The sequence below is a fragment of the Lolium perenne genome, chromosome 4 (assembly GCF_019359855.2).
Source record: "Lolium perenne isolate Kyuss_39 chromosome 4, Kyuss_2.0, whole genome shotgun sequence".
Lineage (NCBI taxonomy): Eukaryota > Viridiplantae > Streptophyta > Magnoliopsida > Poales > Poaceae > Lolium > Lolium perenne.
This window is the reverse complement of record NC_067247.2, coordinates 154605304-154677392: the sequence shown is the minus strand read 5'-3', so window position 1 is coordinate 154677392 and position 72089 is coordinate 154605304. Positions and strand designations below refer to the sequence as shown.

The window sequence follows — 72089 nt, the reverse complement described above, 5'->3', positions numbered from 1 at the left end:
GAACCCCTCTTCCATTATTATTTTTATTTATTTGTAGGTTTTATTGCTTAACGTTTATTAGGGATGTAGCCCGAGGAGTGTGGATTTTTTAAGGACGGCCTACACATAGCTCGTTTCAAAAAAAAAATGACATTCTAGAGTTTCCAAAAAAATTCTGAAAGAAAAACTGGATGTAGGCAATGTTAAGATCTATCACTCTGTAAAATTTAAACCTGAGATACCATATATTCTAGGCAGCACAAAAATAACAAAGATTGGCAGATTTTGAGATTGTGAGAGCTTGTTGAAAGGACACGGATGCCACCTAAAGGGGGTGAATAGGCGATTTCAAACTTTTTATGATTATGCCTTAACAAATGCGGAATAAAATTAGCGTTTAATTTATCAGCCACAAAACCTATATAACTAAAATTCAACTATATGCACCAACAACTTATGCTAAGCAAGACAAACAACTATGTGATAACAAGATATAAAGCACGGAGGTTATCACAAAGTAAAGTGCATAAGTAAAGATCTCGGGTATAGGAACAACCGAGATGACACGGAGACGACGATGTATCCCAAAGTTCACAATTTTGCGAGTGCTACTCTCCGTTGGAGTGGTATGGAGGAAAAAGCACTCCAAACGACACGAGGGCATCACCGTATTCTCCTCGAGTCTCGCCATCAAAAGGAAAATCTCTGGTCCACTATGTAACCTCGAGAGTGGTCACCGAACCCGCACAAAACTTGGGGCTATCTCCACAATTTAATTGGAGGCAGCCGCGTGATACGCGTACAGCACGCGTCCGTTGGGAACCCCAAGAAGAAGGTGTGATGCGTATAACGGCAAGTTTTCCCTCAGTAAGAAACCAAGGTTTATTGAACCAGTAGGAGCCAAGAAGCACATTGAAGGTTGATGGCGGCGAGATGTAGTGCGGCGCAACACCAGGGATTCCGGCGCCAACGTGGAACCTGCACAACACAACCAAAGTACTTTGCCCCAACGAAACAGTGAGGTTGTCAATCTCACCGGCTTGCTGTAACAAAGGATTAGATGTATAGTGTGGATAATGATTGTTTGCAGAAAACAGTAGAACAAGTATTGCAGTAGATTGTATTCGATGTAAAAGAATGGACCGGGGTCCACAGTTCACTAGAGGCGTCTCTCCGATAAGAATAAGCATGTTGGGTGAACAAATTACAGTTGGGCAATTGATAAATAAAGAGGGCATGACCATGCACATACATGATATGATGAGTATAGTGAGATTTAATTGGGCATTACGACAAAGTACATAGACCGCTATCCAGCATGCATCTATGCCTAAAAAGTCCACCTTCAGGTTATCATCCGAACCCCTTCCAGTATTAAGTTGCAAACAACAGACAATTGCATTAAGTATGGTGCGTAATGTAATCAACAACTACATCCTTAGACATAGCATCGATGTTTTATCCCTAGTGGCAACAACACATCCACAACCTTAGAAATTTATGTCACTGTCCCAGATTTAATGGAGGCATGAACCCACTATCGAGCATAAATACTCCCTCTTGGAGTTACTAGCAAAAACTTGGCCAGAGCCTCTACTAATAACGGAGAGCATGCAAGATCATAAACAACACATAGGTAATAATTGATAATCAACATAACATAGCATTCTCTATTCATCGGATCCCAACAAACACAACATGTAGCATTACAGATAGATGATCTTGATCATGTTAGGCAGCTCACAAGACCCGACAATGAAGCACAATTAGGAGAAGACGACCATCTAGCTACTGCTATGGACCCATAGTCCAGGGGTGAACTACTCACTCATCACTCCGGAGGCGACCATGGCGGTGAAGAGTCCTCCGGGAGATGATTCCCCTCTCTGGCAGGGTGCCGGAGGCGATCTCCTGAATCCCCCGAGATGGGATTGGCGGCAGCAGCGTCTCTGGAAGGTTTCCGTATCGTGGCTCTCGGTACTGGGGGTTTCGCGACGAAGACCTTAAGTAGGCGGAGGAGATAGGTCAGGGGGACTGACAGGGGGGCCACACACTAGGGCGGCGCGGGCCCTCCCTTGGCCGCGCCGCCTTAGCGTGTCGGCGCCCCGTGGCCCCACTTCGTGACTCCTTCGGTCTTCTGGAAGCTTCGTGTGAAAATAGGCCCGTGGGCGTTGATTTCGTCCAATTCCGAGAATATTTCCTTACTAGGATTTCTGAAACCAAAAACAGCAGAAAACAGCAACTGGCTCTTCGGCATCTCGTTAATAGGTTAGTGCCGGAAAATGCATAAATATGACATAAAGTATGCATAAAACATGTAGATATCATCAATAATGTGGCATGGAACATAAGAAATTATCGATACGTCGGAGACGTATCAGCGCGTCCCCCAAACGGCCCCGGATTTATCGTTCGGGGGACGTGTTTCCTTCGTGCCGCGTTTGGAGGATGTCACTTCCTAGCCGCGTCCCCTAAACGCGCCCCCAAAACTTTAAAATATTGTATTTTTATTTTAATAGATAGAAGAAATTTGTAGGTACGGTGCAGGTATTGCTGTACTAATATTTAAAGTGGTGCAACATAAACAAATTACATATAAAAAAATTGAAAAAACATAAAAAAAATTACATAGAAAAAATTTGAAAAAATTAAACTACTTCTTCTTTGATGACCCCGCCACGTCATCCTCACGGTGGCGCTTCCTGCTCGTCACCTCTTCTGAAGAGCGGTGTCGTTCGACGTGTCGGAGGAACTTGTGTCCTCCTGGTTGTCGACGGTGCTTGTCGGCTGCGCCTTCGCCTTCGCTTTCGTCTCCGCCTTCGCCCGGGCCACCGCCGCCTCCTCAGCCTCCTCCTGCTCCTCCTCCTTGTCGGCCACCCATTCCTCCTCGTTGTTCGGTGGCGGGGAACCATCGCTGCTATGCGTTGCAATTTTGTCCCACCAATGGTGCCATCCCGACGGCTTCCCCTTGTTGTCGGTGTCTGATGGCAGCTGCGAGAGGTCACTCATTGTGAGAGAGGAGAGGAGAGATGAATGACGCCGTCCGGTTGTAGATTGGAAAGCGCATACATAGGGGTCTTATTGAGCGCGGATGAATGGCGGCGCAGATATCGAAGAGAGCGGCGGTTGCTCTTCTGTGGAGTTCGCGCTCCATTTCGGCGATTCGCGCGTTGATAGACGCGGTTTCCACTGCGATGGTTCCCCTTCCCGGCAACTGCACCGTCGCTAGGTAGGCGGCGGTTGAGGGTCCGTTCGTGAGTCGCTGACGTGTTGGTCCCGCCACTCCCCGACTCGCATTTCGTTGTGTCTGGCGTTCCCGGAGTGCCCCCTGTGTAGCGGGGACGGGCTCGAGGCGCTGAACACTGTATTGGGCCGCGCCGGACGAAAAAGGGCATTTGGGGGGCGCGGCTGGAAACGATTTTTTTGTCCGGCACGTCCCAAATCCCTTTGGGGGCCGCTTTGGGGGACGCAGCTGGAGATGCTCTAAGGCCTCACACTTGAAAAATCTTCACAACTTAATTGGAGGCCCCAAGTAATCCACAAAGCTATAAACTTGAGGCAATCTCCACAACTTAATTGAATGCCCCAAGAACACCACAAAGCCACAAAGCCACAAAGCCTCTAGGGTTCCAAGAACCCAAGAGGAAGAATCTTCTCACTTTCACTTCCACGAATCACCCTGGAGAACTCAAACCGATGCACCAAATGCAATGGCAAGAACACCACAAAGATGCTCAAATTTCAACAAATGTACAAAAGCTATTGGGGAGATAAGAGAGGAAAAACAAATAGGAGGAGGAACACCAAATTCTCTCCAAGAACTAGACCTAGAGATTCCCTCACAAAGAGGAGAATTTGATTGGTGTGATTATAGATCTAGATCTCCTCTCTCTTTTCCCTTAAATAGGTGCAAGAATCATGAAGGGATTGAGGAGAAAGAGCAAGCTACTCAATAAAAACAATGGAGGAGAGAGAAAATGAGTGGTAACTGTCCATGGGGAAGAAGGGGGTCTTTTATAGGTCACCCCCACGAAATATGATTGTTTCAACCATTTTAGACCGGACACTCCGGCTTGGAGGACCGAAGACTCTGTACCCCTATATAATTAAGACCAAGCCACAGTCCAAAACAGCAAAAACTGGGATTAGACCGAAGTCTCTGTGGGATAACGTTGCATAGAAAACAAAAAATTTCCTACCGCGAACACGCAATCCATGCTAAGATGCAATCTAGAAGACGGTAGCAACGAGGGGGTATCGAGTCTCACCCTTGAAGAGATTCCAAAGCCTACAAGATGAGGCTCTTGTTGCTGCGGTAGACGTTCACTTGCCGCTTGCAAAAGCGCGTAGAAGATCTTGATCACGATCGCTTCTGGCGCCACGAACGGGCAGCACCTCCGTACTCGGTCACACGTTCGGTTGTTGATGAAGACGACGTCCACCTCCCCGTTCCAGCGGGCAGCAGAAGTAGTAGCTCCTCTTGAATCCGACAGCACGACGGCGTGGTGTCGGTGGTGGTGGAGAAGTCTGGCGGAGCTTCGCTAAGCGTGCGGGATTTAGTGGAGGAGAGAGGCCGCTAGGGTTTGGGAGAGGGGGCGCCGGCCACTAAGGGGTGCGGCCACCTTGGTGGTTCTTGGGTGGCCGGCCCCCTCCCCTTGGCCTCTCATTATATAGGTGGAAGCCCAAGTGTTGGTCTCCAAGTCTTCGAATAAGACCCGAACCAAAAACCTTCCATATGGTGGGGAAACCTAACCAAGCTAGGACTCCCACTAGAGGTGGGAGTTCCACCTCCCATATGGGGGGGTGGCCGGCCCCCTAAGGGGGAGTCCACTTGGGACTCCTCCCCCACTAGGGTTGGCCGGCCATGGAGGTGGAGTCCCATGTGGACTCCACCTTCCTTGGTGGTTTCTTCCGGACTTTTCTAGAACCTTCTAGAACCTTCCATGGAACCTTCCGCATCATTTTAATTCACATAAAATGACATCCTATATATGAATCTTATTCTCCGGACCATTCCGGAACTCCTCGTGATGTCCGGGATCTCATCCGGGACTCCGAACAAATATTCGAACTCCATTCCATATTCAAGTTCTACCATTTCAACATCCAACTTTAAGTGTGTCACCCTACGGTTCGTGAACTATGCGGACATGGTTGAGTACTTACTCCGACCAATAACCAATAGCGGGATCTGGAGATCCATAATGGCTCCCACATATTCAACGATGACTTTAGTGATCGAATGAACCATTCACATACAATACCAATTCCCTTTGTCACGCGATATTTTACTTGTCCGAGGTTTGATCTTCGGTATCACTCTATACCTTGTTCAACCTCGTCTCCTGACAAGTACTCTTTACTCGTACCGTGGTATGTGGTCTCTTATGAACTTATTCATATGCTTGCAAGACATTAGACGACATTCCACCGAGAGGGCCCAGAGTATATCTATCCGTCATCGGGATGGACAAATCCCACTGTTGATCCATATGCCTCAACTCATACTTTCCGGATACTTAATCCCACCTTTATAACCACCCATTTACGCAGTGGCGTTTGATGTAATCAAAGTACCTTTCCGGTATAAGTGATTTACATGATCTCATGGTCATAAGGACTAGGTAACTATGTATTGAAAGCTTATAGCAAATAACTTAATGACGAGATCTTATGCTACGCTTAATTGGGTGTGTCCATTACATCATTCATACAATGACATAACCTTGTTATTAATAACATCCAATGTTCATGATTATGAAACTAATCATCCATTAATCAACAAGCTAGTTTAAGAGGCATACTAGGGACTTCTTGTTGTCTACATATCACACATGTACTAATGTTTCGGTTAATACAATTATAGCATGATATATAAACATTTATCATAAACATAAAGATATAAATAATAACCACTTTATTATTGCCTCTAGGGCATATCTCCTTCAGTCTCCCACTTGCACTAGAGTCAATAATCTAGATTACATTGTAATATACCTAACACCCATGGCATTCTGGTGTTGGTCATGCTTTGCCCTAGGGAGAGCTTTAGTCAACGGATCTGCTACATTCAGATCAGTGTGTACTTTGCAAATCTTTACTTCTCCATATTCGATGTACTCGCGAATCGAGTGGTAACGCAGCTTGATATGCTTCAGCCTCTTGTGTGACCTTGGCTCTTGTGCATTGGCGATGGCACCCATGTTATCACAATAAATGATTAATGGGTCCAATGCACTAGGAACCACACCGAGCTTTACAATGAACCTCTTCATCCATACCGCTTCGATGAAGCCTCCGAAGCCGCTATGTACTCGATTCTCGTTGAAGACTTCGCCACCGTGCACTGCTTCGAGCTTGCCCACCATCGCAGCACCATTCAATATAAACACGTACCCAGATTGTGACTTAGAGTCATCAGGATCAGTGTTCCAACTTGCATCGGTGTAACCACTTACAACGAGCTCTTGGTCACCTCCATAACAAAGAAACATATCCTTAGTTCTTTTCAAGTACTTCAGACTATTCTTGACCGCTGTCCAGTGTTCCATTCCTGGATCACTTTGATATCTGCTAGTCAAACTAACAGCATGTGCTATATCCGGTCTAGTACATAGCATGGCATACATGATAGATCCTACTGCCGAGGCATAGGGGATTTTACTCATCCTTTCTCTTTCTTCTGCCGTAGCCGGTCCTTGAGTCTTACTCAAGACCTTGCCTGGTAACATAGGTAAGAACCCTTTCTTACTTTCGTCCATTCTAAACTTCTTTAGAATCTTTTCTAGATATGTACTCTGTGATAGCCCTATTAGGCGTCTTGATCTATCTCTATAAATCTTGATGCCTAATATATACGATGCTTCACCAAGGTCTTTCATTGAAAAACTATTATTCAAATAACCTTTAACACTGCTTAATAGTTCTATATCATTCCTGATCAATAATATGTCATCCACATATAATATCAGGAATGCTACAGAGCTCTCACTCACTTTCTTGTAAATACAGGCCTCTCCATGACACTGTATAAACCCGAAGTCTTTGATCACCTTATCAAAGCGTCGGTTCCAACTTCTCGATGCTTGCGTCAGTCCATAGATTGAACGCTGAAGTTTACATACTTTGTCAGCATTTTTAGGATCGACAAAACCTTTGGGTTGTACCATATACAGCTCTTCCTCAATGTCTCCATTAAGGAACGCCGTTTTGACATCCATCTGCCAAATCTCATAATCGAAAAATGCAGCTATTGCTACCAAAATCCTCACAGATTTTAGCTTCGCTACAGGTGAGAAAGTCTCATCGTAGTCAACTCCTTGAATTTGTCGGAAACCCTTTGCGACAAGTCGAGCTTTATAGACAGTAATATTACCATCAGCAACTGTTTTTCTCTTGAAGATCCATTTATTTTCGACAGCCTTTCGGCTATCAGGTAAGTCTACCGAAGTCCATACTTTGTTATCATACATGGATCCCATTTCGGATTTCATGGCTTCTTGCCATTTGTTGGAATCTGAGCTCATCATCGCTTCTTCATACGTCGCAGGGTCCTCATCATTGTTATCCACAATCATGACATTTAGACAAGGATCATACCAATCAGGAGTGGCACGTTCCCTTGTCGATCTGCGAGGTTCAGTAGTTTCCTCATTCGAAGTTTCATGATCATTATCATTAGCTTCCTCTGTTGCCGGTGTAGGCGGTACATGTACAATTTCCGATCGCGCTACTCGATCAACGAGTATAGATTCATCAATCTCATCGAGTTCTACTTTTCTTCCAGTCACTTCTTTAGTGAGAAATTCTTTCTCAAGAAAGGTTCCGTTCTTAGCAACAAAGATTTTGCCTTCGGATCTGTGATAGAAAGTGTACCCTATAGTTTCCTTAGGGTATCCTATGAAGACGCATTTCTCCGCTTTGGGTTCTAGCTTGTCCGGTTGTAACTTCTTTACATAGGCTTCGCAACCCCAAACTTTCAGGAACGACAGCTTAGGTTTCTTATTAAACCATAGTTCATACGGTGTCGTTTCTACGGATTTTGATGGTGCTCTATTTAAAGTGAATGCGGTCAGTCTCTAATGCATAACTCCAAAATGATAACGGCAAATCAGTAAGAGACATCATAGAACGAACCATATCTAAGAGAGTTCGATTACGACGTTCGGACACACCGTTACGTTGAGGTGTTCCCGGCGGTGTCAATTGTGAAAGTATTCCGCATTTCTTTAAATGCATGCCAAACTCATAACTCAGATATTCACCTCCACGATCAGATCGTAGAAATTTAATTTTCTTGTTACGTTGATTTTCTACTTCACTTTGAAATTCCTTAAACTTCTCGAAAGTTTCGGATTTATGTTTCATGAAATAGATATACCCATATCTACTCAGATCATCTGTGAAGGTTAGAACATAACGATAACCACCGCGCGATGCTACGCTCATTGGTCCGCATACATCGGTATGTATGATTTCCAATAAGTCGTAGCTCGCTCCATCATACCGTAAAATGGAGTCTTAGTCATTTTTCCCATTAGACATGCTTCGCATCTATCAAGTGACTCAAAGTCAAGTGATTCAAGTAATCCATCGATATGGAGTTTCTTCATGCGTTTCACTCCAATATGACCAAGACGATATGCCACATATAAGTAGAATTATCATTCAATTTAATTCGCTTAGCATTAACGTTATGTATATGCGTATCACTACTATCGAAATCTAACAGAAATAAGCCATTCTTTTGTGGTGCTCGACCATAAAAGATATTATTCATAAAAATAGAACAACCATTATTCTCAAACTTGAATGAATAACCGTCTTGCATTAAACAAGATCCAGATATAATGTTCATGCTCAACGCAGTACATAATAACAATTATTTAGGCTTAAAACTAATCCCGAAGGTAGATGTAGAGGAAGTGTGCCGATTGCGATCACATTGACCTTGGATCCGTTTCCAACGCGCATCGTCACTTCATCTTTCAGCTTGTCGTTTATTCTTTAGTTCCTGTTTCGAGTTACAAATATGAGCAACCGAACCGGTATCAAATACCCAGTACTAGAACGAGAACCAAGAAATGAACATCTATAACATGTATATCGATATACCTTCTTTCTTCTTCTTGACAAGGCCGCTCTTCAGATCAGCCAAATATTTGGAGCAATTACGCTTCCAGTTGTCCCTTCTCCTTGCACTAATAGCACTCAAGATCGTGCTTAGGGCCGTTCTTAGGTTTCACAGGAGGCGTGGCAGCTTTCTTGCCACCCTTCTTGAATTTTCCCTTAGACTTGCCCTGTTTCTTGAAACTGGTGGTCTTGTTGACCATCAAAACTTGGTGCTCTTTCTTGATCTCAATCTCAGCAGCTTTTAGCATGCCAAAGAGTTCAGGTAACTCCTTGTTCATGTTCTGCATATTGTAGTTCATCACGAAGTTCTTGTAACTTGGTGGCAGTGATTGAAGGACACGATTAATCCCTCACCGTTAGGAATCACTATTCCCAAGTCATCGAGTTTCTTCGCATGCCCGGTCATGGCGAGCATGTGCTCACTAACGGAGCTGCCTTCTTCCATCATGCAGCTGAAGAATTGTTTCGATGCTTCATAGCATTCCACGGCCGCATGAGTCTCAAAAATAGCTTTCAGCTCTTTCATCAACTCATGAGGATCGTGGTGCTCAAAACATTTTTGAAGATTGGATTCCAGACTGCACAGGATGGCACACTGAACTTGAGAGTACCGAATTTTCCGAGTCTCGTAAACAGCTTTTACTTCATCGGTTTCAGTTTCTGCAGGAGGGTCACCTAGCGGTGCATCAAGCACATATTGCAGATTTCCGCCAGAGAGGAAGATCCTCACATGACGGAACCGATCGGTGAAGATGCTACCGTTGCTCTTAAGTTTCTCTTTCTCTAGGAACTGATTAAAATTGATTGGGGACGCCATCTCTACAACATATATTTGCAAAAGTTTAGACTAAGTTTATGACAAATTGAGTTCAAATTTTAATTCAACATAATTAAAAATCTAGGTGAACTCCCACTCAAAACAATATCCCTCGCATTGTCTTAGTGATCACACGAACCAAATCCACCACACCTAAACCCGATCATCACGAGAAAAGGTGTGATTTCAATGGTGAACACTCAAAATGTTCATCATATCAACCATATGATTCATGCTCTACCTTTCGGTATCACGTGTTCCGAGACCATGTCTGTACATGCTAGGCTCGTCAAGGCCACCTTAGTATCCGCATGTGCAAAACTGTCTTGCACCCGTTGTATGTACTTATTGATTCTATCACACCCGATCATCACGAGATGCTTCGAAACGACAAAACTTGGTAACGGTGCTACTAAGGATGAACACGTTATTATCTTGAGATTTTAGTGAGGGATCATCTTATAATGCTACCGTCGCGATCTAAGCAAAATAAGATGCATAAAAGGATTAACATCACATGCAGTTCATATGTGATATGATATGGCCCTTTTGTCTTTGCGCCTTTGATCTTCATCTCCAAAGCACGGACATGATCTCCATCATCTTCGGGCATGATCTCCATCATCGTCGGCGTAGCGTCAAGGTCAATGGCGCCGTCTTCATGATTGTCCTCCATGTAGCAACTATTACAACTACTTTGAAATACTACTCAACATGAAATTTAAAGACAACCATAAGGCTCCTGCCGGTTGCCACAATACAATAATGATCATCTCATACATATTCATCACCACATTATGGCCATATCACATCACCAAACCCTGCAAAAACAAGTTAGACATCTCTAATTTGGTTTGCATATTTTACGTGGTTTAGGGTTTTCGAGAGAGATCTAATCTACCTACGAACATGAACCACAACGTTGATACTAATGTTTTCAATAGAAGAGTAAATTGAATCTTCACTATAGTAGGAGAGACAGACACCCGCAAAGCCTCTTATGCAATACAAGTTGCATGTCGAACGAGGAACAAGTCTCATGAACGCGGTCATGTAAAGTTAGTCCGAGCCGCTTCATCCCACTATGCCACAAAGATGCAAAGTACTCAAACTAAAGATAACAAGAGCATCAACGCCCACAAAACCATTGTGTTCTACTCGTGCAACCATCTATGCATAGACACGGCTCTGATACCACTGTGGGATAACGTTGCATAGAAAACAAAAAATTTCCTACCGCGAACACGCAATCCAAGCCAAGATGCAATCTAGAAGACGGTAGCAACGAGGGGGTATCGAGTCTCACCCTTGAAGAGATTCCAAAGCCTACAAGATGAGGCTCTTGTTGCTGCGGTAGACGTTCACTTGCCGCTTGCAAAAGCGCGTAGAAGATCTTGATCACGATCGCTTCTGGCGCCACGAACGGGCAGCACCTCCGTACTCGGTCACACGTTCGGTTGTTGATGAAGACGACGTCCACCTCCCCGTTCCAGCGGGCAGCGGAAGTAGTAGCTCCTCTTGAATCCGACAGCACGACGGCGTGGTGTCGGTGGTGGTGGAGAAGTCCGGCGGAGCTTCGCTAAGCGTGCGGGATTTAGTGGAGGAGAGAGGCCGCTAGGGTTTGGGAGAGGGGGGCGCCGGCCACTAAGGGGTGCGGCCACCTTGGTGGTTCTTGGGTGGCCGGCCCCCTCCCCTTGGCATCTCATTATATAGGTGGAAGCCCAAGTGTTGGTCTCCAAGTCTTCGAATAAGACCCGAACCAAAAACCTTCCATATGGTGGGGAAACCTACCCAAGCTAGGACTCCCACTAGAGGTGGGAGTTCCACCTCCCATATGGGGGGGTGGCCGGCCCCCTAAGGGGGAGTCCACTTGGGACTCCTCCCCCACTAGGGTTGGCCGGCCATGGAGGTGGAGTCCCATGTGGACTCCACCTTCCTTGGTGGTTTCTTCCGGACTTTTCTAGAACCTTCTAGAACCTTCCATAGAACCTTCCGCATCATTTTAATTCACATAAAATGACATCCTATATATGAATCTTATTCTCCGGACCATTCCGGAACTCCTCGTGATGTCCGGGATCTCATCCGGGACTCCGAACAAATATTCGAACTCCATTCCATATTCAAGTTCTACCATTTCAACATCCAACTTTAAGTGTGTCACCCTACGGTTCGTGAACTATGCGGACATGGTTGAGTACTTACTCCGACCAATAACCAATAGCGGGATCTAGAGATCCATAATGGCTCCCACATATTCAACGATGACTTTAGTGATCGAATGAACCATTCACATACAATACCAATTCCCTTTGTCACGCGATATTTTACTTGTCCGAGGTTTGATCTTCGGTATCACTCTATACCTTGTTCAACCTCGTCTCCTGACAAGTACTCTTTACTCGTACCGTGGTATGTGGTCTCTTATGAACTTATTCATATGCTTGCAAGACATTAGACGACATTCCACCGAGAGGGCCCAGAGTATATCTATCTGTCATCGAGATGGACAAATCCCACTGTTGATCCATATGCCTCAACTCATACTTTCCGGATACTTAATCCCACCTTTATAACCACCCATTTACGCAGTGGCGTTTGATGTAATCAAAGTACCTTTCCGGTATAAGTGATTTACATGATCTCATGGTCATAAGGACTAGGTAACTATGTATTGAAAGCTTATAGCAAATAACTTAATGACGAGATCTTATGCTACGCTTAATTGGGTGTGTCCATTACATCATTCATACAATGACATAACCTTGTTATTAATAACATCCAATGTTCATGATTATGAAACTAATCAACCATTAATCAACAAGCTAGTTTAAGAGGCATACTAGGGACTTCTTGTTGTCTACATATCACACATGTACTAATGTTTTGGTTAATACAATTATAGCATGATATATAAACATTTATCATAAACATAAAGATATAAATAATAACCACTTTATTATTGCCTCTAGGGCATATCTCCTTCAGTCTCCCACTTGCACTAGAGTCAATAGTCTAGATTACATTGTAATATACCTAACACCCATGGCATTCTGGTGTTGGTCATGCTTTGCCCTAGGGAGAGCTTTAGTCAACGGATCTGCTACATTTAGATCAGTGTGTACTTTGCAAATCTTTACTTCTCCATCTTCGATGTACTCGCGAATCGAGTGGTAACGCAGCTTGATATGCTTCAGCCTCTTGTGTGACCTTGGCTCTTGTGCATTGGCGATGGCACCCATGTTATCACAGTAAATGATTAATGGGTCCAATGCACTAGGAATCACACCGAGCTCTACAATGAACCTCTTCATCCATACCGCTTCCGATGAAGCCTCCGGGCCGCTATGTACTCGATTCTGTTGAAGACTTCGCCACCGTGCACCGCTTCGAGCTTGCCCAGCTTATCGCAGCACCATTCAATATAAACACGTACCCGCATTGTGACTTAGAGTCATCGTGGATCAGTGTTCCAACTTGCATCGGTGTAACCACTTACAACGAGCTCTTGGTCACCTCCATAACAAAGAAACATATCCTTAGTTCTTTTCAAGTACTTCAGATATTCTTGACCGCTGTCCGAGTGTTCCATTCCTGGATCACTTTGATATCTGCTAGTCAAACTAACAGCATGTGCTATATCCGGTCTAGTACATAGCATGGCATACATGATAGATCCTACTGCCGAGGCATAGGGGATTTTACTCATCCTTTCTCTTTCTTCTGCCGTAGCCGGTCCTTGAGTCTTACTCAAGACCTTGCCTGGTAACATAGGTAAGAACCCTTTCTTACTTTTGTCCATTCTAAACTTCTTTAGAATCTTGTCCAGATATGTACTCTGTGATAGCCCTATTAGGCGTCTTGATCTATCTCTATAAATCTTGATGCCTAATATATACGATGCTTCACCAAGGTCTTTCATTGAAAAACTATTATTCAAATAACCTTTAACATCGCTTAATAGTTCTATATCATTCCCGATCAATAATATGTCATCCACATATAATATCAGGAATGCTACGTAGCTCTCACTCACTTTCTTGTAAATACAGCATCTCCATGACATCGTATAAACCCGAAGTCTTTGATCACCTTATCAAAGCGTCGGTTCCAACTTCTCGATGCTTGCTTCAGTCCATAGATTGAACGCTGAAGTTTACATACTTTGTCAGCATTTTTAGGATCGACAAAACCTTTGGGTTGTACCATATACAACTCTTCCTCAATGTCTCCATTAAGGAACGCCGTTTTGACATCCATCTGCCAAATCTCATATTCGAAAAATGCAGCTATTGCTAACAAAATCCTCACAGATTTTAGCTTCGCTACAGGTGAGAAAGTCTCATCGTAGTCAACTCCTTGAATTTGTCGGAAACCCTTTTCGACAAGTCGAGCTTTATAGACAGTAATATTACCATCAGCATCTGTTTTTCTCTTGAAGATCCATTTATTTTCGACAGCCTTTCGGCTATCAGGTAAGTCTACCGAAGTCCATACTTTGTTATCATACATGGATCCCATTTCGGATTTCATGGCTTCTTGCCATTTGTTGGAATCTGGGCTCATCATCGCTTCTTCATACGTCATGAGGTCCTCATCATTGTTATCCACAATCATGACATTTAGACAAGGATCATACCAATCAGGAGTGGCACGTTCCCTTGTCGATCTGCGAGGTTCGAGTAGTTTCCTCGTTCGAAGTTTCATGATCATTATCATTAGCTTCCTCTCGTTGCCGGTGTAGGCGGTACAGTACAATTTCCAGATCGCGCTACTCGATCAACGAGTATAGATTCATCAATCTCATCGAGTTCTACTTTTCTTCCAGTCACTTCTTTAGTGAGAAATTCTTTCTCAAGAAAGGTTCCGTTCTTAGCAACAAAGATTTTGCCTTCGGATCTGTGATAGAAAGTGTACCCTATAGTTTCCTTAGGGTATCCTATGAAGACGCATTTCTCCGCTTTGGGTTCTAGCTTGTCCGTTTGTAACTTCTTTACATAGGCTTCGCAACCCCAAACTTTCAGGAACGACAGCGTAGGTTTCTTATTAAACCATAGTTCATACAAAGGTCGTTTCTACGGATTTTGATGGTGCTCTATTTAAAGTGAATGCGGCTGTCTCTAATGCATAACTCCAAAATGATAACGGCAAATCAGTAAGAGACATCATAGAACGAACCATATCTAAGAGAGTTCGATTACGATGTTCGGACACACCGTTACGTTGAGGTGTTCCCGCGGTGTCAATTGTGAAAGTATTCCGCATTTCTTTAAATGCATGCCAAACTCATAACTCAGATATTCACCTCCACGATCAGATCGTAGAAATTTAATCTTCTTGTTACGTTGATTTTCTACTTCACTTTGAAATTCCTTAAACTTCTCGAAAGTTTCGGATTTATGTTTCATGAAATAGATATACCCATATCTATTCGGATCATCTGTGAAGGTTAGAACATAACGATAACCACCGCGCGATGCTACGCTCATTGGTCCGCATACATCGGTATGTATGATTTCCAATAAGTCGAGCTCGCTCCATCATACCGTAAAATGGAGTGTTAGTCATTTTTCCCATTAGACATGCTTCGCATCTATCAAGTGACTCAAAGTCAAGTGATTCAAGTAATCCATCAAGATGGAGTTTCTTCATGCGTTTCACTCCAATATGACCAAGACGACATGCCACATATAAGTAGAATTATCATTCAATTTAATTCGCTTAGCATTAACGTTATGTATATGCGTATCACTACTATCGAAATCTAATGTAAATAAGCCATTCTTTTGTGGTGCTCGACCATAAAAGATATTATTCATAAAAATAGAACAACCATTATTCTCAGACTTGAATGAATAACCGTCTTGCATTAAACAAGATCCAGATATAATGTTCATGCTCAACGCAGTACATAATAACAATTATTTAGGCTTAAAACTAATCCCGAAGGTAGATGTAGAGGAAGTGTGCCGATCGCGATCACATTGACCTTGGATCCGTTTCCAACGCGCATCCTCACTTCATCTTTCGGCGAGCTTTCGTTTATTCTTTAGTTCCCGTTTTCGAGTTACAAATATGAGCAACCGAACCAAGATCAAATACCCGTGTACTAGAACGAGAACCAGTGAAATGAACATCTATAACATGTATATCAGATATACCTTCTTTCTTCTTCTTGACAAGGCCGCTCTTCAGATCAGCCGGATATTTGGAGCAATTACGCTTCCAAAGTTGTCCCTTCTCCTTGCGTAATAGCACTCAGCATCGAGGCTTAGGGCCGTTCTTAGGTTTCACAGGAGGCGTGGCAGCTTTCTTTTCACCCTTCTTGAATTTTCCCTTAGACTTGCCCTGTTTCTTGAAACTGGTGGTCTTGTTGACCATCAAAACTTGGTGCTCTTTCTTGATCTCAATCTCAACAGCTTTTAGCATGCCAAAGAGTTCAGGTAACTCCTTGTTCATGTTCTCGCATATTGTAGTTCATCACGAAGTTCTTGTAACTTGGTGGCAGTGATTGAAGGACACGATTAATCCCCAGTCTGTTAGGAATCACTATTCCCAAGTCACTGAGTTTCTTCGCATGCCCGGTCATGGCGAGCATGTGCTCACTAACGGAGCTGCCTTCTTCCATCATGCAGCTGAAGAATTGTTTCGATGCTTCATAGCACTCCACGGCCGCATGAGTCTCAAAAATAGCTTTCAGCTCTTTCATCAACTCATGAGGATCGTGGTGCTCAAAACGTTTTTGGAGATCGGATTCCAGACTGCACAGGATGGCACGCTGAACTTGAGAGTACCGAATTTTCCGAGTCTCGTAAACAGCTTTTACTTCATCGGTTTCAGTTTCTGCAGGAGGGTCACCTAGCGGTGCATCAAGCACATATTGCAGATTTCCGCCAGAGAGGAAGATCCTCACATGACGGAACCAGTCGGTGAAGTTGCTACCGTTGCTCTTAAGTTTCTCTTTCTCTAGGAACTGATTAAAATTGATTGGGGACGCCATCTCTACAACATATATTTGCAAAACTTTAGACTAAGTTTATGACAAATTAAGTTCAAATTTTAATTCAACATAATTAAAAATCTAGGTGAACTCCCACTCAAAACAATATCCCTCGCATTGTCTTAGTGATCACACGAACCAAATCCACCACACCTAAACCTGATCATCACGAGAAAAGGTGTGATTTCAATGGTGAACACTCAAAATGTTCATCATATCAACCATATGATTCATGCTCTACCTTTCGGTATCACGTGTTCCGAGACCATGTCTGTACATGCTAGGCTCGTCAAGGCCACCTTAGTATCCGCATGTGCAAAACTGTCTTGCACCCGTTGTATGTACTTATTGATTCTATCACACCCGATCATCACGAGATGCTTCAAAACGACAAGACTTGGTAACGGTGCTACTAAGGATGAACACTTTATTATCTTGAGATTTTAGTGAGGGATCATCTTATAATGCTACCGTCGCGATCTAAGCAAAATAAGATGCATAAAAGGATTAACATCACATGCAGTTCATATGTGATATGATATGGCCCTTTTGTCTTTGCGCCTTTGATCTTCATCTCCAAAGCACGGACATGATCTCCATCATCTTCGGGCATGATCTCCATCATCGTCGGCGTAGCGTCAAGGTCAATGGCGCCGTCTTCATGATTGTCCTCCATCTAGCAACTATTACAACTACTTTGAAATACTACTCAACATGAAATTTAAAGACAACCATAAGGCTCCTGCCGGTTGCCACAATACAATAATGATCATCTCATACATATTCATCACCACATTATGGCCATATCACATCACCAAACCCTGCAAAAACAAGTTAGACGTCTCTAATTTGGTTTGCATATTTTACGTGGTTTAGGGTTTTCGAGAGAGATCTAATCTACCTACGAACATGAACCACAACGTTGATACTAATGTTTTCAATAGAAGAGTAAATTGAATCTTCACTATAGTAGGAGAGACAGACACCCGCAAAGCCTCTTATGCAATACAAGTTGCATGTCGAACGAGGAACAAGTCTCATGAACGCGGTCATGTAAAGTTAGTCCGAGCCGCTTCATCCCACTATGCCACAAAGATGCAAAGTACTCAAACTAAAGATAACAAGAGCATCAACGCCCACAAAACCATTGTGTTCTACTCGTGCAACCATCTATGCATAGACACGGCTCTGATACCACTGTGGGATAACGTTGCATAGAAAACAAAAATTTTCCTACCGCGAACACGCAATCCAAGCCAAGATGCAATCTAGAAGACGGTAGCAACGAGGGGGTATCGAGTCTCACCCTTGAAGAGATTCCAAAGCCTACAAGATGAGGCTCTTGTTGCTGCGGTAGACGTTCACTTGCCGCTTGCAAAAGCGCGTAGAAGATCTTGATCACGATCGCTTCTGGCGCCACGAACGGGCAGCACCTCCGTACTCGGTCACACGTTCGGTTGTTGATGAAGACGACGTCCACCTCCCCGTTCCAGCGGGCAGCGGAAGTAGTAGCTCCTCTTGAATCCGACAAAGACGACGGCGTGGTGTCGGTGGTGGTGGAGAAGTCCGGTGGAGCTTCGCTAAGCGTGCGGGATTTAGTGGAGGAGAGAGGCCGCTAGGGTTTGGGAGAGGGGGGCGCCGGCCACTAAGGGGTGCGGCCACCTTGGTGGTTCTTGGGTGGCCGGCCCCCTCCCCTTGGCCTCTCATTATATAGGTGGAAACCCAAGTGTTGGTCTCCAAGTCTTCGAATAAGACCCGAACCAAAAACCTTCCATATGGTGGGGAAACCTACCCAAGCTAGGACTCCCACTAGAGGTGGGAGTTCCACCTCCCATATGGGGGGTGGCCGGCCCCCTAAGGGGGAGTCCACTTGGGACTCCTCCCCCACTAGGGTTGGCCGGCCATGGAGGTGGAGTCCCATGTGGACTCCACCTTCCTTGGTGGTTTCTTCCGGACTTTTCTAGAACCTTCTAGAACCTTCCATAGAACCTTCCGCATCATTTTAATTCACATAAAATGACATCCTATATATGAATCTTATTCTCCGGACCATTCCGGAACTCCTCGTGATGTCCGGGATCTCATCCGGGACTCCGAACAAATATTCGAACTCCATTCCATATTCAAGTTCTACCATTTCAACATCCAACTTTAAGTGTGTCACCCTACGGTTCGTGAACTATGCGGACATGGTTGAGTACTTACTCCGACCAATAACCAATAGCGGGATCTGGAGATCCATAATGGCTCCCACATATTCAACGATGACTTTAGTGATCGAATGAACCATTCACATACAATACCAATTCCCTTTGTCACGCGATATTTTACTTGTCCGAGGTTTGATCTTCGGTATCACTCTATACCTTGTTCAACCTCGTCTCCTGACAAGTACTCTTTACTCGTACCGTGGTATGTGGTCTCTTATGAACTTATTCATATGCTTGCAAGACATTAGACGACATTCCACCGAGAGGGCCCAGAGTATATCTATCCGTCATCGGGATGGACAAATCCCACTGTTGATCCATATGCCTCAACTCATACTTTCCGGATACTTAATCCCACCTTTATAACCACCCATTTACGCAGTGGCGTTTGATGTAATCAAAGTACCTTTCCGGTATAAGTGATTTACATGATCTCATGGTCATAAGGACTAGGTAACTATGTATTGAAAGCTTATAGCAAATAACTCAATGACGAGATCTTATGCTACGCTTAATTGGGTGTGTCCATTACATCATTCATACAATGACATAACCTTGTTATTAATAACATCCAATGTTCATGATTATGAAACTAATCATCCATTAATCAACAAGCTAGTTTAAGAGGCATACTAGGGACTTCTTGTTGTCTACATATCACACATGTACTAATGTTTCGGTTAATACAATTATAGCATGATATATAAACATTTATCATAAACATAAAGATATAAATAATAACCACTTTATTATTGCCTCTAGGGCATATCTCCTTCAGTCTCCCCCCACTCTCCCGAGACTGAAGTCCCCCCCCCCCCATACTGCGAGCAAGACAGAAAAAGGCTAAAACTAAAACGGCCATAACTTGAGCATCCGGACTCCAATTTTGACGCTCTTGAACTCGTTGGAATCACAACAAAGAGATCTACAAAATAATGCAGAGAACCATAATAGTCCAACAAGGGAGCATAGGATAAAATGGTGAAAGATTTAACCTATCTATGAGAGACAAACCGGTAACACCTCCAATATGGAAAATGTAGCAACTTGAGTTAGGAAACTCGGATTTAGCTTAAACCATTTTTTTGTAAAGAGGATGAAAAGAGATACCACACAACTTATGAAAAAGTGGGGTGGATTTTTCTATGGATTTTAGAGATAAACCTCTCAACACAGAGAACTGGGGAAAAACTCCAATATCGAAAACCAACAAGTATTTCATGTGGAATCCGTTTTCGATGAACTAGAGCTTGTCATGAGAATAAGCACAAGCTCTAAAACACCATATGGATAAGATCCAAATAACAGCCAAGAAAGATGATGAAAGGATGCAAATGTTTGAGCTCTCTCCGAACGGTACGACCGAGTTACTCACTCGAGAGCCCCTTGATAGAGCGGCAATTAACCTATAATCCGGTCTCCCAACTAAACCTGGTAAAAAGAGACCCTATCAAGGCTAAACCTTAACCTTACGCATTCCACTTGAGCTCGATGATGACGGTCTTGACCTCAAGAAGATGGAACATCTTTCTTGAGTGTGCTTGCTTGATGAAGTCTTGCGGATTTCTCCCCATACACCACTATGGATGAGCTTCTTCTTTGGCGCATCTTCACATATCCATGATCACCGTATGGATTTCAAGCTTCAAGCATATGATCTCCTCGGGATGACTCATCTTGAACTTGCACACTATTTCTTCTTTCTTCCTTATGTTGATGTTTTGAGGATATGCATGAGAGCTCATACCATCTTCTTCTCCAAGACATATGTCACGTGATCTTCTTCATTTTGTTAATCTTGCAACTTTGAAGCCAACATATGGTTCAAGAATTGCCTATAGACAAACCCTACAAATATAACTCGTTCATATGGATTGTCATTAATTACCAAAACCACATATGGGGGCTCCGTACTCTTTCACTTGTACTACTCACTATTATAGATATCAAAACTTATCATTTTTGTATAGACTTGAATATAAGGTATTTTGAGTTGCAATTTTGCACGTTGATAGAACACAAGATTTTCTACAACCAGTTTTATTTTCAGATTTTTGAAACTTAAAATATTATTTTTGATTTTAAAAAGCTACGTGTAGCTCGAGCTACGTTTGTGGTTCCTGTGTAGCCCGAGCTATATGTAGCTCCTTAAAAAAATGAAAACCATATTTTAAAGTTTTAAAAATTCTGGCAAAACCCAAGCTAATGTAGCTCTCTTTAGAAAGTGTGATTTAAATGTTTTAAAAAATTAAAGAAATCCTAGATGTAGCAAATGATATATTCCATCAACTTGCAAAATCTCATCTAATTTAGGCTGTGTCAAATGAAAAAAAAAACTAACTAACGGTGGAGGTTTGGAAAGTTGCGATGTTCACTATTTCAATTTTCACTTTTGTCATTTTTTTGTCAGCCTAAATATAAGCTATTTTGAGTTGAGATTTTACACGTTGATAGCATACACCACGTCTACATCTAGAATTTTCTTTATGAATTTATAGAACTTCAAATCTTATTTTCATATTTTTCAGAAACAAAGGCCTACATGTAGCTTGGGTTACATTTGACAGCACTCGATATATATCCTGGATTATACATGTTTACAAGTAATATTCTTTATCAAAAGTTTAAAACACCTATTTACAATGTACATGCACGCTCTAAAATATAATATTTGTCTTTAGCTTATATATCGGTAAATTCGCGTTGGTGTTGTTTTGGATTTATGGCGCCTAAACAACACATGAATTTTACCGAAGCATCGGTAAGTTTTCGGATGAATGAAAACAAGTCCCATTTACAAGTGATGGTCTTAGTGTCTTCTTCTAGAAAAGAATTGTTATCGGTGAATGTAAGCGAAATATGTAATCATGCTGTTCAAGGTTAATTTGGAAGAATTTTAGTACAAGGAAGAACTATGTTTTGTTTTAATTTGCAAGTGGATGTATCTTAGAGTTTTAATAGATGATTCCCTTGTGTTCACGGAAATAATGCACAAGCATACGCACATTATCACCCAAACACTGATTATGCTCCTTGGCTAAACGCTACAACATAAATAGACGAAGAAAAATGTGCGAATCTCGCTAACATTTACTGAACGCATGGCATGTGTGTAAATACAAGCAACAGGACTGAAATCTAGGTTTCTTCTGGAAAATTTAGTGAGGACAAATGCAGAGATGGTACTCACGGGAATTTGTTCGTGCATAGGGCTGGGATGACAGGGACATCAGTATGAATCAATAATGATGAAACCCAAACGTATACATCGGATTCAGCAAGCCATTGCGTTGTTTGTTAATGGATTTGTACCTTTTCTTTTTTACATGAATGGATTTGTACCTCGTTGCCCTTGTTTATTCCTGCCATTCCTCTGCATCTTGACCTTTTCCTTTTGGACAAGGAGCGGTGCATCTTCCCTGTCATTTGCTGTTTGTTTATATTCTCCCTCAAAGATATTGTACACATCATCTTAGTATTAATCAGTGGGCCTATCTTGTGATCATCTTGAGATTTGTATAATGAAACATGGGATGTCAATACATTTGAAATGTATTTTTGACCTCCATTTTTTTTATAATCTTTTTTGTGAAGCGGTCCTCTGAGAGAGATAGATCATAGATGGTCCATGCCTCGATGACCAACTGGTAGCCAATGTGTTTGTTTTCTTCTAGCGATGGTCCCTCTGAATAACTCCAAGTTGGTACTATTGACTATAGCATTAATCAAGACAAATTAAGCACCACAGTTGTTGAGACAACAAGGACCCACTAGGCAAAGAAGATAGCACTATACAGAACGAAGTAGTACTGCCCAAAATACTATCCCTCGAGAATAATAAGAAACCCAACCAAACATTTCTATGAAAATTGACAATATTTTATTTCTATGTTTCTCAGAAAACAATTCTATTTCAGTAAACGATTTTATTCTATCATTTTTCAAACTAAGACATGAACATCTCCTGATTTTAATCACCACAATTTGAATCAAAATGAAAAGTCTACCACAATTCCATGTCATGAATGAGATTCAGAGAAGGCTTGGCTCTAGCTGGCTTTTTGGAGGATCCACATTTTTCTTCCCATCCACACATGACTTGATCATGGGACGAACAAATGGGGCTGCTAATGTTGTGCCATTTCCAGGATGGAGGTCGAGTTTCGGAGAAAGTGGATGAGGACAGTGATGAGGGGCATGGTGGGGTGTAACCCTATCTCCATCATATGTCACCTCTGTGACATGAGCATCTACCAAACATTTTAAAGATAAATAATCAGTATTGTCTCTATCCCGTAAAGGATGTCTTAGATTTATAAAAATTAAGATGTTTATTTAAATTTAGACAAATCTAAAATATCATTTATGAGAAGGAGGGAGTACTACTTATTACTTTCTCCGTATAAGAACATAAGACGTTTTAGATTACTAAAACAGTGTGGTATAACTTCTGCCTTCTAATTAGATAGAGAGTGAGTATTTTTTTTTTTTGGAGCAACCGATAGGAGCTCTGCCTTTTTATAAAGTCAAGGGAAATTTAGCCAATTTATAAGGAAAACTGGACGAAAGCCGATACAAGACACCGTGTCCGGTTTATAAGAAAAACTAGACAAGAAAAAACCAACACGGTACAGTTTTTAGGGAAAACCGGCGAAACCACACACTTGGCCACACGACCTAGATCAACTAGGTCTACAGCGCCGCCGAATGGCACCAACATGACGGCAACAGCGAGCGCCACGACTGCCCGGTTCACATCCCTGGAAAGGATGTCAGAGCCGAAAGAGACGGCTAGGCCTTTCAAGCTTCGAGGGGTGAGGCAGGCCGCAAAGCAAGCCAGCGGCACTCGTGCACCGACGGAACATGAAGGTGTCGACCCAAGCAGTGGACAAGGCATTGCCATTGGTGGCTCCCAAACATTCCAAAAAATGACGCCTCCAAGGAGGTCACGGCGTTCAAAGACGCCGCCATCATCCAATCCAGCGGAGCCGGATTTGGGTTTTCACCCCGAAATGTTGGGCGGAGGCGTGTCAGGACTCCACAGCAACGCCTCCAAGGAGGAAAACGGCGCTCTCAAGCGTCGCCGTTGCCAGCACCGATACAGTCAGGCAAGACTTTCGCCTGGAGACCTACATCACCGCCACTATCACAAGGACATCCCAAACCCCGGAAGAGCACAAACCACCGCAACAGGGTCACCGCCCACGCCACGGGGACATGCCCAGCCGCCCTCGCAGCCAGAGGCATATCATCGAACCACCATGCTCCCGGAGCCCCTGCTCCAGCCTCCAAGCGCGGTAGGCCAACACATCACGCCAACCTGCTACCGCACCCGAAGCGCTGCAAAAGCAACGCTCGGTCCACCAAGAGCCGCGCCGCCGTCCTTGCACCGTGGCTCACCTCTGCCACGGCATGCAGATGCCAGCCGGGCCTAACTTCGACAGATCAGGGCGCGAGGCCCCCGATCCGGGGCCTCGACGCGACCTCCGCGCCAAGAAAGAAGCTAAGCCGCCCACCCTCACCACCGCGTTTCCAGGGCTGCCGCCCCGGCATGCCTGCGCCGGCGAGCCCCATTGCCTGAGCAAGACCAGATCAGCCCCCTCTGGGCCTAGATCGGCCTTGGTCGCACCAGCCCGCCGACGCCCGAGCGCCGCCGGAGGCCCGCAGCGAGCCGCCGCTGAAGATCCTCCGATGCCCCCGTGCCATGGGACAGGGATTCAGTGACATTCAAACAGCATGGCACGCTGTGCCATGACCTCCCATCCACCCTACACTCTTCATCTAACGGCTGCAATCAAGCGATCAATTTTTTTTGCCAAAATTTTTTTTTTTGCTGCGCCCAAAATACAAAGTATTTTTGATTGAAACTTTCCGTAATTTTGCCAACATGAATGTCACTGAATCCCTGTCCGTGCCATGCCGGGCGCGTGGCCCACGCCGCAAAGCACCCAGCCTGCCACTACTGCCATCGAAGGGCTTTTCAGGAAATTCATCATCTAGCCATCTAGAGATTTTGATGCCCGTGAAAAGGAAGAAAAAAAATGCATATGCATGGATGCGGTGTAGTTCTATTTTTAGATGAATGCACTGCAGTTTTGATCTTCAGTAGAACCGTTGCTGTTCAGTTTTGGATGCACTGCAGTTTTGATCTATCGTCAGTGCCCCCATCTCATATCCTGGTCCTCATATGAAAATGACTCGTGCTAAATTTGGATGACTTGGAAGCTGCTGCAAGATTCACATACTGAAATTTTGATTTCCAAATGCACGAGCTTTAACACTCGTCGGCTCATCTCATTTTTACCAGGTGGCAAAGCTTAGCAAGCTATACGGAAAATGCTTATATTAAAGAGACAAAGATCCTTTAATTTCCATCATATAGAAATGGCCATTTCATGGTCCTTTCCATGTTACACTTGGTCAAACAGCTATGAGTGGGAAAAAAGAAAACTTTGAAGTCAAGTGGTCAATAGACCAAAAAAGTCCCAGACCTACTCACCGTTGCATGGAACTTATTCAGTCTCAAGTCTTTTCAGTTCTTGGTCACGGTCAACCTTGTGTGCATGTCCCTTGATATTTTCCATTAGTGGCGAATGTTGTCAAAATTGTGGATCTAAGAATCGTGAACAACACGCATTTTAAAATTTGTCATTTTTGTGGTAGCCGGGAGCATAAGGTATTCGGTATTGAAATCTTGCATGCTTGTCCGATACATCCTTGTCTAGATCAATATCTTTTCAGATTTTTATTTAAACATGATAATTCCGTTTCTGAAATTTCCATCTTTTTTGCTTTGAAGGTTGAAATTTGCAAATATAAAAAATGCAAGGGAGACATCATTGCAACAACTTCCCATTGGTTCTCTTCTCAGAAACTTGCAAATTTCATAGCAGACATCAAGGGATCTGCTCAGAAACTTGCAAGTGATCTGCTCAGAAACTTGCAAGTCCCTTGATATTTTTTTCTTCAATGTATATCGTCTTTTCAAGGGAGACATCACTGCAGCAACTTTCCCTTTGGTTCTTTGCTCAGAAACTTGCAAGAGATCCCAAGGAGCTATTGGGAGGCAGAGTCAAGGACACCAGCTAGCAGGGCCACCAATGCTTATTCCCTGGTGCACATGGCACATCAGTTTGTTGGGGCAGAGAAATATCTATACATGATCTACGAAGTTTGCAGATTTTTTTTTAAAAAAAAACTACTATAACAAATGATGGATGGATGGCTATAGTACTGTACATGAGAAGCCAGCTTTTGTGGTCAAGATGGCGACCAAGCACTCGTACACACGGAACAAAAGGAAGTGGAGGAGAGCAGAGGAGAGGGGATCAAGGGGGAATTGTCGGTTCATGCAGGCACGTTCACAGCTAAGCCGAAACCTGCGCTGCACGCCGCGGCGGGCCACGTTGGTGAACCGCGCACCTCCACCTGACCCGTTCAACCCGACACCACCACATGCTGATGCTGCACCTATCAAGGCCATCACATCCTGTTAACACACGCTTACACACTGTATGATAGACTACGAACGAATCTACAAATATCTCAGTTTCCCACCGAAAGTGCGTCAGTCATCCGTGTGACCGTGTCAGTGTGTACATCAATGTAAGGGTTAGGATTTAAACCCTGTTTTTTGAGACATAATTTTTCTGTTTCAAATTAACTGACTCAACTATGTCTATATCATAATGATTGAAGTCATGTCCACTGCTTCACCGCCGACCCAAGTGATTTCTCGGCCATTTTTAGTTGCTGCCGAAGGATTCCGCTGCATGAGTTTTTTTTTTTGATAAAGTGAATATATTAATATCAAAAGATATCAATTACACCTAATCTCTGCAACAACGCAACACCCTAATGGTAGTACGGATGCACACATCTAAAAAAGAGAAAAGAAAAAAAAGAAAAAATAAAAGTCCCGCCACAATATCCCAGGTCTAGCAACAACAATACATCCACAACCAAGACAACACCTGAAATACGGACTCTCCAAAAGCGATGTCTCTAAGAAGGGAACAGTGCACCAGCACCGTCGTCGCCCATCAAAGATCTTAGATTTTCACCCTGAAGATAGTCTCCGCTCTCAAAATAATGCCTCCAACAAGGTCATTGCCAGGCACAACCAGTTAAGACCAGACATTGGGTTTTCACCCTGAAAGGTAGAACTCTGAACTTCACCTGTGCTACCGTCTCCACTTTCATACCACTGCTGCGAATCCCGGAACACCAAGCAAGTTCCTCAACATCCGCGAAGACTTGGACCTTCTTTAGCTACTCCCCCAATCCCGCCTTCATGGTATTCTCTGCTTCTAACTTCACCACGGAACAAAAGTCACTTGATGTCAACTCAGAGCAAACGGCCGGAATAAAAGCATGGGTGCGCGCGACTGAATACCACCCGAACCTGTGAACTCCAGGCAAAAGATTCACTGTTCCATTCGCTATCGGAGCCTTCCGGAACTCATCACCCCGGCTAGATGAAGAAATATCGGCATCCGGAATGTCTTCATCTTCGCGAAAGAAGAACCCTAGGACCACCACCATGAAAGCCGGAACGGCCCCACACTGCCGCCATGACTGGGAACCACGGTCCATCTTCCTCCTCCAACTCGGCCAGTGGAGGCCGGCAGCCGTCGGGATAGCGACTACGCACGCCCACGACGCGGAGACGGCCGGCTACTGCCCGCCAGGATAGCCTGTCCGAGCCTCATCGTCGCCACCTCGCGACCATGTACCTTGCCACTGCCGCCCGGTCCCGCTGCCGCCCTTCCGCCCAGCCGAGTTCCGCCACACCACCGCGTCCCCGCCATGATCCAGGTGATGTAGCCGAAGGACACCACCACCAGACCCGCCGTCCACCGTCGTCGCCCCTGAAAGACCCCGCCTTCACGCGAAAGGGAGTGCATGGGCGCGCCCCTACCGCCCCTGCCTTTGGCAGCCGGGCGCGGCCGCCACCGCCGACCCCGACAGCGGCAGCGGCTGCGAAGAGGAAGATCAGCTACCTTTTCTAAGATTTGGGTCGTCGCCTGGAGCCGCCTCGCGCGAGACGACCCGATGAGAAGATCGGGTGGTGGAGGGAGGAGAGGGGGACAGTGGTGGAGGGTGGAGGGGCGGCGCTGCAGGGAGGGGTCGGGTGGGGAGGAAGGCGGCGGTTGGGTGCGGAGGGAGATGGCGGCTGGGTGGAGGGGTTGCTGCATGAGCTTCCTAGTCATCAGGCCAACAATTTTACCAACATACCAAGAGATTAACATATGTTTTTGTTGTTCTTTATGGGAAGGCCATGTGCAACTCTTGAAATGTTGTTGTTATTAAACATTCCTGCTAAGGGCATGTGCAATGGTTGATAAGACTGTCTTATCTTAGTTCTGCCACGTAAGCTAGATATAACAATAAAACATGATCTACAATGGGTTGTTTTTTTAATTTTATCTTTCGTAACGAGACATCCTAAATTTATGGTGAGAGAGATTATGCTAAGAGATGATCTCTTAGCTAAGAGAAGACAAAATCTTTTTTCATCTTTCTCTTTCCTCCACCTCAGCGTTTATCTTATGTGGCACTGCTAAGATATCACCATTGTCCATGCCCTAAGATCATGCTCCCAGCAAAACGTATCTTATTCAACTACATACCCTATCCTAGTATCCTATCCTATTGCGGTCCAATAATGCCATCTGTTGAGATCTACAAGCCACTGCTAAACAAAACAAAAAATCCAGGGTTCGTGAGGACTGAGGAGGTACATCCTCGCGTCGCCTCGCCAACGAGTCCAACACGCTCTCAGGTCCACGTGAAGCTGTTGCTCCGTATCGATTTACTAGCAACAGCTGATTGGACAGGAGATGATTGATGATGAACATGCAAATGCTTAGCTCTGACCATATATGACATGGACTGTGCCAAACGAATCAAGAAACAGTAGAGTAGACTCAGTCTCATCACACCCATTGGTTCAAGGTTCACTCACAGTCATTATCACGTCCACAGTTCACACTTGTCACCAGGCATGGAAATCATACCAAACAAACAAAATGTTTCACTCGCCACGAATCAAGAAAACTCGTACTCACAGGGCGTTTTTTCTTTTATCTGTGTCATTTTCACACGGTACTTGAAAGAACCGTACCCAACTGCTCACGATTGGGTTGCAGCGGAGCAACGGCTTCATTCCCGGCGACGGAGTTGGTCGCCAGCATGCGCGCCGAGGGAGGAGCTGTTGTGCAGCAGGATCAGCTTGAGCCCCCTGGCGGCCGGGACATTCCTCCTGGCTTCACGGTGGTGGTGGCTGTTGTAGTAGTTCTCCGCCAGGGCGGTCTCGTCCAGTCGCGACCACGCCGCGCCCCTCGGCACGCTCGCGGACCACATGAACCTGCCTGAGCAAGGGTTCATCAGCGTCTCCCGGAACTCCTTGGCTCCCTCGCACAGCAGGCCCTGGGAAACCAAACAGAAACACACCAAACCAGTCCAGTGAGAAATCTGCACACTGAGCATGTCTTTGACAGAGGTGCACAGATACAGAGAAGAAAGGAATGACATTGGTACCTCTGACATGGCTTTGATCTTGAGGGTGACGCTGTTGGACAGGATGACCATCTTCTGGCTGCACCTCAGCTTGTTGAAGAGGAGGGCGCAGTCCAGGACACGGTCTTCAGTCCTCGGGGAAACGATGTCGGTGAGGCTTCTCGGGGAGAAGATGCCAGTGAAGCTTCTTGGGGAGAAAAGAGACAACATTGTGTTGAAGGTCCCGGCAGCAGCAGCTTCCCTTTCTCCATCGCTGCGTTGCGTTTCGGTAGGAGTTGCAGGTGGGGTTGGTGCTACTGGCAACATCTCAGATGAACTCTGCACGTGGATCCACCAGCTCTCGTTCGCCATGCAGTCCTCGATCCATTGGAGTATGGAGGTGGCCTTTGTTGACCTCTTGAACAGGCCCTCCCGCTGTTTCATGGAATCGAGCTCCCTGATCACTGGCAAGATGTAAAGCAGGGTTTTAGTGGATGAGAATCGCACAGCGCGCAGTTGCTGTCAAGTTCAGTTCAGTTAATAATGACAGGCTGGGAGTTTCAGTTTGAAAACAACAAGCTGGAAGCATTTTAAGTTTTTAACACAAGCGTATTCCAGATGGCAGATGCAACGGGGGCACATTGCACAGAACAGAACAATTGAGTACACAAGGCTACAGGAAGCATTTAAACACAAGCTATTCCAAATGGCAGGTGCACTGGGGGGCACAATGCACAGAACAGAGCAATTCACTACACAAGGCTACAGGCATCTATTCATTCAGTTAGTAACAGCACAATGAGATGTCAAAACTTTGAAGCTACAGAAGCACAACTCTTTAGTTGATACCATCATAGCATGGGATGATTGTTGCAAATGAGTAGGAAGTAAAAGTAGTGTTGTTAGTGGCTAGCATTTCGACCGAATCAAAAGATCATCATTAAGTATTCTATTTCCTTATTTAAAAAAGGAAATAGAATATATGCGGCAATAGTAAGCACATTTTCCTTTTTGTTCAAACCTTCACAGAGTAAGAACATCATATAGAACGACAGATGAAACAAGTAGTATATTGTTTTTTAACTTACCAATTCTTGGTATGATGAGATGAGTTCCTTTTATTCCTTTTAGTAGCATTATAGACTTCATTGATTCATCATCAAGAAGACAATCAGTATCAGCCACCATGGTCCAGACTTTCATCCCTTCTCCAACCCTATCTGATTCTCGGTTCTTGTGCTGTTCTAGGTGCTGTACAACACCAAAATGGTCTTGTATCAGGATCCATATCAAAAGCAAAACTATAGAAAGTAGAAATTCAAAATATAATCGTTATGATTACTTACTGGAAAACTGTTAAGTCCATCTTCCAACCTGATTGAGAAATCAGCTGTTCCAGCATTAGCCTGGGTAGAATCAAATGAGCTGGTCGGTCTCAAGGGAGAATTTGAGAGAAGAGTCTGGAAAGGAAGCCTATCTTCCACCCTTTTCTTTGTGATTGCACTTTCAATCCGTGCCCGGTTTTCAGACATATCCCTTGTTTTCTGAACTACAGAAGATGCTGGTGTAGAGTTCTCCTTGTCAGAGCAGAAGGCCTCCTGATCTTGGTCTGCATCCAATTGGAAGAGATTCTTTGGAAGACACCTTCTCGCTTTCATATCTCCTGTAGATATAGGTGTCAAATTCTCCTTATCTGAATAGAAAACTTCATCATCTACTGTGTGGAAACGTTTGGACTTCGATGATAGATCATTGCATTTCCGTTGATCGATGCTCCTGTTTGGAGTGTATTCTGCCAACAGTGAACTATCCATCCTTGAGCCAAGAACCTCCCTAGAAATGGACTTGAGACCTCTGGAGGCAGGCGTCACATTCTCCTTGTTTGGAAAGATGTCTCGTTGCCTCACAGGGGAGGTAGCATCATACTCTGATGAAAGTTCACTGCAGTGCCGTTGGTGGATGCTTCTGTTTGAAGTGTATTCTGCTGAAACCGAACTGTCCATTCTCGAGCCAAGAATATTACCAGCAATGGGCTTGAGATCCCTGGAGGCAGGTGTCATATTCTCGTCAGGAAAGAGGTCTTCTTGTTTCGCAGGGGAGATGGCAGCATCATACTTTCCAGGAGCTAGCACTGAGTTTTCCTTGTCTGGAATGATGTCATTATTAAAATCTTCATCCGACATGAGGATAAACTCTGTCTCAAGATTTTCAGATGTTAGTTCGTTTGCCGTCATCTTGTTACCAATGTTCAGCATGGAGTTTTCACTATCTGAAAAGCTGTCATGTTCCAAGTTCAAAGGAGAAATGGAATCCATCAACTCTTGTGAACTGATAGGCTTCAACATTAGCTGACTCCTCTCAGTTATTATGTTTCCCGAGACAAGAGGGGTGGTGTTCTCCTTGTCCATTAGGCTGTTCTCTTCTTTTTCTTCAGTTCTTCTTCCTTCTGTATCCAAGTTGTCAAATATGCTCCCAAACATTATGCCTTGAAGCTCAGAGTCCTCCATAGCAATCTTATTTTGGGACATTTTCTCCTTGTTGGAGAGACCTCCATCATCATACTTCATGTCTGGGTGGTTAGTCGTATTTCCACAAGTTATGGCATGCGTGAAAGGATTTTCTGGCACAGCCTCATAGGATTCCATATGTACAGTAGGCACTTCCTTATTCCCCTCCATGGTAATGATGTCCAAGACATGAGGGTTCATGTGGTCCTTTTCTGGTGCAATCACCTTTTCCTTTTCTTCAGCTTCTTTGACATCAGAATTCTTGAATAAAACCATGCAGGCTGCACATTCGCCCTTGCAGTTTTGAGAACATACAAGATTCTCATATTGGCCTTCTTCTTTCTGACAGCTGTGGCTCAAAGTTCTGCTTCTCCTTCCTGTGTCAATGCGAAGAGATTTGACTGACTTTAACTTGGCCCTCCGGGACATGGTGCCCGATGCATTCTGTTTGTCTGATTGGACCAGTGTTCTAGCTGCCTGTATTGTGGAAGGGGCAACAGATTCTGTACCTGAATCGTCACTAACAATCTTTTCCTGTAGAACGGAGAGTAAAGATTCTTTCAGGGAACTGGAATTGGCAGACTCAGGCAATGGTGGCGCCGAGGGGATCAATTCAGCACAGAATTCAGTTTGTTCTGACATTACTTGCAGAATCATCTCCTGTGAATTATATTAGACAGTTAGAAGTTAGAACTGTAGATAAGTACCCAAAAGTTAAAAGATGAGAAGATAAATACAAAATTAAAGGGGGGAATCAAGCAGCAGAACTCAAGTCAACATGTAGCATCCCCAAAAGAAAAATTACACACAAATATACTGGGGAATACAACAAACAAAAGATAGTAGGACATGCAGAATCTAGATATGAGCATAAACTAATGATGTAAACAAATCGGGATATGTTTGCAAAATCTGAAGTGGATAGATATTGCATTGCTAACTCATCACACAGTTTTATGTCAAAAGAAGCATATGAAAAATATCAGGAAAGCAACATTGCTAACCAAGGGAAATGAACCATGTATTTGCGTTATTCTAAATGAATATTAGTTGGATGTACATAGTTGTTTTCAGTTTATCATACAGTCAACACAAAATATGTGGCACAGCTCAGACCAATAGAAAATTCAAGGTTGTGTACTGTAAGATTTCTTAGCATAAGATGAGAACCATATACCCCATAAAAATATCAGCCATAAGAAAATCATTCAGCAAACTAAGCAATAAAAAAAATCTGAAATCAGTGGGACAATTTGACTAATGTACAAGTGACCTAAATGGCAGAAAGCAATTTGTATTGTCTAAGCTATACATGACTGTGAAATCCATACTGCTATTAGCTAACCTGCGGTGACGACCAATGCTTTCAGGCTAGTTCAGTGTCAGTTTTCATTAGAACTTCAAAATTCCGTACTAGGGACAATACCAAGAAGGCAGCATGGCACATAAAAAGTTACTTGCTAGCCATGATTTTAAGCAACTTTACATTATCACTGGAAGCAGTGGAAGCTTACTCAAACTAAGCACTAGAATTCCAGAATAACAAGGCACACCGAAACTTGCCAATCAGACATCATTTGTAGGCAACTTGATGCTTTAAGCAACGAGGAGCATATTATATATCATTAATTCAATTGCTGAAATATTCAGTTGCAGAGACGGATCCTAAATTTGAATGCAATGCATTTCAGAAAGCAATTAAACATAAATGAATTACTAAAAGGGATAGAGACTATAAGATACTAAAACTGATGAACTAGAAACGAATAGAATATCAATCAGTGAAATGTTACCAAATCCAAATTAATCAATCTAACAAACAGGTTTAACATAATGCATTTTCATATTATGGCACACAAGAGGGGCAATGTCAGTGGGTAAAGTATGGGCTGATGTGCCAAAATGCTCAGCTAAAGGATACAATCAATTGTTACCCATACACCAAATCAAGGGACATGAAATGCATCTCAAGTTTCATCAAAGGTTTCAAGGAGTGTTAGAATTCTGTGACCAAACCTGATGAGTTTCAGTGTCCATTGGCTCCGTCTGCGTAGGTGCCAACTGATTCCGTGCCTCCTGTTAATTTCATCAAACACTTAGGCCCCAACCAACACAACCAAAATAGTTACAGATTTTGCACTGGGTTTAAAAGAGAATCACCAACCTGATGAGCGTGCAGCTCCTCCTTGTCCTCCTCGACAAGTGGCGGCAGCAGGTCCTCCGTCTCAAATGCCTCGCTGAGGGAAAGCCAGTGAAGCCGGTACTCCCTCTTGGAGGCCCCGAGCTGCAGCGTATCACCGGCCGCCAGCTCCACCGGCGTGTTTGGTGGGATCCTTTGGCCCGAGACCCGTGTCCCGTGCACTGGGTCAATCAAAGCACAACCATGGGTTAGTACAGAATTTTCGCATCATTTTGATAAAAAAATCGCAAGCATATTCGCTTATCATCGTCGCACGGCCTCCTGATTTTGAATATTACCAGGCGGAGCAAATCCGGACAACATCGAGCCAATCGAGAGCAAATCCGAATGGATCGATGAGATAAACTCCCCAAACGTCTCAGTCTACACGCAGGCGAATCGATCCGCCCTAACAAAACCCTAGAGTCCGCGTAAACCCAAGCGCTCGAGCGGAGATCGGGAACGGCACACGGGGACGCGGGTAGTGGAGGGGGGACGGAGGAGAGGGGGAAGCCGTGATCTCGGTACCGGAGGAGAGGTCGGTGACGGCGATCCGGCGCTGGCGCCGCTTGGAGCGGACCTCGAGGTGGCGGCGGCTGATGCTGGGGTGGTCGAGGAGGACGTGGCAGTCGGGGTGGCGCCCGAACAGCACCGGCGGGTCCTCCTCCTCCTCCGGATCCGCGTCCCCATCCCCGCCGCGCCGCGCCTCCTCCGGCGGCGGCACGTTGAGGAAGATGTGCTTGAGCACGACGCCGCCCTTGGCTACCGCGAACGCCGCGATCGGAGCCTCCGTCCCCGCGACCGCGACCGCGTCCTCCGCCGCCGCCATGGCTGCGCGTGTGGGCTGGTTGGGTGGCTGTGCGAGGACGAGGAGGAGATGATGGATGACGCCGCTCTCTCTGTGTGTGTCTGAAATGGGGGTGGGATTCGAAATCTGGAGGAGGAGACGTTGGAGTTGGAGCCGGCCGGGATTTGAGAAGGAAGGTTGCCAATTGTAACGGCTCAAATTTATTGGAAGAATATCCCTTTTCGTGGACTTTTCTAAAGCTGCGTTGGTCCCGCGCCGATCACGGGCCAAATGGCTCGGCCCAATCAACATTTCCCTAGGCTCCTTTGATTCATACGAATTGTAGGAAAATTTTGTATGCATGTTGTTTGATTCGTAGAAACAAATCCTATAAAAATATTGTAGTGTAAATTATATAGGAAAAAAACATGAATTCACACCTCATGAAAAATTTCCTTTACTACAATCAAACACACTTCATCTTCCAATAGAATTCAAGTAGCCATGACATTCCAGTTCTATACTTTTCGTATTCTTATGATTTTCATATCATATGAATCAAAGGAGCCCTAAAGGTGTGTAAGAAGAAACTTGGAGAGTGTCACACCAAGAGCTTAATTGAGTTGATTTTCAAATTAGGAAAACTCTATTCTACTGCCGGATGTGGCTACAACCGGCTACCACACTCGCATCGTTATGGTTACTATCTTTTTTTCCTTTAGGCGGGCGTAGTCATCCCTCTTGAACCACCCCACTCCCTACGGCGTCAGCGCTGTGGCCGCACTCCGCCGGACTTCACCCCGAACACCGTCGCTTCAATGTGCTATATCGTGGCCTCACGTCTCTCTCCCTCTCTCCCTGCAATGACTTCCTTCCTCAAGCCTCGCTCGATCCGCGTGTCCAAGGAACACTGCTCCATGGACGACCTCGCCTCTTGCTCCTCGGCAACGGGCACCTCCTTCGTCCAACTCTCCTCTCCGGCGTGCAGCTTCGCCGCCATGCCCTAAGCGTCGGGCCGCTGCTGTAGCTCCCGCTCCATCCCGAACCAGGTCGACGACGAAGACGTCCATCTCCGCCACGCGCAGCCTAGCATTGTCGCTCACCGGCCGAATCCCTATCCGTGGACAGCGATCTCACACTTCGCCATCTCCGAAGAAGACGACATCCATGAGAAGTTTGGTAGGTATTTGCCAACCTCTGGCGTGGCAGATTGGTATGGGATTCACCTGATTTTGTCACTGTTTGATCCAGCCATTGTGGTGCACTGGTGCGTCTATTGTCATTGGAAAGGTCAAGGTTTGGGGAACTTTTTCAGTGTTAGATATGGTGCCAGAATCTGATACATGCGTTGTTCATTTTTGTTGTGTAGATACGTGCAAATTGATACAATGATTTATGCGTATATGATACAGAGAGATTGCATCAATGTTACATACATGTTCTTTTAATGTTGTGTAAGGTAGGAACAAATGAGATAAATGTTGTAAAACAATGTAACATTTCTTAAAATATTACATACATAAAAAATATTACATTTGGCAAAAAAAAGGTACCACTGATGATTTTATTTGTACCCGAACCGGCTGTAGCTACATCCGGCTGATCCCTAGCGAGTTCGCCTTAAAATTATCACACACTTAAGCATATCATATGCATTTATCAAGCAATATTGTCTCGAAACTTGTCCCGAGGACCATGAATCTAAAAGTAAAAAAAAGATAATCCTAATGGCATACTATTTCGGAATTATCATTGAAAACTGATGAAACGATGAAACACTTAATCCTATAAACTTTTTTGATACTTTTGAAGTGCATTATCACGCAACAATGCACATTATCACACAATGAAATATTATGACACACCATGGTACACGATGTAATATAGTAAACTCTTTTGTGCATGCCAAATAGATAGAGTGGCCACAAAACACAATAAGTTTAAGAGTATCTTGTTTCATAAAGTTTCACCAAGTTTAATATTTTGAAATATAAGATCTGTTAAAAGATGTGCAATATCGCTCTTATTTTGAAACTCCCATTGTTACAAACTCAAATATTCAAACATGCCATAATTTGGATATTTATTCAAAAAATATGCAGGTTTCAAGTTATAGAATCTCATTAAAATGCACGCATCTCCACTGGATGTGCCTCACCAAACCCCAAATCTTTACTTATTGCTAAAGTCATGTTTGGTACTAGAGTAGTGAGGTAGTTTTTAATCCCCCACTTATTCCTGCTTTTTTTTTAAAAAAAAAAATCTTAGTATAGTTTTCCCAATCCACAATACTCTGTCGCTACCTAATAGATTGGTGATTAGGTTTTGTAAAGATTAGATGAAGATATAGATTAGTGAAGGTAGAGGTAGAGGTTTACCAAATGCTTTAAAAAATTATCCCCCCTAATCTTCATGAAACCTCTAGTAACAAACAAGACCTAAACAAGCTGACGAATGATGCTACTGCCGCTCAACACCAACGTGTGCCAAAACTGAATTCTCTCTCCGCCAAAAAAAACACTTCGTCATTATTCGCAGCTTCTGTATCCTGATCTTTCCTCGCCAATGGCTCGTAGCTAGCTCCCGCCGCCCGCCAGCAATTAAGAGCAATTCTAATAGTATAGCCAACTGCTGGCTATAACAAGATGTCATATCATTTGTAGTTATCTTATAGCTAACATGTATAATAGTTGGCTATAAGAATGAAGCACTTTAGTAACATATGGCCCACCTTTCACTCTCACAAAGTGCCTAGGAGCACGTGCAAGAGCTGGCTATTGCATAGTAGCCCACCTCCATTCTCTCTCCTCTTCTCTCTCCTCTAACTCATCTAAAATATATTATTTAATGTCTTATAGTCAGCTGATTGGACTCTATTGTACTTGCTCTAAGGTGCTCCTCTCACACCACCCGTCGGCACTAGCGTGTTCAGCTCGTATAGTCGTATCTCGTATTCCATTATTGCGCCTCGACGGAGCTCCTTCCTGCATCTCTTGCCGGTGACCCTGGAGCTTTCCTTCTCTCATGCCTCGGTGAAGCTAGCCAACTGCTGCTGTGGACCTTGCAGTGCCTCGAGCTGAAAAAACAAGGTGAGTGTCGATGTTTGATATCCTTCAAAATTCCTGTAAGAGCTCGTTTGGAAGCTAGACTTTCATTTCCTTTGTAGCATTTTGAAATGAATACATGTATTCATTTTATTTACATTGTAATTCTAGAAATGGACACTTGTTTGATTGCCACAGAAATTGCAAATGACAGCAGAATTCAATATTGAATTTGTAAATGGTTTTCATGGAGAAACGCAAATGATAGGTCTCAGCTTGGAATCATGTTTACCCATGGAATCATTTTGCTGGATTTCCTAAATGAAATGACGGTCCAATTCTGTGGCAACCAAATATCCCACTTATGGTGAATTCCAGAATTTCAGGCCCAAATGATGAATACCAAACGAGCTCTAAAGGAGTTGGAAACTACCACTAGTTCCTATCTTCTGGAATTCATGTGGTTGTCCCATATTCCATATTTCAAATGGGCCTGAAGGAAAGTTTCACTACATGTCAAGAAAATTCCCCACCCTTTTCGCGTTTTCCCCGTGAACCAAATGGGGCAAATCTACCATAGATTTCAATTCAGACACTGAGACTGCGAAAATTCAAAAGTGTTCGGTGGATTTCCGTATGGCAAGGGATTGTGCAGGTTTCGATATGTGGTCAACTGGCCAGAGGTCTGAAACATGGCATGTCTGACGGCCTCGCCTCGTTTCCCCTCCTCTCCGCCGCCGTCATCGCTGGCCTCTTCCGGCCACTAGCACGGAAACCACCCCTAGGTCCTCACCCGGGCCACATCTGGTACGAGATGGCGGCGGCGGCGCAGCCGCGCAGAAGGGGGCGTGGCGGGGTTGGCGAGGGCGAAGGTGGTGCTCACTGCGGAGGAGGGTGAGGGAATACGTTCTGCTAAGTTTCTGCTTACCAATTTACGACTTTTATTTTGAGATTCTTGAAGTCGGAAACGTAGCCGGTCCGATAGTCGTGCGCTCACAAAATCAGATGGTATCATATTCTTGATTTGTTTACTGCTAGAGATTTCATTTCGATTCAGATGTGACATGGAATTCTCGTCATGACTCATGAATGAATACAGAGAATGTGTGTGAAACAGTGAAACCATGTTTGGATCAGAGGTGGGAACATATAGATACTAATTACACCGTTAGTCTTGACCTGGGAGCGTCAGGCCGGCACCAACAATGTTCACAACTGATCTACTGGTGCTCGGCCAGTAGGCCGGCAGCATGATCGAGAAGTCAAGCTCGCTGATGCTCTCTGTTGTCTCTTGTCAAGAACTGTTGTGTCAACTTGACGCCTACTTATGATACAAAATGACACGCATTTGGGTGCGTGGCCGAGATTTCTGCTGTGTCATTTAAGAAATACTGATCATCTGATGTCATCGTCTAAACAGGAAAGCTAATGGACATTAGGCCGTCCACGAAGTTGCCGTCTTAAAAGTTATATGCATATGCTGTCACTTTCTCCTTTCCTTTTGGAAAATTGGGTCGTTAGTCACCATCACTAGTTGTGTGTAGAAAATTACATAGTTTTTTCCAAAAAAAATATATTAAAAGGCTAACAAATTCTATAACTTTTCTCAGAAGTAGATATTGACATGCCTATATATAGAGGGTGTGATTAGGCAGCTCGTTACTTGTAGCTATGGCCGTTCTACAGCCAAACCACACATGATTTTGATATTTCCTGCGCAGTTCAGATGACATGATCATGCTGTTTTTGGGGATGCTTCTGCAACCATCAAACACTGGCAGGGTAGTGGTGGCCATGAACTGAAGGTGTGTTAATCTCTACCAACTTTCGAGTTTTGTAAACAGTCCTATTTAGAGCTCTCTGAAATTTCATCCAACTGCTCTAGCAAGCTCCTTTGAGGACTTTCATGGTGCTTTTTAGTTGATTCAAATGAAAACAGAGTGACTCCCACAAACAACTTTCATGGGGAACATATTCTCCTCTTATATCTATTTTTTTCCGATAAAGCCTCCTCTTAGATCTCCTTCCACCTTTTCGACATCTTCTCACTCCCACCTGTAGTATGATTAGTGTAAGCCTGGTGGAAATGTATATATGAGGTAATAAAGTGCCATAATCGATCCTAATCACAATTTGGGATCAGTCATGTGAGAATCCACCTTATGCTTGACCCATTAGTCCATACATATCCAAGTGTGGTTTTCTAACATCTGATTCTGTAGTTTAGGCAGCAGGTTCACGAATGAAAAGCATACGGCATAGAAGAACTAATCGGATCACGCATGATTGCAGGACTTTACGAAATTCAGATATCTGAAATTCAATTGATTAGTAAAGACTATGGTTCCCATAGTAAATATACAGTGGCTGGAGTTTCACTTCTGTCTTTTTCTTACTTGCAGAAAGACAGTAGGCAAGTCCTGAGGGAAGTATTTAAGTAGATCACTTAGGTACTTCACATGACACAACTGGATGTTTCCTAACATTAACTAACGTCTATCTCAAGTTCCCCTTGTTTTTGTGTTTGCATATAGTTAAGGTCTTCAACAAAGAAAGCAAGCCAGCAATGAAGGTTACTACAATCATACAGTTTATCTTGGGGCTCATTGTTTGCAATGGACATGACGTCATCTGTGGCTCCTTATATGGAAATGAGACAGACCGATTGTCACTGCTTGAATTCAAGAATGCAATCACACTTGATCCGAAGCAATCCTTGATGTCCTGGAATGACAGCATCCACTTTTGCAGTTGGGAAGGTGTTCATTGCGAGATGAAGAATCCACAACGGGTCACTTCTCTCAACCTTACAAATCGAGGTTTAGTCGGGCAAATTTCTCTTTCACTTGGAAATCTAACATTCCTTAAACACCTATTCCTTCCGACAAATAGGTTTACTGGGGAAATTCCTTCATCCCTTGGTCAGTTGCACCGCCTCCAGAACCTCTACTTGAGCAATAACACGCTACAAGGGAGAATACCTAGTCTTGCAAACTGTTCCAACCTCAAGGCACTATGGCTGGATAGAAATAAACTAGTTGGGAAAATTCCTACTGATTTGCCTCCTTCACTTCAAATGCTGCAACTTTCAGTTAACAATCTTACTGGAACCATCCCTGCTTTTCTTGCCAATATCACAGCGCTAAACCAGTTTAACATTGCGTTCAATAATATTGAGGGCAACATTCCAGATGAGATTGCAAATTTACCTGATCTGCATATTCTCAATGCAGGTAGCAATCAATTGACAGGCAGGTTTCAGCGAGCCATCTTGAACCTTTCTACTCTCGTTTTCCTTAACATTGGTCAAAATCGTTTAAGTGGCGAGGTACCATCCAATCTTGGTACCTCTCTACCAAATCTCCAATCGCTTGCATTAGCCAATAACTTCTTTGATGGAAACATCCCATCTTCATTGATAAACGCATCCAAGATGCATATTTTGGATATATCAGGCAATAATTTCACAGGACCGGTGCTTAGATCCATTGGCAAGCTTTCTGAACTAACATGGTTAAATCTTGAGTTCAATCAACTCCAAGCACGTAACAAGCAAGACTGGGAGTTCATGGATAGCTTAACCAATTGTTCTAAACTGCGTGCCTTCTCTGTAGAGGGGAATCATCTAGAAGGCTACATACCAAGTTCATTGAGCAACCTTTCGAGTCAGCTTCAAAATCTATATTTGGGACGAAATCAGTTGGCAGGGGGTTTCCCTTCTGGCATAGCAAACCTTCCGAATCTGATTGTTTTAGGAATGAATAACAATCGTTTTACAGGTGTTGTTCCCCAATGGCTCGGTACTCTCAAAAATTTGCAAATACTAGGTTTAGCCGGCAACATCTTTACAGGGTTTATTCCATCTTCCCTTTCCAATTTATCTCAGTTGACATATCTCCTTCTAGATTCGAATCAATTTGTTGGCCTGATACCACCAAGCCTTGGAAACCTTCGAGGCCTTGAAATACTGAACATTTCCAACAACAATCTTCACGGCGGAGCACCAAAGGAGATATTTAGAATTCCAACACTAAGGCAAATTTATTTATCTTATAACAACATTGATGGACAACTTCCTAGTGACATCGGCAATGCCAAACAACTCACAAATCTAGAACTCTCATCAAATAGGCTATCTGGACATATTCCTAGCACCTTGGGTGAGTGTGCAAGTTTGCAAGATATCAAGTTGGACTGGAATATTTTCAGTGGAAGCATCCCCACTACATTTAGCAAAATAAGTAGCCTCAGAATTCTCAGCCTCTCTCACAATAACCTTACTGGGCCAATTCCAGTGTCTCTTGGCAACCTACAATATCTTGAGCAACTAGATTTGTCATTTAACCATCTCGAGGGGGAGGTCCCAGAAACAGGCATCTTCAAGAATGTAACTGACCTGCGGATTGATGGAAATGATGGGCTTTGTGGTGGGGCTCTGGAGTTACACTTAATGGCATGTTCCGTTGTACCTTCAAATTCAACGAAGCACAAGCTGTTTTTTGTACTCAAAGTGGTGATCCCAATAGTTTGTGTGCTATCACTTACAATGGTCATACTTGTCATATTGTTCTGCAGAGGGAAACATAAGAGAAAATCTATGTCCTCGCCATCATTTGGTAGAAATTATCCCCAAGTTTCCTTCAATGATATTGCCAGAGCAACAGAGGGGTTCTCAGTCTCCAGCTTAATTGGCAGAGGGAGATACGGCACTGTGTATCAAGGAAAACTATTTCAAGATGGAAATTATGTTGCCATAAAAGTCTTCAACCTGGAGATAAGGGGAGGACAGAAGAGCTTCATTGCAGAATGTCATGCCTTAAGAAATGTGCGGCATCGAAACTTGCTCCCTATACTAACAGCATGCTCAAGCATTGATTCTAATGGGAATGATTTCAAAGCTCTGGTGTATGAGTTCATGCCCCGAGGAGACTTGCATAGACTACTGTACTCAACTCAAGACTATGAGAGCTCTTTAGATTTGATGCACATTACAGTGGCTCAAAGGCTAAGCATTGTTGTGGATGTAGCAGATGCACTGGAGTACCTACACCATAACAACCATGGAACTATTATTCATTGTGATATGAAGCCTAGCAACATTCTTTTGGATGACACTATGACAGCTCATGTTGGAGATTTCGGTCTTGCACGCTTCATAGTTGATCGAGCGGTGTCATCACTTGATGAGTCATACGCAACCTCTTCAATTGCAATAAATGGAACTATTGGATATGTTGCTCCAGGTAATTTCAATCTTCACATTTTGGTATCACCGTCTTTAAATTTAGAATAATTTCCCCTTATACTAACATTGGAATTAAATTATTCTTGTATGTCGACTACAGAATGTGCAACAGGTGGTCATGTTTCGACTGCTAGCGATGTCTATAGCTTTGGAATTGTTCTACTTGAAATATTCTTACGGAAGAGGCCTACAGATGATATGTTTAATGATGGACTAAACATTGTAAAATTCGTTGAAATGAATTTTCCTGCCAACATATCACAAATTGTTGAACCTGAATTACTTCAAGATGAGCCTGAGTTTCCTGAAGAACCTCCAGTGACCATGAAGGATGGCCTGGACTGTTTAACTTCTGTGCTCAACATTGGGCTTCGCTGCACCAAGCAGTCCCCGGGTGAGCGGCCCAATATGAAGGAAGTGGCTGCAGAGCTGCACGGAATTAAGGAGGCTTATCTCCGAGGGTACTAAGGTAATCACCAGTTTTAGTTTAGTGCTATGGTGTTCTATTTTTAATTTACAGGGGTTAACACTACTCTTGTTACTGCGGCAGTAATATATAAGCTGTGACATGAAAACTAAACCTGATGCTTACCATGCAGATTGCCAGTACTATCTTGAAAAACGAAAAGTGCGAGTAAATCACAAAGTGGTGCACAGAAGTTTATACCATGACCAGAGTCTTCCAACATATGGTATAGCCCTATAGCTATCCGGATTATCAGTTAGGAAACACGCTCTGCTTGTGCTACTAATCAAGGCAGAGCTTCCTCCGTGATTATGGTCACCTTCGGTGATGGCTCTGTTTAATTTGGGATAATCCCTTGTTGCATTTAATTTTGAGGAATCAGCCAACCTCTGTTATCTTAAGTTAAGGTAACATTACTGGAAATGTTGCTAGTAGTACGGTGAGGCCTTGCTACGTCCGGGTACTTGATGTAGGAGAGCTGCAACAACCTGAACCTGTATTGTTTCTTCAGCTTTGCTGTAGTTCTATGGGAGTTGGTCACTTCGAACGTAGACCTTGGTGTTGTGTTAGCCTTGCTTGGTGCTGTTACTACAGATCCCATATCAGAATCTGACACCAGTGCAGGCTGCACTTTTTGTAAGACAGGTATGATTTCAGTGCCAACAAAGTTAAAATTACAGTTTCAGTATTGAGCAATTGGCTGTCAGCAGAGATGTACAAGTATATGAAAAAAAACAAAGTGAACATTTCTCCTTGTTAATCAGGGATTTAGATTGGTTATCCCCTCAAGCGTGCATCCGAGATTGTGTAAGTTGATTCGACAGTGTTGGTATGAAAATCTTCATACACGTCCTGTTTTCTCAGATATTACTATAAACTGGAAGATATCTTAGGAAATTGCTCGGTAGCGCCCGCGCAATGCATACCCCTCTCCCTTTCGCTAGGACCTTGTTCGGTTCCAAGAAATCGACCTCCCAATCCACTCCAATACGCTTCAGAAACGTATTAACCGAACAAGGCCTAAAGGAGTTTTGTTATCCTTAAAATTCCTGTAAAAGCGTTGGAAATAATCCTACTTCGTTCTTTTCCTCTGGTATTCATGTAGTTTGTCCCATGTTTTGTACTCCCTTCATTCATAAAAGCATAAAAAGATGTCGAACATTTACCTAAATTCGCATATATCTATACACTAAATAGTGTCTAGATATATCTAAATTTTAAAAAACTTGTGAGACTTTTGTGAACAATATTTCAAACGGCTCAAAGGAAAGTTTCAATGCATGTATTTTCGTGTTTTACCCGTGAACCAAATGGGACAAATCCACCATAGTCCATAGTTCTCAATCCAAACACAAAATAGAAAGTTTTCTCTAGGTTTACTCGTGGGGTTCGGTAACTTGTGATACAGACGCGTGTGGTTCGGTAACGAGTAAGGGCATCTCCAGCGGCCCCACGCATTTCAGTCACCAAAAGTTACCGCGCGCGTCCATTTATATCAGGCCGCAGATGTGAAATTGGCCTTCAGATTATGACTGTGCGTTTGCACCTGAGGGTGCCCATAGCGGCCCGACGCATTTTGTCCGGCGAGGCCGGTTTGGGCTTCTCCCACCCAAAATAGTGCAAAATATGAAATAAATTGGCCATACAAACAACCAAAATAGAGGTTCAAAATACTTTATTATAACATCCAAATAAATAGAGCATAGTTCATAATTAATAAATAAAACGGCATGAGATTGACTACTCATATTCTCTTCATGGCCAACCAACCAGTGATACTCAATGAAATCCTTCTGAAGGCGTTTGAAAATGTTGCTGTCAAAGACTTCAACATTCGTACTGAGGATCTTCTCCTAGGTTCATGCCCACATTTGTGTTCATTGAGGCCATCAAGACGCTCCGCCTCGATAATTATGTTATACATGATCACACAACATGTTATAATGCCACGCATGGTCTGAAGATACCATGTTCTAGCCAGGTGACGAACAATAGCCCACCGAGCTTGGAGTATACCAAATGCCTGCTCCACATCTTTCCTGCAACTGCAAGCTTCTTGCATCTTCGCAAACCTTTTTTGTTTCTTTGTTTGAGGATTATGGATTGTCTTCACCACTGTGGTCCAATCAAGATAAATGTCATCAACAAGATAATATGGCTTGTCATATGCATTGCTATTGATCTCATATATATCTCACCATAGAAGCAGTGCCTTCCATAAGCCGGTTGAACAAAGGAGAACAGTTGAGCATATTGATGTCATTGTAGGAACTGTGATGCCACTACCTCAAAAAAATAGTACATCCCTCGGCATGACTGATGTACTGGCCCTGCCATCCAAATGAACAGTTCTTCCACTGGAAGAGCATGCAATCGATGCTACCGATCATGACCGGGAACCCTCTAGACTCATTGATCGATAACAGTCGTCTAGTGTCCTCAATAGTTGGGCCTCTTAAGTCCCGTGGCCGCGCTGCAGTCTGCGCGCCGCCGTCCTAACCGTCCTCAGCCGGAGCAGCTCCATCGGCCGCCGGGAGCAAACGCACCAGACCTGGCCCGTCCAAGCCCAGATGGAGCCCGAAGGGCTCAGATCTGGGCCAGGAGGCGCCGCCCCGCTGCCAAGTGGCCGCGCCGCCGCCGTCGACCCACCCGGAGCTGAGCCACCTGAGGAGCGCCGCCGTCGGAACCTTGACCACCAAAGCGCACCGCCGCCGGACGAGGGAGCCCCCGCGCCTCCCCACCACGCGCACGGGTAAGGGCATGGCCGCCGCCGCCGGCACCGCGCGGGCTTTGCCCGGCGGCCTACGCCAACGGCGGCGGTGGGGGAGGAGGAGGGGCGGGCCTAGACGCTAGGGTTTCGTGGTCACCCCGAGTCCACCCGCGGGGACGGACGGGGGACGAATCGGCTTATCTCTGAGGCTACTATGGTAATCACCAGTTTTAGTTTACTGCCATGGTGTTCTATTTATAATTTACACATGGTTTTATCCTAAGTATATTTGTTGTTGCTTTACTAATAAGAACACTACTCTCGGTACTGCGGTAATAGTACATAAGCTGCGACGTGAAAACTAACCTGTTGCTTACCATGCAGATTGCCGTCAGTACTATCTTGAAAAAAGAAAAGTTCGAGTAAAGCACGAAGTGGTGCACAGAAGTCGATGCCATGAGCAGATTCTTATAACATAAGCTAAAGCCGTATAGCTATCCTTGAGTATCAGTTCAGAAACACGCTCTGCTTGTGCTACTCGTCAAGGCAGAGATGTGATTATGGTCACTTTGGGTGCTGACTCTGTTTAATTTGGGATAACGTCCATTTGCATTTAATTTTGTGGAATCATCCAACCTCTGTTACCAAGGTGTGTGGTAATACTTATGTCGTCTTAAAGAGTTTTTTCCCCTAGTTCTTAGGGTTTCCTCCTCCCGGTGGCGATCCCGCTGGCGAGTCCGTGTCCATATCAAACCCGTCTCCCCCAACCGAGACAATCTCCTCTCATGGTCCGCTGATCCTGGGCTGCTAGGGGTGGCTCAGCCTCTCTCTGAAAGCCCGGTCGGGAGACCGCCGAGTGAAGGTGCTAGGGTTTTGGCGGTCTGGAGATCGCGATCTCGCGGAGGATGGAGTCGGCTTCGGACGCGCGATCGACAACAAGCGGTGATAGTGCGAAGATGAAGGGAAAGGATCCGGTAAACATCGACGTGATGCTGGAACAGTTGGATCTCCAAGATGAGGATTTTCATGATCTGGTCTTGGACGACATCGAACAGGAAATCCAGGCGAGTGTGCAGTGGATGGTGATGTCTACGGGAGCTTCTATTCTTGTAGACAGTGTTGGGCCTCCAAGAGCAGAGGGTTGTAGAACAGCAGCAAGTTTCCCTTAAGTGGATCACCCAAGGTTTATCGATCTCAGGGAGGAAGAGGTCAAAGATATCCCTCTCATGCAACCCTGCAACCACAAAGCAAGAAGTCTCTTGTGTCCCCAACACACCTAATAGGTGCACTAGTTCGGCGAAGAGATAGTGAAATACATGTGGTATGAATAAGTATGAGCAGTAGCAACAGCGCCAGAAAAGTGCTTTGCTGTTCAGGACTGGCGTGTGGATGATGGTGGTAATATTGCGGACAGTACAGATGCAGTAGAACAGTAAACAAGCAGCAATAGCAGTATTAGGAACAAGGCCTAGGGATTATACTTTCACTAGTGGACACTCTCAACATTAATCACATAACAGAATAAATAGATAGATGCTAGACTCTACACTCTCTTGTTGGATGATGAACACCACTAATTGCGTAGGGCTACAAGAGCCCTCAATGCCGGAGTTAACAAGCTCCACAATATTCAATGTTCATATTTAAATAACCTTAGAGTGCAAGATAGATCAACACAACCAAACCAAGTACTAACATAGCATGCACACTGTGACCATCACACTATGAAAGGAGGAATAGATCACATCAATACCATCATAGTAATAGTTAACTTCATAATCTACAAGAGATCACAATCATAGCATATACCAAGTACTTCATGATGCACACACTGTCAACATTACATCATGGAGGAGGAATAGACTACTTTAATAACATCACTAGAGTAGCACATAGATGAATTGTGATACAAAACTCATATGAATCTCAATCATGTAAGGCAGCTCATGAGATCATTGTATTGAAGTACATAGGAGAGAGATTAACCACATAGCTACCGGTACAGCCCCGAGCCTCGATGGAGAACTACTCCCTCCTCATGGGAGACAGCAGCGGTGATGAAGATGGCGGTGGTGTCGATGGAGAAGCCTTCCGGGGGCACTTCCCGTCCCGGCGGCGTGCCGGAACAGAGAATCCTGTCCCCCAGATCTTGGCTTCGCGATGGCGGCGGCTCTGGAAGGTTTCTCGTACCGTGGCTTTTCCGTCTCGAAGATTTAGGTCGAGGAGGCTTAAATAGGCGAAGAGGCGGCGTCGGAGGGGGTACGGACCCGCCACACAACAGGGGGGCACGGGCCCTAGCCTGGCCGCGCCAGCCCCATGTGTGGGCACCCTGTGGCCCCTCTCTGGCGGCTCTCGGGTGTTCTGGAAGCTTCCGGAGATTCTAAGATGTTGGGCGTTGATTTCGTCCAATTCCGAGAATATTTCCTTACTAGGATTTCTGAAACCAAAAACAGCAGAAAACAGCAACTGGCCCTTCGGCATCTCGTCAATAGGTTAGTTCTGGAAAACGCATAAAATCATCATAAAGTATGCATAAAACATGTAGATATCATCAATAATGTGGCATGGAACATAAGAAATTATCGATACGTCGGAGACGTATCAGCATCCCCAAGCTTAGTTTCTGCTCGTCCCGAGCAGGTAAACGATAACAAAGATAATTTCTGGAGTGACATGCCATCATAACCTTGATCATACTATTGTAAAGCATATGAGATGAATGCAGCGATTCAAAGCAATGGTAAAGACAATGATTAAACAACTGAACCATATAGCAAAGACTTTTCATGAATAGTACTTTCAAGACAAGCATCAATAAGTCTTGCATAAGAGTTAACTCATAAAGCAATAAATCAAAGTAAAGGTATTGAAGCAACACAAAGGAAGATTAAGTTTCAGCGGTTGCTTTCAACTTGTAACATGTATACCTCATGGATAGTTGTCAATGCAAAGTAATATAACAAGTGCAATATGCAAGTATGTAGGAATTAATGCACAGTTCACACAAGTGTTTGCTTCTTGAGGTGGAGAGAGATAGGTGAACTGACTCAACATAAAAGTAAAAGAATTGCCCTTCGCAGAGGGAAGCATCGATTGCTATATTTGTGCTAGAGCTTTGATTTTGAAAACATCAAGAGAGTATAAAAGTAAAGTTTTGAGAGGTGTTTGTTGTTGTCAACGAATGGTAGTGGGCACTCTAACCCCCTTGCCAGACAAACCTTCAAAGAGCGGCTCCCATTTTATTTTTATTTTTGTGTGGCACTCCTTCCAACCTTTCTTTCACAAACCATGGCTAACCGAATCCTCGGGTGCCTGCCAACAATCTCATACCATGAAGGAGTGCCTTTTTATTTTAGTTTTATTATGATGACACTCCTCCCCACCTTTGCTTTCTCAAGCCATGGCTAACCGAATCCTTCGGGTGCCGTCCAATCAATCACATACCATGGAGGAGTGTCTATTTTTGTTAATTAATTTGGGACTGGGAATCCCATTGCCAGCTCTTTTTGCAAAATTATTGGATAAGCGGATGAAGCCACTAGTCCATTGGTGAAAGTTGTCCAACAAGATTGAAAGATAAACACCACATACTTCCTCATGAGCTATAAAACATTGACACAAATCAGAGGTGATAAATTTTGAATTGTTTAAAGGTAGCACTCAAGCAATTTACTTTGGAATGGCGGAGAAATACCATATAGTAGGTAGGTATGGTGGACACAAATGGCATAGTGGTTGGCTCAAGGATTTTGGATGCATGAGAAGTATTCCCTCTCGATACAAGGCTTAGGCTAGCAAGGTTTATTTGAAACAAACACAAGGATGAACCGGTGCAGCAAAACTCACATAAAAGACATATTGTAAACATTATAAGACTCTACACCGTCTTCCCTGTTGTTCAAACTCTTTACTAGAAATTATCTAGACCTTAGAGAGACCAATTATGCAAACCAAATTTTAGCAAGCTCTATGTATTTCTTCATTAATAGGTGCAAAGTATATGATGCAAGAGCTTAAACATGAGCACAACAATTGCCAAGTATCACATTATCCAAGACATTCTACCAATTACTACATGTAGCATTTTCCGTTTCCAACCATATAACAATTTAACGAAGAAGAAACTTTCGCCATGAATATTATGAGTAAAGCCTAAGGACATATTTGTCCATATGCAACAGCGGAGCGTGTCTCTCTCCCACACAAAGAATGCTAGGATCCATTTTATTCAAACAAAACAAAAACAAAAACAAACCGACGCTCCAAGCAAAGTACATAAGATGTGATGGAATAAAAATATAGTTTCACTAGAGGAACCTGATAATGTTGTCGATGAAGAAGGGGATGCCTTGGGCATCCCCAAGCTTAGACGCTTGAGTCTTCTTGATATATGCAGGGGTGAACCACCGGGGCATCCCCAAGCTTAGAGCTTTCACTCTCCTTGATCATGTTGTATCATCCTCCTCTCTTGACCCTTGAAAACTTCCTCCACACCAAACTCGAAACAAACTCATTAGAGGGTTAGTGCATAATCAAAATTCACATGTTCAGAGGTGACACAATCATTCTTAACACTTCTGGACATTGCTTAAAGCTACTGGAAGTCAATGGAACAAAGAAATCCATCCCACATAGCAAAAGAGGCAATGCGAAATAAAAGGCAGAATCTGTCAAAACAGAACAGTCCGTAAAGACGAATTTTATTGAGGCGCCATACTCGCTCAAATGAAAATGCTCAAATTGAATGAAAGTTGCGTATATATCTGAGGAACACTCACGTAAATTGGCATAATTTTATGAGTTACCTACAGAGAATTTTGCCCAGACTCGTGACAGCAAAGAAATCTGTTTCTGCGCAGTAATCCAAATCTAGTATGAACCTTACTATCAACGACTTTACTTGGCACAACAATGCAATAAAATAAGATAAGAAGAGGTTGCTACAGTAGTAACAACTTCCAAAACACAAATATAAAACAAAAGTGCAGTAGTAAAATAAACACATGGGTTATCTCCCAAGAAGTTCTTTCTTTATAGCCATTAAGATGGGCACAGTAGTTTTATTGATGCACTCGCAAGAAATAGTATTTGAAGCAAAGGAGAGCATCAAGAAGCAAATTCAAAACACATTTAAGCCTAACATGCTTCCTATGAAAAGGAATCTTGTAAATAAATAAGTTCATGAAGAGCAAAGTAACAAGCATAGGAAGATAAAACAAGTATAGCTTCAAAAATTTCAGCACATAGAGAGGCATTTTAATAACATGAAAATTTCTAGAACCATATTTTCCTCTCTCATAATAAATTTCAGTAGCATCATGAGCAAACTCAACAATATAACTATCACATAAAGCATTCTTATCATGAGTCTCATGCATAAAATTATTACTCTCCACATAAGCATAATCAATTTTAGTAGTAATAGTGGGAGCAAATTCAACAAAGTAGCTATCATTATTATTCTCATCATCAAATATAGGAGGCATATTGTAATCATAATCAAATTTATCCTCCATAACAGGTGGAACCAAAAGACTACTATCATTATAATCATCATAAATAGGAGGCAAAGTATCATCAAAGTAAATTTCCTCCTCAATGCTTGGCGGACTAAAAAGATCATGCTCATCAAAACCAGCTTCCCCAAGCTTAGAATTTTCCATATCATTAGCAACAATGGTGTTCAAAGTGTTCTTACTAATATGTTCCATGGGTTTTTTAATTTTCGGATCAAACCATCCATGTCTTAAATCAGGAAATAAAATAAGAAGCTCATTGTTGTCCATTATGCCTTACTAGTGTAAACAAGAAACAAAAAGATGCAATTACAGGATCTAAAGGAAATAGCTTCGAGCACACACACAATGGCGCCAGAAAAGTACTGTTACCTGGAACCGGAGTATGAGTGCCTTTTACCTTTCCTCCCCGGCAACGGCGCCAGAAAAGTGCTTGATGTCTACGGGAGCTTCTATTCTTGTAGACAGTGTTGGACCTTCAAGAGCAGAGGGTTGTAGAACAGCACCAAGTTTCCCTTAAGTGGATCACCCAAGGTTTATCGATCTCAGGGAGGAAGAGGTCAAAGATATCCCTCTCATGCAACCCTGCAACAACAAAGCAAGAAGAGCATAGTGAAGTGCTTATTTATATCTCTTTATGATTGCAATGTGTTTTGTATCACAATTTATCTGTGTGCTACTCTAGTGATGTTATTAAAGTAGTTTATTCCTCCTGCACGGTGTAATGGTGACAGTGTGTGCATCGTGTTAGTACTTGGCGTAGGCTATGATTGTGATCTCTTGTAGATTATGAAGTTAACTATTGCTATGATGGTATTGATGTGATCTATGCCTCCTTTCGTAGCGTGAAGGTGACAGTGTGCATGCTATGTTAGTACTTGGTTTGGTTATGTTGATCTGTCATGCACTCTAAGGTTATTTAAACATGAATATCGAATATTGTGGAGCTTGTTAACTCCGGCATTGAGGGTTCGTGTAATCCTACACAATTAGTGGTGTTCATCATCCAACAAGAGGGTGTAGAGTCTAGCATCTATCTATTTATTTATGTGATCAATGTTGAGAGTGTCCACTAGTGAAAGTATGATCCCTAGGCCTTGTTCCTAAATACTGCTATCGCTGCTTGTTTACTGTTTTACTGCATCTGTACTGTCCGCAATATTACCACCATCGACCACACGCCAGTCCTGGATAGCAAAGCACTTTTCTGGCGCTGTTGCTACTGCTCATACTTATTCATACCACCTGTATTTCACAATCTCTTCGCCGAACTAGTGCACCTATTAGGTGTGTTGGGGACACAAGAGACTTCTTGCTTTGTGGTTGCAGGGTTGCATGAGAGGGATATCTTTGACCTCTTCCTCCCTGAGATCGATAAACCTTGGGTGATCCACTTAAGGGAAACTTGATGCTGTTCTACAAACCTCTGCTCTTGGAGGCCCAACACTATCTACAAGAATAGAAGCTCCCGTAGACATCAAGCACTTTTCTGGCGCCGTTGCCGGGGAGGAAAGGTAAAAGGCACTCATACTCCAGTTCCAGGTAACAGTACTTTTCTGGCGCCATTGTGTTTGTGCTCGAAGCTATTTCCTTTAGATCCTGCAATTGCATCTTTTTGTTTCTTGTTTACACTAGTTTGGCATAATGGACAACAATGAGCTTCTTATTCTATTTCCTGATTTAAGACATGGATGGTTTGATCCGAAAATTAAAAAACCCATGGAACATATTAGTATGAATACTTTGAACACCGTTGTTGCTAATGATATGGAAAATTCTAAGCTTGAGGAAGCTGGTTTTGATGAGCATGATCTTTTATTCCCCCGGGCATTGAGGAGGAAATTTACTTTGATGATACTTTGCCTCCTATTTATGATGATTATAATGATAGTGGTCTTTTGGTGCCACCTGTTATGGAAGATAAATTTGATTATGATTACAATATGACTCCTATATTTGATGATGAGAATAATAATGATAGCTACTTTGTTGAATTTGCTCCCGCTATCACTAATAAAATTGAGTATGCTTATGTGGAGAGTAATAATTTTATGCATGAGACTCATGATAAGAATGCTTTATGTGATAGTTATATTGTTGAGTTTGCTCATGTTGCTACTGAAAGTTATTATGAGAGAGGAAAATATGGTTGTAGAAATTTTCATGTTACTAAAACACCTCTCTATGTGCTGAAATTTTTGAAGCTACACTTGTTCTATCTTCCTATGCTTGTTACTTTGCTCTGCATGAACTTGTTTATTTACAAGATTCCTATGCATAGGAAGCATGTTAGGCTTAAATGTGTTTTGAATTTGCCTCTTGATGCTCTATTTTGCTTCAACTACTATTTCTTGCGAGTGCATCATTAAAACTGCTGAGCCCATCTTAATGGCTATAAAGAAAGAACTTCTTGGGAGATAACCCATGTGTTTTCTTTACTACAGTACTTTTGTTTTATATTTGAGTTTTAGAAGTTGTTACTACTGTAGCAACCTCTCCTTATCTTATTTTGTTGCATTGTTGTGCCAAGTAAAGTCTTTGATAGTAAGGTTCATACTAGATTTGGATTACTGCGCAGAAACAGATTTCTTTGTTGTCACGAATCTGGGTAAAATTCTCTGTAGGTAACTCAGAAAATTATGCCAATTTACGTGAGTGATCCTCAGATATGTACGCAACTTTCATTCAATTTGAGCATTTTCATTTGAGCAAGTCTGGTGTCTCAATAAAATTCGTCTTTACGGACTGTTCTGTTTTGATAGATTCTGCCTTTTATTTCACATTGCTTCTTTTGCTATGTTGGATGGATTTCTTTGTTCCATTGACTTCCAGTAGCTTTGAGAAATGTCCAGAAGTGTTAAGAATGATTGTGTCACCTCTGAACATGTGAGTTTTTGATTATGCACTAACCCTCTAATGAGTTTGTTTCGAGTTTGGTGTGGAGGAAGTTTTCAAGGGTCAAGAGAGGAGGATGATATACTACGATCAAGAAGAGTGAAAAGTCTAAGCTTGGGGATGCCCCGGTGGTTCATCCCTGCATATTTCAAGAAGACTCAAGCATCTAAGCTTGGAGATGCCCAAGGCATCCCCTTCTTCATCGACAAAATTATCAGGTTCCTCTAGTGAAACTATATTTTTATTTCATCACATCTTATGTACTTTACTTGGAGCGTCTGTTTGTTCTTGTTTTTGTTTTGTTTGAATAAATTCATGCTTGTGTGGGAGAGAGACACGCTCCGCTGGTTCATATGAACACATGTGTTCTTAGCTTTACTTTTAGTATTCGTGGCGAAGGTTGAAACTACTTCGTTAAATTGTTATATGGTTGGAAACGGGAAATGCTACATGTGGTAATTGGTAGAATGTCTTGAATAATGTGATACTTGGCAATTGTTGTGCTCATGTTTAAGCTCTTGCATCATATACTTTGCACCCATTAATGAAGAAATACATAGAGCTTGCTAAAATTTGGTTTGCATGATTGGTCTCTCTAAGGTCTAGATAATTTCTAGTAAAGTGTTTGAACAACAGGGAAGACGGTGTAGAGTCTTATGATGTTTACAATATGTCTTTTATGTGAGTTTTGCTGCACCGGTTCATCCTTGTGTTTGCTTCAAATAACCTTGCTAGCCTAAGCCTTGTATTGAGAAGGATTACTTCTCGTGCATCCAAAATCCTTGAGCCAATCACTATGCCATTTGTGTCCACCATACCTACCTACTACATGGTATTTCTCCACCATTCCAAAGTAAATTGCTTGAGTGCTACCTTTAAACAATTCAAAATTTATCACCTCTGATTTGTGTCAATGTTTTATAGCTCATGAGGAAGTATGTGGTGTTTATCTTTCAATCTTGTTGGGCAACTTTCACCAATGGACTAGTGGCTTCATCCGCTTATCCAATAATTTTGCAAAAAGAGCTGGCAATGGGATTCCCAGTCCCAAATTAATCAAACTAAATAGACACTCCTCCATGGTATGTGATTGTTGGACGGCACCCGAAGGATTCGGTTAGCCATGGCTTGAGAAAGCAAAGGTGGGGATGAGTGTCATCATAATAAAACTAAAATAAAAAGGCACTCCTTCATGGTATGAGATTGTTGGCAGGCACCCGAGGATTCGGTTAGCCATGGTTTGTGAAAGAAAGGTTGGAAGGAGTGCCACCCAAAAATAAAAATAAAATGGGAGCCGCTCTTTGAAGGTTTGTCTGGCAAGGGGGTTAGAGTGCCCACTACCATTCGTTGACAACAACAAACACCTCTCAAAATTTTACTGTTATGCTCTCTATATGTTTTCAAAACCAAAGCTCTAGCACAAATATAGCAATCAATGCTTCCCTCTGCGAAGGGCCTTTCTTTTACTTTTATGTTGAGTCAGTTCACCTATTTCTCTCCATCTCAAGAAGCAAACACTTGTGTGAACTGTGCATTGATTCCTACATATTTGCATATTGCACTTGTTATATTACTTTGCATTGACAACTATCCATGAGATATACATGTTTCAAGTTGAAAGCAACCGCTGAAACTTAATCTTCCATTGTGTTGCTTCAATGCCTTTACTTTGAATTATTGCTTTATGAGTTAACTCTTATGCAAAACTTATTGATGCTTGTCTTGAAAGTACTATTCATGAAAAGTCTTTGCTTTATGATTCATTTGTTTACTCATGTCATTTAACATTGTTTTGATCGCTGCATTCATTACATATGCTTACAATAGTATGATCAAGGTTATGATGGCATGTCACTCCAGAAATTATCTTTGTTATCGTTTACTTGCTCGGGACGAGCAGAAACTAAGCTTGGGGATGCTGATACGTCTCCGACGTATCGATAATTTCTTATGTTCCATGCCACATTATTGATGATATCTACATGTTTTATGCATACTTTATGTCATATTTATGCGTTTTCCGGAACTAACCTATTGACGAGATGCCGAAGGGCCAGTTCTTTGTTTTCATTGCTTTTGGTTTCAGAAATCCTAGTAAGGAAATATTCTCGGAATCGGACGAAATCAACGCCCAGCATCTTAGAATCCCCGGAAGCATCCAGAACACCCGAGAGTCGCCAGAGGAGGGACACAAGCCCCCCAGATGATAGGCCGGCGCGGCCAAGGGGTGGCCCGCGCCCCCCTGTGGTGTCGTCGCCTCGTTGACCTTCTGACGCCGCCTCTTCGCCTATAAGAAGCCCCTCGACCTAAAACCTCGATACGGAAAAGCCATGGTACGATAAACCTTCCAGAGCCGCCGCCATCGCGAAGCCAAGATCTGGGGGACAGGAGTCTCTGTTCCGGCACGCCGCCGGGACGGGGAAGTGCCCCCGGAAGGCTCCTCCATCGACACCACCGCCATCTTCATCAACACTGCTGTCTCCCATGAGGAGGGAGTAGTTCTCCATCGAGGCTCGGGGCTGTACCGGTAGCTATGTGGTTCATCTCTCTCCTATGTACTTCAATATAATAATCTCATGAGCTGCCTTACATGATTGAGATTCATATGATGATGCTTGTAATCTAGATGTCATTATGCTAGTCAAGTGGATTTTACTTATGTGATCTCCGGAGACTCTTGTCCCACGTGTGTAAAGGTGACAGTGTGTGCACCGTGTGGATCTCTTAGGCTATATTTCACAGAATACTTATTCACTGTTATGAAGAGCATAGTGAAGTGCTTATTTATATCTCTTTATGATTGCAATGTGTTTTGTATCACAATTTATCTGTGTGCTACTCTAGTGATGTTATTAAAGTAGTTTATTCCTCCTGCACGGTGTAATGGTGACAGTGTGTGCATCGTGTTAGTACTTGGCGTAGGCTATGATTGTGATCTCTTGTAGATTATGAAGTTAACTATTGCTATGATGGTATTGATTGTGATCTATGCCTCCTTTCGTAGCGTGAAGGTGACAGTGTGCATGCTATGTTAGTACTTGGTTTGGTTATGTTGATCTGTCATGCACTCTAAGGTTATTTAAACATGAATATCGAATATTGTGGAGCTTGTTAATTCCGGCATTGAGGGTTCGTGTAATCCTACACAATTAGTGGTGTTCATCATCCAACAAGAGGGTGTAGAGTCTAGCATCTATCTATTTATTTATGTGATCAATGTTGAGAGTGTCCACTAGTGAAAGTATGATCCCTAGGCCTTGTTCCTAAATACTGCTATCGCTGCTTGTTTACTGTTTTACTGCATCTGTACTGTCCGCAATATTACCACCATCGACCACACGCCAGTCCTGGATAGCAAAGCACTTTTCTGGCGCTGTTGCTACTGCTCATACTTATTCATACCACCTGTATTTCACTATCTCTTCGCCGAACTAGTGCACCTATTAGGTGTGTTGGGGACACAAGAGACTTCTTGCTTTGTGGTTGCAGGGTTGCATGAGAGGGATATCTTTGACCTCTTCCTCCCTGAGATCGATAAACCTTGGGTGATCCACTTAAGGGAAACTTGCTGCTGTTCTACAAACCTCTGCTCTTGGAGGCCCAACACTGTCTACAAGAATAGAAGCTCCCGTAGACATCATGGACACTCTCAACATTAATCACATAACAGAATAAATAGATAGATGCTAGACTCTACACTCTCTTATTGGATGATGAACACCACTAATTGCGTAGGGCTACAAGAGCCCTCAATGCCGGAGTTAACAAGCTCCACAATATTCAATGTTCATATTTAAATAACCTTAGAGTGCAAGATAGATCAACACAACCAAACCAAGTACTAACATAGCATGCACACTGTGACCATCACACTATGAAAGGAGGAATAGATCACATCAATACCATCATAGTAATAGTTAACTTCATAATCTACAAGAGATCACAATCATAGCATATACCAAGTACTTCATGATGCACACACTGTCAACATTACATCATGGAGGAGGAATAGACTACTTTAATAACATCACTAGAGTAGCACATAGATGAATTGTGATACAAAACTCATATGAATCTCAATCATGTAAGGCAGCTCATGAGATCATTGTATTGAAGTACATAGGAGAGAGATTAACCACATAGCTACCGGTACAGCCCCGAGCCTCGATGGAGAACTACTCCCTCCTCATGGGAGACAGCAGCGGTGATGAAGATGTCGGTGGTGTCGATGGAGAAGCCTTCCGGGGGCACTTCCCCGTCCCGGCGGCGTGCCGGAACAGAGACTCCTGTCCCCCAGATCTTGGCTTCGCGATGGCGGCGGCTCTGGAAGGTTTCTCCTACCGTGGCTTTTCCGTCTCGAAGATTTAGGTCGAGGAGGCTTAAATAGGCGAAGAGGCGGCGTCGGAAGGGGTACGGACCCGCCACACAACAGGGGGGCGCGGGCCCTAGCCTGGCCGCGCCAGCCCCATGTGTGGGCCCCCTGTGGCCCCTCTCTGGCGGCTCTCGAGTGTTCTGGAAGCTTCCAGGGATTCTAAGATGCTGGGCGTTGATTTCGTCCAATTCCGAGAATATTTCCTTACTAGGATTTCTGAAACCAAAAACAGCAGAAAACAGCAACTGGCCCTTCGGCATCTCGTCAATAGGTTAGTTCCGGAAAACGCATAAAATCATCATAAAGTATGCATAAAACATGTAGATATCATCAATAATATGTCGTGGAACATAAGAAATTATCGATACGTCGGAGACGTATCAGATGGCTCTGGCTCGAGTGCAAACGGAGAAGGGGTTTAGCCACCCGGCGTTCTTCGGGGAGATGAGAGCTGCATGGAACCCGACGCAAGCAGTAAAATTCAGAGCGATCGGGGAGAACCTGTTCACTATCCAGGCGCCGCGCCGTTTGCCGCGCCTGCTGGAGCGCCGGTGTTACCCCCACGCGTTGCATACCGGCAGTTTTTATACAGCGCGGCCTATATAGCGCGCCTGTTGGAGATGCTCTAAAATGCGCCCATGTAGCTGCTTCACAAATAAAAACCGTTTGGGCACGCTAAAAATGAAAAGATGGTCGCCCGTGGGTCAGATTAGAAATCCGCGTCCGGGGTCTTGCTTCCCATCCTCATTTCGGCAAACTATGCCATGCCGAGGCCGTTTCCCACCTCATTTCCGATAAAGTCAATCAGATTTAAACTAGAGGTACTTGATCTAATGCTCATGATTTTTGGGTAAATTAACTTTGTAGGTTCAAAATATGATATGGATGTCATATTTGTATTCCTCTCATTTTTTTGATCAATTTAGACATATTATTTGCCAAATTCGCATTTACTGATATTAATTATTCCATATTAAATAAAAAGACAAAAAATAAAATCATTTAATTGTTTTTTAAATTCTATATTATTATTATTTATATATATTCATTGTTGTTTATTTAAGTAATTGTTTAGAATTCAAAAATATAGAAGTGTGGCATCACGGTTAAAGGGTTAATATGATTAATATGGTAGTATTAACAACAAGGTGTTATTTCTTTCATGGAAGCTCATCTGAAGAGAACCAAAAAGTTAACGTGCTGGGGCGGGGAAGTTTGATTATAAGTGCAATTTGACCTAAGATTAGGTGTACTAAGTGTGATTGTTAAGTGTGATTGTGAAAGATTAACAAGTAAAAAAGAATAAGAAGAAAATTGGAAAAAATCAAAAAAATCAAAAAACATAATTTGAATATATTTTTTCAAAAATAATTTTGAAAATTTTGAAATACTATGCCGACGGTAAAACCGTCGGCACAACAATCTGTGCCGGCACAACAATCTGTGCCGATGGTGATTGGGCAGTCCCCGACCAAAACTATGCCGATGACGCTATGCCGACGGTCAACGTCGGCACAGCCTGTGCCGACGGCCTTCCTTGTTGTACCGTTGGCTGGCGGCCATCGGTAGACTACAGCTCTCCCGTAGTGCGTGGACCTGCGTGCTGTGTTAGCCTTGCTTGGTCCTGTTATTACAGATCACATATGAAAATCTGACACCATTGCAAGCTGTACTTCCAGTAAGACATGTGTGTATTCAGTACCAACAAAGTTAAAATTATCTCGACATTGGGCAATCATCTGTCAACAGTGGACATACAAGTATGAAAAAGACCAAAGTGAAAATTTCTTGTTTATCGGAGATTTAGACTGGTGATCTCTTCAAGTGTGCATCCGAGATTGTGTAAATTGATTCGACATCAGATATTAATGTAGAACTTGAAGATATCTGATGTGTCTAGATATCTCCTACGTGGTATGCTAAATTCACCTTCATATGCATGCTCCACGCATGCCTCACCTTGCTATTGTCAAGCGAGTTTTTCGATACATCTGATTGGGCTAGCGGCCCAAACTCTCGGTGCACTACATCTAGCTATTGCATCTACTAAAGTGATAGTCTCATCTCTTGGTCTTTCAAGCAACAGACCATCCTCTCCCGCTCTGGCGCGAAAGCTGAGTACCGTTCGTTGCCCACACCGTTGGTGAGTGTTGTTGGATACAACAACTTCTTCGGGAGCTTCATCGACCACTTCAATATGTCACTCTCATCTAGTGTGACAATATGTCTGCCATCTACATGTTTTCGAATTCAGTAAAAATATCGACAAACCAAGCACATCCAGATCAATATTCATTTCGTACGCGAAAAGACGTCCCTAGGTGAAGTCCGAGTTTTGCATATTCCCTTCTCTTTATATTCCGCTATAGGAAGGGGAAGGGATCAACGAGTCAGCTATTATTATTCCTTAACAATAACTTCTTTGCATCCGACGACTGAGAGGGCGTTAATGCATATTTTATTTGACCATATCCTATTATTAATTTATTATACCCTAACCCTAATCGCCCTTGAACCTAATATAAAACCCGAAACGTCGTTTCCCCTAAACTCCTCGTTCTATAATGCCTGCATCTAGCGCCGCCTCCCCAGTCCCCTCCACCATCACTTTCCTCCACCGCGTGCACGCGTCAGCCTAGACACCACCGTCGCCGCCCGCCATACCCCCACTCGGACGCAAGCACCGCTACCGTCGCCGGAGTCCGGCGGCCGGACAGAAGACTCGTCCTGCGGCGGCCGCCGCCAACGCCCTCCAACTCATCTCGCGGACGCCAGGGCCTCCTCAGCGGAGCGACATCACTCAAGATCTATGGGAGCGCCTCTAGGTTTTGCTCATCTCCATTATCCAGATTTTTGGTTTATTACTTAATGTAGATTTTCATTGTTTCTTGGCGTGCTGAGGGGCAACGCCACCCGCGTCACGGGTTAATATTTGCTGCATGCTAGAGCCTTGATACAATCAGTATGTTGATTGTTTGACGAAAGTGCTGAGGCATCTTGCTTCTTGCACCTCTGCAACTTGGGTAACAGTTTTCGGTTGGTTAATATTTTTCTGTCTTTCCCGAAATTCAATTATTCGCAACATGGAACAGGTCATGTGAACACTGGGGGTGTAGGGATACTGGGCCTGGCATTTACATCAAACGTGTGTTTCAAAATAAGTTCTTAGCCTGTTCTAGGCTGCCTGACATGTTCACGTGAGAGTATACAGAACAAGTTCAACCAACCAACGTGATAAAAACTTAGGGATATACTGCAATGTCAGTGAGTTTCTTGCAATTCTTCACAGTTATTTTTTTCTGTTGCTGTTCTCTACTACTCTGTTTGTTGAGATTGTGTTAGCCTCATACAAGATCCTATTTAGCGTTTGTTCAATTAGTTGAACCTTGTCCTTTGGTGTTCAAGTGTATAGTTAATTATTAGGAAACAGAAAATGGTCCACTTCTCAACCCTCAACTCACTCCAAAAACTGTCCAAGTTGCAACCTCTAACGATCGAAAACTGTCCACTTGACAGGTTGTTTCACAAGTGTATTTTTTTACTGGTGTGAAGGCCATGTGTTCATTATGTCACCGTGTCACTGGATAGCTCAGTATAGAGTGAGAACAAAGAGAAATATAGTGAGATATGGCACAGGACCAGTAGTAAAGTTCAAAGTTGGAATATGACTTGTGAGTGTTCAGAGTTTGAAGTGGAAATTTGCAAGTGTTGAACTCCCCGGTAAACACCAGCTTTCACGAAGCACTGAATATGATATTTGTAGTTATACACTACCTATCAAGAGGTAGTGTATTCCTTTTCTGTCCAGTTATTATTGAGATAACTGTTGAGAGTGATACTATGATATCCTTTATTTGAGATCATGTAGGAGATCTTGCATTGGATTAGATAGTCTAAACTATCATGTTTCTGTTACATATTATATATTTTTATTATAAGGGTAATAAACATGGATCCAGTTTGAGTAGGTTTGTTTTTATCTTTTTTTAGAGTTAGGTTTGTTTTTATCTGAGTAACTGAGGGGCCATATGCAGCAAACAAACTACCATATGTTGCCATGATTAAGTGGTATATGTTCAAGCAAAAATGCATACACTTGCTATGAAATGATCAGGATCTTCGCCTTATTTTCATGTTCTCGATAAAGTGTTTGATATTTCTTAGTGGATAAATTAAGCAAAAATGCTGAGACAAGGCCAAGTTTGTGTACAAGTAGCGTTCTCTCTGTTTCAGACTTCCAACACAAGCGTTATCATCCCAGCTCACTGATTTCTTTTGATTTTCAGACAAGAAACAGCCCAACTCTGAGCTTATCGATCTGAAATGCACTTTTCAACCAATGCCTTAGCGAGAGAATGGAGGAGTAGACGCCTCTTCTTCTGGTTTGTGTCAAACTTACTAGTTGTGGTTTAACGTAACAAATATCCAGCCATTAGCAAAGGTAGGTATAATGTTAAAGTGATCTATGTGAAAAATGGCCCAAGCCCAAACAAATTAGCCCAATAGCATTATGTGCATGGTCACCCCAGTCCTAGTACCTCACGGAATAGACTTGACCGAGCTTGATCTATCAATATGCATTGACGGCTCTAGCAAATACCTTTTATATGCCGCCCATGATGTTCCAGTTGATCGATTACTGCCGCCGCACTAGGGCATATAGATGCGCAGGTCAGAATCGCTCGGACATCTATGCTTTGTCAAGCATCGTGACCGCATCCCCACTACATTTAGCAAAATAAGTAGCCCACAATTCCAGTGTCTTTTGGCAACCTATAATATCTAAAATTTTCATTTAACCATCTTTGACGGAGTGGTCCCAACGAAAGGAAACTATGCCTTCGCCATCATTTCGTAAAAAATATTCGGAAGTTTCTAATTTCTAAGGGCTCGGGGTGTCCTCCATGCTAAAGTGTAAGTGGATTAAACAGACATAGAAACCGCAATGATCCGCTGAAGGACGAAAGGAGACAACTAATTCTCTTTATGGTTATTGTGAAGTATTTGAGACCTAATTATGTTCTCATGGAAAATGTTGGTGACCTTCCGCAATTTTTTGGTGGACTTTTTTGGAAGCTATGCGTTGAGCCTCTTTGTGGCCATGAGTTACCAAACAAGGCTTGTGCCTATGGTTGCATGATCTTATGGGCTACCGTAATTTAGGATTCTTGCATTTTTTTTGCCATGAAATGCACAAATCCTAAATTGTGGTAGCCCATAACTCCTCCAACCATAAGCCCAAGTCCTGTTTGTTAACTCATGGCCACAAGATGACTTAATGCATAGCTCCTAGAAATCCAAAAAAAAATTCAAAAGGTCAACAACATTCTCCATAAGAACATATTTGGGTCTCAAATAGTTCACAATGTCCATAAAGACAATTAGTTGTCCATTTATTTTGTCTTTCGGTGGATCATTGCGGTTTCTGTTTCTGTTTAGTCCACTTGTGCCTTGGCATAGAGGTCCCCCACAAATAACATTCACAAAACCCTGAGAAATTAGAAAAACATAAATAGCTGCCAGCCTGCCACATCAAATGAACAAAAAATAAACATAGGGGTTCGGTACCGTCATTAAGGAAAAGTCTTCAAAATGGAAATGATGTTGCCATAAAAGTCTTCAACCTAGAGATAAGGTGAAAAACTGGTTATTGCAGAATGTCATGCCTTAAGAAATGTATGGCATCGAAATCTACTCCCCATACTAACAGCATGCTCAAGCATCCATTCTAATGGGAATGATCTCAAAGCTCTAGTGTATGAGTTCATGCCCCGAGGAGACTTGCATAGATTACTGAATTCAGCTCAAGACCATGAGGGCTCTTTAGACTTCATACACATTACAGTGGCTCAAAGGCTAAGCATTGTTTTGGATGTAGCAGATGCGTATCTACAACATAACAACCAAGGAACTATTGTTCATTGTCATATGCCTAGCAATATTCTTTTGGATGATACTATGACTACTCATGTTGGAGATTTTGGTCTTGCAAGGTTCGTAGTTGATCCAGCAGCATCATCACCAGATGACTCACACTCGACGTCTTTGATTGCAATAAATGGAACTATTGGATATGCTGCTCCAGGTATTTCCAATTTTCATATTCTGGCAACATTGTCATCAAATTGAGAATAACATAACCTTATACTAACATTGGAATTCAATTATTTCTTGCATGTGAACTATAGAATGTGCAACATGTGGTCCATGTTTTGACTGCTAGCTATGTCTATAGCTTTGGAATTGTTGTACTTGAAATGTTCTTACGGAAGAGGCCTACAGATGGTATGTTCAAAGATGGAGTAAACATTCCAAAATTCGTTGAAATAAATTTTCCTGCCAAGATATCACTAACCTGCATGTTTTTGTATCCTTATTATGTTCCGGGGCGCACTTAATTTTCTTTCTAGGTATTTTTATGTGGTGAACTAATTTATATATGACTGCGAAGTACCATTGTTCTGCTATCCTTTTGTGTTATGTTTCACTAATATTTTTGCTGGGGCAAAAGTTGTCCTATAGATATGTTTTCCTTATAAGATTCTGTGATGCAGCCATTTAGCTTTTAATTTTTGGTATTTCCAGCTTCATTGTCTATGAAGAATGGGTATGGTATACACTCTGCTAACCAGTGTGCTCCTAAGTAATACATGTTCTTCAGAGAAAGGGACTTTTCGCACAGACAGATCAAAGGAACATTAACCAATGAGGTAATTGTATTTGTGCCCTGACTTGTTGCTAATTGCAGCTTGGTTTATGCGTTTTTTCAAAGGGGTTGTAGCTCTGATCACAAAAAAGTTGTTGCATATATATGTTATGTTTGTGAATTCCCTCATATGCAGCTGCTTGGCATGAATTTCCTAGGCAACATTTCCTCAGCTTCTCTCATAGTATATTGCAGGCTGAAGGCACAGGCTCTCATATCTGGAGACGCTTCTCAAAATTATCCAAAAATTGTGGTATATCATTTACTTTTCTTACCTATGCTATCAAAAAAATATTCAGCTGGCCCACACACCTCCACTTTCCTCGCCCTCGCAGGCCTCCTCCTTACGATCATCAGGTGTAACAGCCCAAGGTCAGCCTGTGTGTTCGGTGCCGGTGGCTTGGAAGATGCAAAAGTGTAGGAGTAGAAGCAGTGCAAGGAAGACGTGGCCGTGTGGGACCAGAAGCAGTATAAGACTGTCGCTTCGGGCAGCTATTGCACTGTGCTCCGCCACTGTGCTCGCCTGCACCATTGTTGAGCAATAGAGAACTAAGGTAAGATGGTCTCATGATGTGTTATTTCTAATGCAAAATTGTGTTTTTGCCTGTTGGTAGCCTATCACGAGAAAATATGCATATCTGTATTTGACCGATGATACCAATTGTCGTCTCAGATAGTGATGTCCTTTTTTCTACATTGATGGTTGTTTCAAGCTCGAATTTTATTGATCCCTCATGGAAACTTTGCACTAAGCAATACCTTACGAATTCACTATCTAGACATTCGAGGACTGTTCTGTATTAACAGCAAAAAAAGTTTGTAGCATCTAATTTATGGTCCACTATACATTTGTGAGGTTACACTTTAATTGTTTGCATGCATGATGTATCGTCCCTCCTTGAGATGCAGATTAGTGATTGCTGATTTATGTACACTTTTTGTCTCGTGGTATTTTTAAGGTTCAGATTCAGGTGCTCGGTTCCCCATCAAGGCCTTCGCCTTCAGGAGGGCTCCCGGATAGCAGTCAGGAGCCGATCGATTCCATGGAAATATTCATGATGAATACATCTATTTAGAGGCACTCTTGATCCTTCCACATGAGAACTTCTCTCAGTGACTACAACTCCCTTCCTGGCAGGCCTATTGACTACTTCCCCATTGATTAAGGTTACTCTGTGCGATTGACTTATGCTTCTAGGGCTGAAGCCTCAAACAACTCTCCACTGGTTCTATTCTTACGGACTGGCCTGATTGGTCGACGACCACCTTATGAAAAGCAGTGGCGCACCTGCCCGACCATTGGAGCAGTGCAGTTCAGTTCATGGCAGAATTCTCCTAGACCTTTGGCCTCCTCTGCATCGCGACCGTTAATCTCTCTAGGTAGTGTCGCCTTCTTTCCCACCCTGGCAGCTGCCTCCAATGGCAGAATTGTCACATTTGCTCTCGCTGGGCTGGAAAGGAAGTATTCTTGCCAACATTACTTTGGCGGGTCTGTAGCCGGAGTGCCATTGGACTCCTGTAAAGGTACTTCTTATTTAACAACAGGTCCTCTATGAACAAAGCTTCTAACTCGTGTCTGGAATGGCACTGATTACTTATTAGTTCTATTTTTAATTATACTGTCATCACCATATGAACAGCTAGGCATGCAAAGCTCTCGTTGATTTATTTTTTGTGTGTGGTTGTATAGTAGTTAAATTTGAATGGACATACTCATCATTTTTATTTGTTGTAATACCAGCCTGTAAATCTTATGTTTCTTGTCAAGAGAAAACAAATCCTTAAACATGCTGAGTGATACAATTTTCTTTGATTTATTTTAGTATACATGCCCAATTGCTTGATTAATTGGTTCTTTACAAAAACCAAAAGCTTTTTGCAATGGAAAATCCTTTCTAAATGCATATGCAGCACAATGATCTGCATGTGACACCAGCCCTTCATAGTTTCTCTTCATTTCTCTAATAATGGTGGTACTTTTACAGTGCTTAGTTAAACAATGTGAACTAAATCAATTCCTTTCATCATAGCTTCAAAATTTGTATTCTCAGGTCCGTTGAATACATCACGGAACCCCCACTAAATGCTTATGAACCAGATAATTTTTACTCACATAATTTATTGCCAATGCCCACCTGTTCAAAACATTTGAACTGCGGTTGCTATGTATATGTTATGGATCAGCAAGGTAGTTGATCTGTCTTTTTTTGTGTGTATTGAAGTTCTTAAGATTATGGTCTATTTATAAGTTATTACCAGATTTATTGGAATTGAATTTTCCAATGGCCTTTATAGCTGATGTTCTTCATAATCAGTAATTGTTCAGGGGAATTTAAGGATTTTCCATTTCATACATATAGAGTACGTACTGTTGAGTATGCCTGTATGTAACAGGTTGCATTAAGGTAGTGCTATTGCCGAGCACAAAATGCACCATATGTTACTTCAGACAGCTCAGATAAGCTTTCCTAAAAAAATGTGAAATGCTACAAAGGCCTCTGTGGTACTTTATTTATTTCTTACTGTGTATACATCTCTGCCTCGCAGGGTTGGCTTCCTTCTCCACTGTAAATTTTCGTACAATATTCCATTGAAACTGAGACTACATTACAGAGGAACATGATGGGATCTTAATGATCCAGCAAGGTATAGGACGAGCTCCATCTTTGCTAGAAAATTGCTTCATGCCTAGCATAATTTGTCGACAAACCATAGTGCTTTCTCATCTTTGGTCTTCGCAATTCCAGATTGTGATTAGTTATACTATTTTTATCTGTTAGAAGGTAATCGTTTTCCTTTTTCTATTTTTTCGTGAAACAGGGCAAAAACTTTGCCTATCTTTAATCCTCTTTTATCTTTCTATCTTTTGAACATGTCTTCTCATTTGTAATGACATAGTGAAAGAAATGAAAGATCCATTTTCACTAGTGTTTGATAATTATACATGTGCATAACTCTGAAATAGAAACATACTTGGCTTCTACTCTTGCTGTGGTAGTGGTAGGTGAGCTGCGACGTGAGAACTAACCTGATGCCTACCATGCAGTGGCACTCATCTTGTTGAAAAACCAAAAGTTTGGGTGAATCGCAAAGTGGTGGATAGAAGTTGAAACCTTGATCAGAGGCTTTCAAAATATGGCATAGCTATCCTGGAGTATGGCTTGGGCAACACACTCTGCTTGTGCGGCTCGTCTAGGCAGAGCTTCCTCCCTGATGATTGCCTGGTCACCCATGCTGCTTCGGTGATGACTTTGTTTAATCTGGGATGACTTCTTGTTGCATTTTCTTTTGAGGAATCAGCCAGACCTCTGTTATGTTTAAGGTAATATGACTGGCAATGTTGTTAATAGTACGATGATGACATCCCGTGACTGTATCGGTGTGCTGCTAGCAAAAACAAATAAATGATCTCCTTGGCTTGAAAGTGTTAGGGCGTCAGCTCATGCAAACGGATCAAAAGAATCTATTTGTGCCCGTGTGGATAAAAAATAGGTCTGATCCTGGCCAGTGGTTCGACGCAAAGTGAATAGTAATTTGGGCTGTGAATACGTTGGCACGTTTTTCAAACTTCGGTCAGCAATTTCAATAGTGTAGCCAGCTGCTGACTATAAGTCAAGTGCCATGTCATCTATATCTACCTTAAAGCCAACATATACAATAGTGAGCTATAAAAGTATAGTACTTTATCAATGTATGGTCCAACTTTCACTCCCATAAAGTGCCTAGGAGCACGTGCTAAAGCTCTTGCACAAGAGCAATTCCAATACTGTAGCCAGCTGCTAGCTATAAGCCAATTGCCATGTCATTTATAGCCAACTTGGAGCCAACATATACAATAGTGAGCTATAAAAATGTACTAATTCCATTTCAAGGAATAAGGTGTCCTTTTTTTACCTGATTTTTGTTTGACCAAAATTACTTTAAATTTTAAATATATAAAGATTGTTTGTATGAAATTAACATCATTAGAAAGTGCTTTTCAGCACGAATCCAACGGTGCTAATTACATATAATAAAATTAAAATTTTATTACTGAATTTTTATGGTCAAAGTTCATCTCGAAATGCGCGTGTGCCTTATTCCTTGAAACGGAGACACTAGTACTTTATCAGTGTATGACCCACCTTTCACTCTCATAAAGCATATAGGAGCACATGCTAGAGCTGGCTCTTGCATAAGAGTCCACTCTCCTTCTCTCTTCCCCTCTCCCTCGTTTAACTAAGCAATAAAATACTATTTTAATCCTTATAGCTAGTTGACTAGAATTTATTGTACTTATTCTAAGAGCTCACTCTCCTCTCACCTCCTCTCTCTTCCAACTAAGCAATAATATACTATTTTAATCTTTATAGCCAGGTGACTAGAATTTATTGTACTTGCTCTGACGGTGTGCACGAGGCTTGGACTGCCGCCCTTGTTGCGTGACTGCAATGCTGACAACCTACATGGCTGCTTGCGGCAGCGCATTCAATGGCATGCTTCGGCTTGGCGGTGTTGGATTTCTGTGCCTCTATCAATTATAGAGGCCACCTGTTGTCCCTTTTTAAGGCCATTGGCTTTTGCCCCGCCACTACGATTAGCTAGTCAAGCACTCCTGTATTGCTAGCCACTGGCCCTCTATTTTCCATAGAACAGGCAGCGCGACCTTAATCATGAGCAATAGATGACCAAGGCGAAAGGCAAACCATGACTACGTGGCTAAGTTGTCGACAACGAAGAAGAAGCCGTGCATTCACGTCTTCGTCAACGTCGATGTGGCCCACGCCCTATACCGCGAGCGCACACCATGCACTCCTCCTCCCCTGGGGATTTATTACGGGGCGTACTATTTAGCGAACTGAAAGTTAGGCAAGAATGGATCTTCTGGTACCCTAGCTGGTTTGTAGGGAGTTAGTCCAAAACGAGGGTAACTATCCAATAAAACTCATGCGCTCCTTTAAAAAAAGAAGTTAGGCTGCTTTGAGTCACTGACATATCAAGACAAGTAGGACCATTATATATGTAAGGTCCACAAGCCAGTGACTCACAAATCACCGAGAAAAGTTAGCAAGCCAGGCCAGGAGTGCCTATACATTGACTTGGTCGGTGGGTGCAACATGTCGCACACCCCCGACCAGACATGGGCCAGACCCATTAGTCTCGTACTTCGTTTGGGTTTCATTCCCCTCGGTCTTTCATTCTCTCCTTCTGCTCCGTTTTCATTCTGTCTTCATGCAAATTTTCAAAAGCTGCACAATCTCAAAAAATGTTCAAATGTTTTTCCAATTTTGTAATGAAAATTTTAAAATATGAACAATTTTAAGTACAACAATTTTTTTAATATGAACAATTTTTAAAATTTTACATTATTTAAATATAATTTATTCAAATTCAAAATTCAATTTTCAAATTTGTACAAATCTTAAATTTGAATATTTTATGAATTTTTATATATTTTAAAATCTGAAATATAAAGAAAAGAAACAAGAAAGAAATAGAAATAGAGAAGAAAACATAAAACAGAAAAGAAACGATAAAGGGTAAAAAGCTTACCCAGGCAGACCCACACCCGTGGAGGGAGGGGGACGCGTGTGCGGTGCTTACCAGGGTCGGTGTATAGGCTTTGCCGTGCTAGCCAAGGCTAGTAAATCTAAATCCAACTTACATTACCATGACGTCAAAAGGATAATCCTAAGAATCAAAGAAAAATCCAAACCGAACAGTTTTTTCCAGCTCTGGCGATCGCGAAAGCGACCTATTGATCCTTGGTTTCCTGTACCCCCGCCGCTGGTTCCCCTGCCCTCCGCTAGCCGCTCCGTCTGCTGGATGGTGGGGGTACCTCGGAGCAGGATGACCGATTTTCATAGGGTGTTCGAGTTCTTCGTCTTCGATGTAGGGGCATCGGCGGCGACGAGAATAAAGGTCCTTCAGCCTGCCCCAAATTGTTGTTCCTTTATGGAGGAGCTTCGACGGGTTGAAGTTTGGAGTCGATCGACGGGCACTAGGTTTGACGTGTTAACGTTTTATCTACAATGACAACGTTCA

The 72089-nt window shown here is 43.0% G+C and overlaps 2 protein-coding genes and 1 long non-coding RNA gene across 18 annotated transcripts; 2 read left to right on the top strand and 1 right to left on the bottom strand.

Moving 5' to 3' along the window:
- Window positions 1–29046: 29046 nt before the first annotated feature.
- LOC127294213 (uncharacterized) lies at window positions 29047–35301 on the bottom strand. The gene is made up of 7 exons (XM_051323973.2): window positions 34853–35301; window positions 34310–34506; window positions 34162–34221; window positions 30985–32805; window positions 30727–30889; window positions 29681–30102; window positions 29047–29569 (listed from the first exon to the last, which is right to left on the bottom strand). The coding sequence occupies exons 1-7, from the start codon at window positions 35151–35153 to the stop codon at window positions 29303–29305; spliced, it is 3231 nt and encodes a 1076-aa protein (XP_051179933.1). The 5' UTR covers window positions 35154–35301; the 3' UTR covers window positions 29047–29302.
- A 2794-nt stretch (window positions 35302–38095) lies between these two features.
- Window positions 38096–44551, top strand: LOC127294212 (uncharacterized). Of its 5 annotated transcripts, none has more exons than XM_051323969.2 (6): window positions 38096–38200; window positions 39877–39960; window positions 40558–40605; window positions 40695–43398; window positions 43501–43869; window positions 44000–44551. In XM_051323969.2, the coding sequence occupies exons 4-5, from the start codon at window positions 40722–40724 to the stop codon at window positions 43866–43868; spliced, it is 3045 nt and encodes a 1014-aa protein (XP_051179929.1). In that variant the 5' UTR covers window positions 38096–38200; window positions 39877–39960; window positions 40558–40605; window positions 40695–40721; the 3' UTR covers window position 43869; window positions 44000–44551. The 5 variants fall into 5 exon arrangements, with proteins under 5 accessions (XP_051179929.1, XP_051179931.1, XP_051179930.1 ...); XM_051323971.2 differs by lacking the exon at window positions 38096–38200 and adding an exon at window positions 38720–39049 and having other exon boundaries at window positions 39882–39960; XM_051323970.2 differs by lacking the exon at window positions 38096–38200 and adding an exon at window positions 38720–39049.
- Window positions 44552–61927: 17376 nt separating this feature from the next.
- Window positions 61928–69489, top strand: LOC127294211 (uncharacterized). 12 transcript variants are annotated; one of them, XR_007846448.1, is made up of 10 exons: window positions 61928–62184; window positions 63646–63741; window positions 65353–65444; window positions 65548–65644; window positions 65945–66069; window positions 66261–66318; window positions 66401–66619; window positions 67025–67589; window positions 68613–68711; window positions 69112–69489. It is a non-coding gene; the product is annotated as an uncharacterized lncRNA (long non-coding RNA). The 12 variants fall into 12 exon arrangements; XR_007846442.2 differs by lacking the exon at window positions 61928–62184 and adding an exon at window positions 62243–63079; XR_007846445.1 differs by lacking the exon at window positions 63646–63741.
- The last annotated feature ends 2600 nt before the right edge of the window (window positions 69490–72089 follow it).

Bases quoted from the DNA above. Each gene is read 5' to 3' on its own strand.
- LOC127294213 (XM_051323973.2), bottom strand. From the start codon at position 35,153: ATGGCGGCGGCGGAGGACGCGGTCGCGGTCGCGGGGACGGAGGCTCCG. The intron at 32,806-34,161 runs GTTTGGTCACAG...TATAATTCACAG, and splicing joins TGGACACTGAAACTCATCAG to GAGATGATTCTGCAAGTAAT. The intron at 30,103-30,726 runs GTAAGTTAAAAA...ACATCTTGCCAG, and splicing joins TCTCATCATACCAAGAATTG to TGATCAGGGAGCTCGATTCC.
- LOC127294212 (XM_051323969.2), top strand. From the start codon at position 40,722: ATGAAGGTTACTACAATCATACAGTTTATCTTGGGGCTCATTGTTTGC. The intron at 43,399-43,500 runs GTAATTTCAATC...TGTCGACTACAG, and splicing joins TATTGGATATGTTGCTCCAG to AATGTGCAACAGGTGGTCAT.